The following is a 60,076-nucleotide window of genomic DNA, read 5'->3' on the forward strand; positions in this document are numbered from 1 at the left end:
AGATAACATATTAAAAACCATAGACATTACTTTGCGGACAAAGGTTCGTCTAGTCAGAGCTAAGGTCTCTCCAGTAGTCACATGTGGATGTGAGAGTTGTACCATAAAGAAGGCTGAGTGCAAAAGAATTGGTGCTTTTGAACTGTGGTGTTGGAGAAGACTCTTGAGAGTCCCTGGGACTGCAAGGAGATCCAACCAGTCCATCCTAAAAGAAATCAGTCCTGAATATTCATTGGAAGGACTGATGCTGAAGCTGAAACTCCAATATTTTGGCCACCTGATGCAAAGAACTATCATTGGAAAAGACCCTGGTGCTGAAAAGATGGAAGGCAAAAGGAAAAGGGGACGACAGAGGATGGGATGGTTGGATGGCATCATTTGACTCAATGGACATGAGCTTGAGCAAGCTCCAGGAGTTGGTGAAGGACAGGGAAGCCTGATGTGCTGCAGTCCATGGGGTTGCAAAGAGTCAGACATGAATGAGTGACTGAACCCTGTCTTCTACTTCAAGAATGGCTTTGGATAGACTGAAATTTTATGCCGAATGACAGAATTTTAGATACAAGAAGTGAATAATGATAGATATGGTAAGAGGAAGTCTGGAGGGTGAGCTGTGTGATTTGATGCATCCTCTGCCCCTTCTAAATCTATGAACACTTAGTCTTTACTGTCCTTGTAGCAGTATGACTGCTGAGTGACCAAGAATGGTGAAGGTTTCAAGTAAAACCCTTTTCATTTTTAGATTTTGTCTGATTTTCAGCAAAATGTAGTCTCATATTTTCCCTAATATTAGCTACTAGTTAAATGGCCATCGTAGTTTTAATAAAAATTAATTTCTGCAATATCCCATTTCCACCTAAAGAACAAAGAAAAGGTGAAAAGATGTGAGGGACAGAACATGTCTGCAGTTTGTTATTTATCCTGAGAGTATAACATGCAATGAGAAATGCTTATTAAACTTACTGCGATAATTATTTCAGTCTCTGTAAGAATATCATGCTGTGCAAATTAAACTCACAGTCATGTAAGTCAGGTATATCTCAAACTGGAGGTGGGAGCCGATGTGATTTTAAAAGGCAAGTAAAACACTTGAGCAAAAAGAAGAATGCAATTTATAAAAATTTTTTAAAAAATAATGCATTTTTAAAATGTATTGCAGTGATTAGTGACAGAAATTACTACATGCCATGGTGCTCCAGTCTCAGATGCTAGGTTATGTCCCTGAGGCTCTGGAACCAAGGCGTTGAGTTAGTCGTCCTGCCAGAATGAGGATTATAGAAAGGGAAAAGTATTCTGTAAGATGTCGGTGTGAAATGGCCCATTCTTCAGTGGGAGACTTTCATCACTCATTCTAATTTTGTAATACTGAAGAGCATGTCAAGTTCTGGTTTCCCTAAACTGTTCGGTTCAGTTCAGTCGTGCCCGACTCTTTGTGATGCCATGGACTGCAGCACACCAGGCCTCCCTGTCCATCACCAACTCCGGGAGTTTACTCAAGACACGTCCATTGAGTCGGTGATGCGGTCCAACCAACTCATCCTCTGTCGTCCCATTTGCTCAAGTGAATTATAATTGCCTCACAGAGTCGGACACAACTGAGCAACTTCACTGGCACAGCAACCACTCGGAGTCGCACTTTTCCAACCACCCAAGTGTTTGCTCCTCGAGACCACAGCGTGCGAGCAACCTGCTGGCAAAAGCAGGTTTTCCCGTAACGATTCTCCACTTGTTAGGAGGAAACAGATTAGCTTCCCACCAAGGTAGCCCACACGGCTGTACGCTTTTACTCCCAAAGGTTCGAGACAGCAAGGTAACAGCACATTCGGGGCTCCTGGGAGGCGCCGGGTCCCGCCTGCCCTCCGGGGGCTGGGTTCACACGCGGCCCGCACCCGCCCTGAGGCCGACGCCCCGCCCAGCGCCGCCGGAGGGCCTGTGTCCAAGTCCGCGCGTGCGCAGTTGGTTACGGAAATGGAAGCGCGGAGCGCCGAATGAACGTTGAACCGCCGCGGGTTAAGTGTCAGCTTTCTGAGTAAATTCCTGCTGCGCCTCCTCCGTCACTCAAACCTCGGGAGCTTTGGAGTGACTAGATACCTGACATCTCAGCACTTGGCCCTTCCACCCCCAGGTAAATCCAGAAGTCCTCGTGCAGGTCGGGTGTTTGGGGTTTAGATTCGTCCGGAGGTCGGTGCCTCGGCTCTTCTGCCTTCAGTCCAGGTAGACGCCGCCTTTAGCTACATTTTCTGGCTGAAAAACCCGTTAGTCCCTCCGCTCCCCAGTTAAGCCCTCTTTTGCCAGGCGGATTCGCGCCTCTCTCCTGCCAGCCCGCTTTCTGGAGCCCTGGAGGGCAGCGCTGGCCTTCCCGCCCAGGGAGAGGCCCCGTCCTCCTGGCGGGACCTGGTGAAGCTCTTTTGTGTCGTTGGTGGCGGTGGAAGGGGTCGCCGCCGAGCTTCCACACCACAGTCCTTTCAGTCCCAGTGCGAAAAAAAAAAAAAATCAGTGAGAGGCAGAGTGATAGATAAGTGATTTATTAGAATAGGAAGTTTGTGAGTCTTACAAGTGGGCAGCCGAGAGGATGCAAAGCCCAGAGAACTTGCTGGGCTACAGCTTTATCATCAGAGGGCAAGTGGCGTGGGGTGTGAGGTGGGGAGAAGACTTTCCTCGTCTTTCTTGAGTAGATGTCAGCCTTCCTGCATCAGTCCCACCAACAGGTTGGGCAGGGGAGTTTTTTGTTGTTGTTGTTCCTACCTGGTCAAGCTAGCTTCACAAATTAGTGCTTTTTATGTGTACACAGAGCGTGTGGTAATTTACTGAGCTCACTGAGCAGGGTGTGGGGCTCATGCCACCGTTGTTTTATTGTTTCAGGGTCCTCTTGAGCATCTGTTGAATAGCTTTGTTGCTAAACAAGCCTGCTTTCTTGAGTAATCATTAACTTGCAGGAGTCTCCGGTATTTATTCTACTGACAATCCCCTAGTTGGATTAACTAGTTAATCACCTACTTTGTCCCCTCACTCCCGTCCCTATCTCTGGGATTCAGGACAGCCCGCCCCTCTCCTAAGACTCCCTCCTCCCTGCCATCACCTTGGTCCTCCCATCTCCTGAGGCCAGTCCTTCTGCCTAGCAAGCCTCCCCTTGTAATGGGAGGTGACCTGAGCTAGCTTTGTGAAACACAGTGGTCTTCTGTTCCAAATTCCATATGATGGAAAAAGTTGTTTTTTTTTTTTTTTTTCCTGTTAGCAGATGTCTTACTCAGCACTGGGGATCAGAGGGCTCAGGAGAAGCAGATGATGAGCAACTGAGAGAAAAACTGAGAATGAGAAGAGGATGAGGGAGAATCCATAGGGATAGAGACTGTGGCTGAGGGACTTGTAAACAGAGTGAAATGAAAGATTAAGCATTGAAAATAGCAGGTGAATAAAGATGTAGAGTTTTTTTAAAGTTGAATTCTCCAGGGATGGGAGATGTCAAGTTTAAAAAAATGCAAAATGTGAGGTTTGCAGGTAAAGTTTTGTTTGGGGCAAAATGAGGACTGCAGTCCAGGAAACAGCACTTCACATAGCTCTGAGAAGCTGCTGCAAAGAGGCAGGGGGAAAGGTCAGTATACAGAGTTTGGTGAAGGGGGATTACATGCAATCAAGCACATATTTTTTTCCAGAAGTTTTCTACTACTTTTGTGACGCTTTGCTAATCACAAGGAACAGTCATCACCATGGAGGACTTTAGTGCTTTTCTAGATATGGGGAAATACAAGAATTGGGCTCATAACATTGGCTCCTGAAAATACCTATCTGAAGACCTCATCTGTCAGTTTCTCCCCCAGTCACAGATGCCTCATTTCTGCTCTCCACTGTGAACTCCTTTCAGGAGGTATTGAAGGTCAGCAGCTGCAGCAGCGCATGAATTAACCCTTGTAGAGGTAGACAGGTAGATTATTATTGTTTAGTTGCTAAGTCCTGTTTGATTCTATGTGGCCCCTAGCACTGCAGCACACCAGGCTCTTCTGTCCTCCACTATCTCCCGAAGTTTGCTCAAACTCACACTCATTGAGTCGGTGATGGTATGCAACCTTCTCATTTTCTGTTGCATCAGGGTCTTTGTTGATGAGTTGGCTCTTGCCATCAGGTGGCCAAAGTATTGGAACTTCAGCTTCAGCATCTGTCCTTCCAGTGAATATTCTTGGTTGACTTCCTTTAGGATTGACTGGTGTGATCTCCTTGCAGTCCAAGGGAGTCTCAAGAGCCTTCTCCAGGACCACAGTACAAAAGCATCAATTCTTCGGTGCTCAATCTACTTAATGGTCCAGCTCTCACATTCAAACATGACTACTGGCATGTGGGTAGATGGCAAGTGCCAGTTTGTAGCTCCCAGTAACATAGAGGAGCCTTGGATCAGCGGTGGGGCAGGGGCACCGAAGGAGGGGCGCTTCACACAGAGTGGGGTGAGAGGATGAAAGAGCTGGACACTTGGGCTGCAGAGCAGCATGGCGCTGGGAGAGAAGGAGGATCAAGTGTGACCACAAGAGGAAGCGAGAGCAGGAAGGATGCATCACCACCTGGGGAATCAGAGAGGGGGGAGAAGGGGAGTGGAAGAGGGAGAGAAGGGGTGTAACTGGAGGGCAGAGAGGGAGCAGCGAGGGGCAAGAAAGAGGCAGAAGCACAGATGGAGGACCGCCAGAGAGGGTGCAGAGACCAAGCATCTCGAGGGGAACAGTTTACAGAGTGGGCAGGACAGGTGTCAGGGAAGAAACAGGAACAGCAGGAGAGCAGAGGGGAAGAAAAGAGACAGATAAACCGACTAAAATGGAAACACCTAGTAGAGCAGGTGGGTAGTGGAAACTGGATGCAGATGGATGGTGAGTTGTTCGTTGTGGATAAGTTGTGATATATGATTTATTTTAGAATGTAGCAAAATGTCTCTAATTGTACAGATGAGGATGAGAATAGCAGAGCTTGTGTCTTGTGCATTCTGTAATTCTTCATATCAGAGGATAACTTGTATTTGCAAGCCCTGTTTAGCCAGGGGGCTGCTGCTAAGTCACTTCAGTTGTGTCCAACCCTTCGCGACTCCATGGACTGTAGCCCGCCACGCTCCTCTGTCCATGGGATTCTCAAGAATACCAGAGTGAGTTGCCATGCCCTCCTCCAGGGGGTCTTCCGACCCAGGGATGGAACCTGCATCTCTTAAGTCTTCAGCATTGGCAGGCAGGTTCTTTACCACTAGCGCACCCCGTGATTTGATTCACTCAGTTGTGAGGCGCCCCCTTCCCTTTGCTTGACGTGGGGCACAGGAGTAGGAGAGGACAAGTGGGGCAAGAAATGATTTAGTCTGTCACTGCATGGTGCCTTTTAAAAGGAACATTGAGGACTTTCCTTGTGGTCCAGTGGTAAAGGATCTGCCTGCCAAGGCAGGGGACACAGGTTCGATCCCTGGTCTGGGAAGATCCCACATGCCGTGGGGCAACTAAGCCCGTGTGCTGAAACAAGAGAAGCCACCACGATGAGAAGCCTGCACACCGCAACTAGAGAAAGCCCAATCACAGCAACGAAGACCCAGCATAGCCAAAAAATAAGTAAATAAAAAGTCAAGTTAAAAAAAAAGGAACATTGAGAATGCTCCTTTTTGTGATGAGCCTACTTTTCTTTCTTATATCTTTACATGTAATTCTTTTTGTAGCTTGGAAAAATTTTAGTTTATTCAGTTTCTGCTTCCCTGGAAATGATCATTAACTTTTGTTAATAAGCTTTGGTGCTTTTCTATAATCAAATCATTCTTTAAATAGTAATATAATTGTGAAATTTTTAGAACACTGATACCACAAATATTAGATGATAAAAATTCATTCTTTTGAAAATGTGTTTCAGGTTTCTTGGAGGCCTGCTTGCTTTCTCCTCTTTTCCCTTTGTACTGGAAAAGCTCTTTGGTATGTAATAATTTTAGACCTTTTTGGTTGGCACTCGGTAAAGTTGTTAATGATCTTTTATATTAACAGACAAATCCTAGTTTTACCAGTTAGTCTAATATTTTGTTTTCTCCCTTTTTGTGTGTCCTGCTAAGAGGAAGAGGAGGAAACAGAACAGGAGTCAGGAATGGCTCTTTCTCAGGTAAAGTCATATTTTCAGCCTGTCCTTCAAATGTCCTTTTTTGGATTCTCTATTCTTCCCTGGCTCCGAAGTATCCTGGCTGACACTTGTACATTCATCTTCTTTTTCAGGAATATTTTAGCTGTTTGCTGGTTCTTGAGATTCCCTATGAATTTACGAATAATTTTTTTTTTCTTTAACTGCAAAAAATGGCATAGGAATTCCTTAAATCTGTATACTATGCCTCCTGCAGTGGAAGCCTGGAGTCCTAACCACTGGACTACCAGGGAAGTCTCTCTTTGGGTCTTTTTTTTTTTTTTTAAGAAAATTTTACAATGAAATCTTATTGGCTTGATTTTTGTAGTTTGCTATTTCCACGGAAAGAAAATGTTATCTGTTTTTAATCAGCTCAACTGCCTCTTAATTTCCATTGAAAAATTATAGGGGTATACCAGGTCTTGCTAGGTTGCAAATGAAGGAATTTTTAAAATCATATATTTTTATTTGCATTTTTTAATGTTTATTTATTTGGCTGCACTGGGTCTTAGTTTCGGCATTGCAGGATCTTCAGTTTTTGTTGCAGCATTCAGGTTCTTTAGTTGCAACATGCAACTCTTCATTGCAGCGTGTGGGATCTAGTTCCCTGATCAGGGCTGGAACCTGGACCACCTGCACTGGGAACATGGGGTCTTAGCTACTGGACCATCAGGGAAGTCCTGTACATTTTTTTAAAATTTATTTTTAATTGGAGGATAGTTGCTTTGCAATGTTATGTTGGCTTCTGCCATACAAGAATGTGAATCAGCCATGGGTATACATATATCCCCTCCCTTGGGAGCCTCCCTCCCACCCTAATTTGGCCATTTTAAAAGCATAAAGTTCCCACTCCAGGGTGTGTTTCTATTTATATATATCTCCAGGGACTTTTGTTTTAAAGTTCAGTACTTTTCAGTGTAGAGGCCTTACACCTACTTGTTTGATCTTTTTCCTAAGTTTTCCATAGGATTGGTCTCTCATTTTCTGTCAAAATGGTTCATTGTGTGTAGATAGAAATGCAGTTGATTTTCATGTGCTGATATTTTATGCTGCAACTTTTCTAAATTTTTTCAAAGATTTTATTTTGTTATTTATTTATCTTTGACTGTGCTGGGTTTCCTTGGCCGCACTGTGTTTTTGTTGCTGCAGCCAGGCTTTCTCCAGCGCAGGCGGCACAGAGCCTGTTCTTTAGTTGCAGTGCTCAGGCTTCACAAGGCGGTGGCTTCTCTTATTATGGAGCACATTTGAACATTACCTTGTTAGCATGTGAAATGAGTGCAGTTGTACAGTAGTTTGTACATTCTTTGGCACTGTCCTTTGGGATTGGAATTAAAGCTGACCTTTTCCAGTCCTTTGGCCACTGCCAAGTGTTCCAAATTTGCTGGCATATTGAATGCAACACTTTCACAGCATCATCTTTTAGGGTTTGAAATAACTCAGCTGGAATTCCATCACCTCCGCTAGCTTTGTTTGTAGTAATGCTTTCTTAGGCCCACTTGACTTCATGTTCCAGAATGTCTGGCTCTAGGTGACTGACCACACCATCGTGGTTATCCAGGTTGTTAAGACCTTTTTTGTATAGTTCCTCTGTGTATGCTTGCCACCTTAATCTCTTCTGTTTCTCTTAGGTCATTGCCATTTCTGTCCTTTTATTGTGTTCATCCTTACATGAAATATTCTATCTCTAATTTTCTTGAATAAATCTCTAGTCTTTCCCAGTCTCTTCTTTTCCTCTATTTCTTTGCATTGTTCACTTAAGAAGGCTTTCTTATCTCTGCTTGCTGTTCTCTGGAACTCTGCATTCAGTTGGGTATGTCCTCCCCTTTCTCCTTTGCTTTTTGCTTCTCTTCTTTGTTGAGCTCTTTGCAAGGCCTGCTCAGACAACCACTTTGCCTTCTTGCATTTCTTTTTCTTTGGGATGTTTTTGGTCACTGCTTCCTATACAGTGTTACAAACTTCTGTCCATAGTTCTTCAGGCACTCTTGTTTACCAAATCTGATCCATTGAATCTATTCATCATCTCCATTATATAATCATTACGGGATTTGCTTTAGGTCATACCTGAATGGCAAGTGGTTTTCCCTACTTTCTTCAATTTAAGTCTGAATTTTGCAATAAGTAGCTCTTGATCTGAGTGATAGTCAGCTCCCTGTCTTGTTTTTGCTGACTGTATAGAGCTTCTCCATCTTTGGCTGCGAAGAATGTAATCAGTCTGATTTCAGAATTGTCCATCTGGTGGTGTCCATGTGTAGAGTTGTCTCTTGTCTTGTTGGAAGTGAGTGTTTGCTATGACCAGTGCATTCTCTTGACAAAATTCTTTGTTAGCTTTTGCCCTGCTTCATTTTGTACTCCAAGGCCAAACTTGCCTGGTACTCCAGGTATCTTTTGACTTCCTGCTTTTGCATTCCAGTCCTCTGTGAGGAAAGGACATCTTTTTTTGGTTCTAGGATGTCTTGTAGGTCTTCATGAGACCCATTTTACTTCAGCTTCTTCAGCATTAGTGGTTGGAGCATAGACTTGGATTACTGTAATATTGAATAGTTTGTGTTGGAAGTGAACAGAGATCATTCTGTCCTTTTTGAGACTGCACCCAAGCGCTGCGTTTCAGATTCTTCTGTTGGCTGTGTGGGCTGCTCCATTTCTTCTAAGGGATTCTTGCCCATGATAGTAGATATAAGGGTCATCTGATTTAAATTCACCTGTTCCTGTCCATTTTAGTTCACTCTTGCCATCTCCTGGTTGACCATGTCCAATGTACCTTGATTCATGGACCTAACATTCCAGGTTCCCATGCAGTATTGTTCCTTATAGCCTTGGACATACTTTCATCACTAGACACATCCACAACTGAGCATCATTTCTGTTTTGTCCCAGCTGTTTCGTTTTTTCTGGATTTATTAGTAGTTGTCATCCACTCTTCCCCAGTAGCATATTGAACACCTTCCAACCTGGGGGAGACAAGATTTAGGGAACACAAGCCTTCCTCACACCCTAGTTTTATCAGAGACTCTACCTTTGAATCACTGTTATAAAACCCTTCATCAGATCCTCCTGGGTTGATGTTAGATGTGTACATATTTATAATTATTATAGCTTCTTGGCAAATTTACCCTTTTCTCATTTCATGATGTATTTTGTGTCTCGTGTTAGTTTTTTTCCTTAGGTTATTCTGTCTGATATTGTGTAGTAATTCCTGCTCTCTTAAGGATTGGATGTCTTTTTTCATCCTTTTACTTTTTGACTTAGATTTGTGAGTGTTCACAGTTCCAGCTCTGACATGCCGTATGTCTTGCTCCCACTCTGTTTTCCTCTCGTCACTTCCTCTGTTGGTCCCTGCTCAGGCACACTGTACTGAGGTGAAAGGCAGGACCCATGGCCAGCCCCCTTAACTCCACTGTCACTTCGGTACGAATTCATCAAGTGTTTCCTTCTGATCATGATGTTTGGAGAAATATTCTTTCTTAATTACAATATATTTTTTCCGTAACTTTTCTAAGTTCAAGTCAGTGTTGTAGAAGTCAATGTTTTAGGAGTCAGTGTTTACAGAAATAAATACTGTGTTTTAAATTGTATTTATATGTAGGTATTCCATAGAAGCTGTAGTTAACGTTTCCTGCTTTTTTTCCTGTTGGTACCATTTAGCACAGGTGACTCTTTCGTTGTTCCAAAAAATGCTGAAATTCACATATATAAAACTGATGATAAAAAATCATGCAAAAATATGTCCAGAGGGGATGGCCAGTTAATTCCCTATATTTTATATATAGCATTAAGTGTGTATATTTATTCCCAACCTCCTGGAAGTCTCTTTAACTGTTGTCTCAAATTTTCTTTATGTTGATTGATTTATCCTCTCTATCCTTATTGTTTACTTATTGCATACTGAATCCTGTACAGACTGTTGGGAGTAGAATAGTGAATTCTGTGAACTCACTCCTTTCTCTTAAGGAATTTCAAGCTAGTTAGGGAATACATAGGGGTGTCCTGTCCCTCCTGGTTCATTTGGGTCTTACCATTCTAGTACATTCTTGATGGCATCTGACTGCAAACACGGAACTCTCCTGTGCGGGCCAGGAACAACCCCCAAAAATGAGGGATGGGGGCTTCCCTGATGGTCCAGTGGTTAAGACTCTGCACTTCTACTGCAGGGGGGCAAGAGTTTCATTCCTGGTTGGGGGAGCTAAGATCCTGCGTGCCATGCCGTGAGGCCAAAAAAAAGAAAAATGAGGGCTGGGTGGGAGTAAGTAGATAACACCCAAGCTCCCTCACCCCTCTGTGGAGGCAGTTCTGAGATTGTTTTACAGACTCTGAGATCATGTCCATCCGCATAGATCTCCAGTTGCCCATGGCTGCAACTTTCTCTTCCTCACTGGAACTTTCTGGAATGTTCCTTTTTGGAATGATGCTACTGGATATTTCTGGAATGATCTCTCAGATTATTTGCACTTGAAAAAAAAAAGTCCCTAGACAACATCTCTCATTTCAGTTATTTCTGCATTTGTAATACACATTTGTCCATAAGTTAGTTCATGGATCTGCAAATCCATGGTTTTGATAAGACATCATAATTTTAAAACTATGTCCTGCCTTTTTTTGTAGCTGAAATTATATCATAAATATATTCTGTGGCCTTGCATTTTTTCCTACACTCTCCTGTTCAAGGTTCAGATAGCAGTAAGATTGCTAACATGTTATGTGTATGTGTTTGTGCACCCACGTCTGTAATGATCTTTCATTGCCTTCCGTGTTATTTGCTTTGACCTTACTTCAAGTTTTCTCAGGGAACCCTCTATCAGTGTGCTTCTAGTGCTCTTCTTTATTTTTTTTTTCCTAATGCTCTGCTCTTACTTGAGTTTTTGCTTCCTTATCTTGAGTTCAAGACCTCATTCTCCTTAATTGAGGTTCCTGCTCTATGATTACTTAGCTTCTTGAACTAAGTAGAGTTTCTCCAGATGTCTCTGTAGGATGGCATATATCTTTTTCTACTGAGCTATGATGTTGATTAAAGAAAAGTTCATAGCCATAAAGCATTTAGAGTATTGCTTAGCATCTTTGAAGTATTCGAACACCTTTAGTCATTGTAATCATAGTTTAAGATTTTGACCTTTTTTTTAAAGCACGGTTGACTCTGTCATTTCTGATTCCATCACTCATAGTGTAGCTCATCTAGATACTGAATAGCAGTCAGTGTGTAACAAACACATACTCTAACACTTCTGGAGAAACTACTCATTATTAAATCTTATTTACATGTATTGCATGTAATGTCCACAAAAATGGACATTGATTTACCTCCACATGGGACATCAGTCATCCTCCACATTGGTTAGAGGTTATCATAATCTCTGGGTAAAAGCATAAGGAATTAAAATTAAAGGCCCATAATTTCCTCCAAATAGCTTTGCATGGATCTGTCAGAATATTACTTCAACTGAGTTCATCCTTACCCCTCTCTCCTCTTCTCCTTTTGTGTGAAAATAAGAGCTCTCCTCATGGCCCCTTGGTGAAATGTGTTTTCATTTCAGGCACAGCTGACCTTCAAGGATGTGGCCATAGAGTTCACTCAGGAGGAGTGGGAATGCCTGGACCCTGCTCAGAGGGCCTTGTACAGGGACGTGATGGTGGAGACCCTCAGGAACCTAGTCTCCTTGGGTGAGGATCACTTCCCTTTGAAGTTGGGATCTGCCCTGGGGTATCTCTGCATTTCCCACTGTGTGCCTCTTGGGAGCCCCGGTTTTACTTGACTGATCTGAAATCCCTGTTGATTCAGACATGAAGAGCTTCAGGACACAACCTCAGGAATTTAAATCTACCTTTTCCTCTGACGATCTGCCCACTTCATGATACATCAGGAGTTGTTCCAGAGCTTTTGTAGTTGTAAAGCTCAATGGAAAACTTTTAACATACCCATTTTCCTGTTTCCTACCCATGTGCTTTTGATTCAGGAGTTTTAGGAAAAGAGCTATGTTTCTTCACATTATTCTGTTACCTCTATATTCAGAAGGAGGTAAACAGCAGGTGAATTTTGAAAATAGTTTTCTATTCCTCTCTGTATTCCCATCAATCCTCAGTTGAGCAAGGGACTAGGATTCTGGCAAAGCCACAGCAAGTCATGTGTCTTTCCTCTTAGGTGGAGGTATTTCTGTTTCTTATTTGAATATTTTACCCACCTTGTAACGAGACAAAAAAGAGTCCTGGTCTGTGGAGGGTATGCCTTTGAGGGTATAACAGGTCATATCTTGGAAGGGCCGAGGGGAAGCTTCATTATTAATAGTGTGTGCAGACTTTCCCCTCGTCAGAGAATTCTATGGAAAGTACAAACATTTACTTCTTCTTCTTTTTTTTTTTTAAACATTTACTTCTTATCTGAACTCTCAGAGGGAATTTTTCTTCTGTGTAACTTATCTATGGGGTGGGTTTACTGGTTGACAGATTATTTTGAAAAAAAAAGTAGAGACATTACTTTGTCAACAAAGATCTGTTTAGTCAAGGCTATGGTTTTTCCAGTGGTAATGTATGGATGTGAGAGTTGGACATAAAGAAAGCTGAGCACGGAAGAATTGACGCTTTTGAACTGTGGTGTTTGGAAAGACTCTTGAGAGTCCCTTGGACTGCAAGGAGATCCAACCAGTCCATCCTAAAAGAGATCAGTCCTGGGTGTTCATTGGAAGGACTGATGTTGAAGCTGAAACTCCAATACTTTGGCAATCTGATGCAAAGAGCTGACTCATTGGAAAAGACCCTGATGCTGGGAAAGATTGAGGGCAAGAGGAGAAGGGGACGATGGAGGATGGGATGGTTGGATGGCATCACCAACTCAACGGACATGGATTTGTTTGGGTGGACTCCGGGAGTTGGTGATGGACTAGAAGGCCTGGTGTGCTGAGGTTCATGGGGTCGCAAAGAATCAGACATGACTGAGTGACTGAACTGAACTATTCATCATATATTGTAATCTTTTTCCGCTGCTGCTGCTGCTAAGTCACTTCAGTCGTGTCCAACTCTGTGTGACCCCACAGACGGCAGCCCACCAGGCTCCCCCATCCCAGGGATTCTCCAGGCAAGAACACTGGAGTGGGTTGCCATTTCCCTCTCCAATGCATGAAAGCAAAAAGTGAAAGTAAAGTCACTCATATAGAAAATAACCACTTCATGCTATATTGATATGTTCTGCATATTCTATGATACGAAATAAGAAATATCCCCAGAGACCGGCTGATAAATCTTTCTGGGTGTTTTTCTGGTTTTGAGCAATGTCACAAAAGCCTGTCTCAATGGCATTGTGACAGTGATGTTCACATGTGCAATAACCATCCCCTTACATTCTCAGCGAGCAGTATAGGGATTTCTCTTCAGGATAACACTGTCCAAGTTCCCATTCTCGTTTGTGAGGCTGTTTTGTAAACTGTTACTGATGCCATCTTTTGGTCACCTGTGTGTCATTGCTCTTTTACATCAACAGCTAAGTTTAAAACATCTAAATTATACTTTCAATAGGAACCATAATTCATTTTTTGTTTATTAGCCTGTCCTTCCCCCATTGGGTGGTCCACATCCTCTTGTTGAACATGGGGATCCCCTTGGACCACATACACAAGAATTTATTTCTTATGCCACTGTTGTATGCCACTGGTCTTTGTGCTAATACCACACTGCTTGGATTAGTTTAGGTTTCTGAGACTTTTAAAAGTAATTGTGAAACCTCCAACTTTGTTCTTTTAACCTTGGTTTTTCTGTTGAGTGTCTCTTAAAAAAAAAAGAATTATTTGGCTGCACCAAGTGTTAGTTGCAGCATGTGGGATTTAGTTCCCTGACCAGGGATGGAACCCAGGTCTCTTGCATTGGGAGTATGGAGTCTTAGCCACTGGACCACCAGGAAAGTCCTTCAGTGTCTTTTGAGGTTGCATTTGAATCTTAACAATGGATTTATCTATTTAAGACACATGTCAGGGTTTTATTAGGGATTGGGTTAAATCTGTTGATTACTTAGAGGAGATCGGGGTTGTTTAGGGTGGTATGGCCTTGGACTGTTGATCACTTAGAGTAGTATTTACACCCTGACCATGTTTATTTCTAGTCCATAAACTTGAGATGTCTGCATTAATTTGTGTCCTTTGGGATATTTTTCAGTGGTTTTTAGTTCATAGAGAATATATCTTTGCCTTCTTCTGTAAAATTTTGCCAAGTACTTTAGTTTTTTAATAATATTTTAAATGGAGTTTTCTGAATTTCCTTCATGATTTTTTTTATTGTTAATATATAGAAACAGTATTGACTTTTGTTTGTTGGTTTTGTATGTTGTTGTTTTTCTGAGTTTATTCTTTTTTTTTTTTTTGCCAACTACTCAAGGTGTGTGTGTGTGTGGTTTTTTTTTTTTTTTTTTTTTGCCTTACCGTGTGGCTTGTGGGATCCTCATTCTCCCAACAGGGATTGAACCTGGGCCCCTGACAGTGGAAGTGTGGAGTCCTAACCACTGAACTACAGGGAATTTCCTGGGGTGTTTTACGTATTCGAACATTTCATTTTTCAGAAGAGATGGATTTCCTTCATTTGCTGTTGGGATTGGTTATATGTGTTTTTCTTATATCTACATGTTCTTGGTAGGAATTTCCGTAGTTTTTCTTTTAGAAGTAGTGCAAACATCTTTGTTACATTCCTGGTCTTAGAGGCAAAGGTTTAAGTCTTTCCCCATTGATTATGATATTAGCTGTGGGCTTTTATTACATGTCCTTTATTGTGTTTAGGTCACTTTTTTCTCTTTCTAGTGTTTACTGAGTGTTTCTATCATGTTTTTAACATTTCTGCCTGAGGGAACCTCTGGGAATGGGGAGACTTGTGCCAGTTAACTCTCAATGCAATGTAAGAAGGAGGAGGGAAGTTGAAGGCCAGGAAATTGTCATGAACTTTCCTATGTTTTTCCATCTAGTGTTTTAGGACAAGCATTTCCTTGGGTGCTGCCTCTTCTTGATTGGTTTGGTGAATTTTCCCCAATTGCTTTTTGTTTATTGTTTTTAACTTGGTTCCCTCATGGGTAATGGGTGCCTATGGTTTACTGTCCTGCTGACATCACTCCCTCATGGTTTGGTTTTTCTTTGCAGAGTTTGTGTTAAGAAAATTTAATGATATGACTTTCAGTATTTAGACAGGCTATCTAAGAACTACTATCATGTTTAATAACAAGGGATGTTGATGTAAATATTTTATATAACCAAAGTATGTCATGTAATTAATATTTTAGTTAGTAACATTTTTTCTTTCTTTACTTACTTAACTATTATGATCATATCCTGAAATTGCTCAGGCTTCGGCAAACACTTTCTGCTGTCTTTATTTCCCCATACAGGGTGTTCTCGCCTAGCCAAGAGATCTTCATTCCAAAATCACGATCTCCCTCCTTTACTTTGCTCTCTTTGTGTGTGCGCAGAATGAACTGATTCATCTCCTTCTGATAGTCTTCTCCTGGTTTTCACTTCTGCTTTCTGCTAAGATCATTATTGCACAGTCTCCTGAAATATTTTGTATGTGTTTATTGAACATATGCATGGAAATACAGTCATTGGAATATTCAGTTTGCATAGCAAATAGTATAGTAGACTGAAAGTTAATTTCCTTCTGCAGTGTTTAAATCTCATGTGGTTCTTTCCCATACTCATACTATAATTCCCCTAGTTAAAAATGGGCCAGTAGTATACTATTGCTAAGCCAGTTCTTTTAAGATCAATATTTTAATTGTCCTCACACAGTTATAATCACAGATGTGCTCCTACATATGCGTATACCCTGAGCTCCACTCAGTCCCTTTCTCAGTTCTGACCTTTCTTTATATGGTCCCTTGGAGTGGATGAAAAGGTTGTTATTTCCTAGCATTTTAAAGTTATTCTCCTGAACTTCCCAATTTCCACTGTACTCTTTCACCCACCCCTCCACCTTCCACATTACTCACACTGTAAAAATAACACCTCTGTATACTGATCAGCTTTCTCATGACCCAACCTAAATCACTGTGTGCAGCTGTGACAACTCAGAAACCATTTCCAGGAGGGGTGGCTGAATCCCCTTAGTAGTTACACAGCCCACTTCTTGCAACTCCCTTGAAGCTTTCTTCTAAGCTTCTGGTATTTGTTGCAGTATTTTGTAATATACTGCTTGGGTAAGGGTCATGTTTAAGAATATATTGTCTCAGTCTCTAGGTCACAGTCCTCATCATGGTTCTCACTACTTTCTGTGTCAGTTGGGGTCATGTACGTAAATCTGTGATTCTACTTTCCTTACTTGAAAAATTGTGATAATTATACTCAAGCCTTTAAAAAGAAATAGTATTTCTTTTGTCTTTAGGTTTTTGTGTTTGTTTTTTGGCCCCACTGTGCTGCTTGTGGGATCTTCCTTCAAGGAATGTAACTTTGGTCCATGGCAATAAAAGTACTGAGTTCTAACCACTGGACTACTCTTAAATTCCCAGAAATAGTGCAGTTTTTATATTAAGTCAAAATGTCTTTTGTGTAAAAAGATACATGAATAGTCTAGCTTGTTTATTATGCTACCCCTTTTTTGCATTATACATTGTATGCTTTTCTTTTCAGTTTGTTCTCAGCAATATGGTGTATCAACCTAGTTAAAGTAAATTCACAAATTGCTCACTCTTTATTACATACATTTTGGAGCCAAAGAACTGGATATTTTAGGGCACTGCAGAATTAGGGAATTGCTCTATTTAATGGCTGTCAATATAAATGGAGAGTATTTCATTTACTAATCTTTAATTTTGACTTACAGAAGGTGGCCTTTCTGAATGTTTTATGCTGCTTCATGGGTACATAGTTTTACAGGAAGTACTTAGAAGAACATTTTGTTTTTAAAAAAACTTTTTTATCATATGCACCATTTTCTCTATTCTTTGTTTCCCAAGTTGAAACTACCACTCATTGAGATTATTCATTGAATAAGTTAGTTTTGGATTATTTACTGTTACAGTAGATTTTGTCTGGTTTTTAGCATTCATTTGTATTAAACAAGTATGCCCAATATATGTATAATATTCTTTTCCCCTCAGTTTTGAAGCACCAGTAGGTATGTTTACTGCTAATTGGTATGTGCTTTGGTGTCATGGTTGAAAATTACACTTTCTTGGATTGGTAACCAAAGTTTCTCCAATGTGAGTGTTCTTATTATAGGTTGTTTGAAAGTTTGTTGTTGTTGAGTTGATAAGTCAGTTCTGTCTCTGTGCGACCCTGGGAATGCAGCACACCAGGCTTCCTTGTCCTTCACTGTCTCCCAGAGTTTGCTCAAATTCGTGTCCATTGAGTCAGTGATACTAGCTAACCATCTCATCCTCTGCTGCCATTTTCTCCTTTTCCCTTCAGTCTTGCCCAGCATCAGGGTCTTTTCCAATGAGTTGGCTCTTCCCATCAAGTGGCCAAACTGTTTGAAATTTAGGTGCCCTAAAATTAAGTAATATTATCACAGATCAGTTTACCTTTAGTAAAGAATCATTCCATTTGTGTTTGAAAGGTTTTTATATCATGGTTGGCAATTTTCATAACTCCTTTTTGTGTAAGTACTAGTTTGGTGTAATATCATGTTTAACATGAAATATTTATTTATGAGTTATAGTAAGTGAGATACTTACAGTTTTTTGTATCTTGTAGATATCTCTCATATACTTGTGATCAAGAAATTACAACTAAATGAAAAAACTGATAGAGGAGAAGAATTCCAAACAGTGATACTGGGAAGACACGAAAGGAATAAAATAAAAAATTTTTACCTCAGGGAAATCCAGGAAAATATATATGACTTTGAGTCTCAGCCAAGAGATGAGGCAAGAAATTACAAAGTAAAGCCTATAACACATGACAAAAATCTCACTGATGAGAGAGAGGAGCACGGTAGAAGTATTGCAGGAATCAAGCCTATTGAAAACAGGCTTGCATTAAGCTTTTGGGATGACCTGCATGTTTACAAAAGTGAAGAGAAGATTGATGAATTTAATCAAGCTGGCAAGAGTATCAATATTAGTGCTTCATTTTCGCTACTTCAAGGAATTTCTCTCCTTGTCCAAACCAACCTTTCTAATTCATATGGGAATGATTTTATGCATCCTTCAATACTAACACAAGACCAGGGCACACACATGGAATGCCCTTACAAATGTAATCAGAGTGGCAAAACCTTCCATCAGGGCTTGAACCTTACCCAACATCAGTTGATCCATACAGAAGAGAACATGTTTAATTGTGATGTGTGTCGCAAAGTCTTTAGTCGACATTCAGACCTTGCCGTTCATCAAACAATTCATACTGCAGAGAAGTCTTACAAGTATAACAGGTGTGGCAAAACCCTTTACCATGGCTTGCACCTCACTGGGCATAAGATAATCCATACAAAAGAGAACTTATATAAATGTGATATATGTGAAAAAATGTTTACTCAAAGTTCATACCTTACAGTTCATCAGAGAATACATACTGGAGAGAAACCATACAAATGTAATGAATGTGGCAAGGTGTTTAGTCAGAATTCATACCTTGCAAAACATCGCAGAATTCATACTGGAGAGAAACCTTACAAATGTAATGAGTGTGGCAAGGTCTTTCATCACAAGGCCAACCTTGCAAGTCATCAGAGACTTCATACTGGAGAGAAACCTTACAAGTGTAATGAATGTGGCAGAGCTTTTAGTCAGAAAGGAAACCTTGCAAGTCATCAGAGAATTCACACTGGAGAGAAACCTTACCAATGTAACGAGTGTGGTAAGATGTTCAGTAGTAGATCAACCCTCGTCAGTCATCAAGTCATTCATACTGGAGAGAAACATTACAAATGTAATGAGTGCAGCAAAACCTTTTATTTTGGCTCACATCTCAAACAACATAAAATTATCCATTCAGGAGATAAACCATATAAATGTGACATCTGTGGGAAAGTGTTTGGTCAAAATTCATACCTTGCAGTTCATCGGAGAATTCATACTGGGGAAAAACCTTACAAGTGTAAAGACTGTGGCAAAATCTTTAATCACAGCTCGAACTTCAAGAGACATCAGATAATCCATACAGGACAGAAATTATGTAAATGTGATATATGTGGCAGAGTCTTCAGTTTTAATTCATATCTTGCAAGGCACCGAAGGACTCATACTGGAGAGAAACCTTACAAATGTAACGAGTGTGGCAAGGTCTTCAACCGGAATTCAAGTCTTGCAATTCATCAGAGAATTCATACTGGAGTTAAACCTTACAAATGTAATGAGTGTGGCAGCTGCTTTAGTCGAAAGGCATACCTGGCAAAGCATCAGAGTGTTCATACAAAAGGGAAACCTTTCAAAAACAAAGACTGTTGAAAACCTTTCATTAGATCTCAACTATCACTCCACACCAGGTAATACATACAGTGGGGAAATCATTTAACATGATATATGTGGGACTGTCTTCATTCATTCAAAATTGACACTGTATATTGGGAAATTCATAGGGGATTGAAATTTGCACATGTCATGAGGGTGGCAAAGCCTTGCCATTACATAATCTGTACTAGGCCGAAACTCTAGAAATATGTTGAATGTCTCAAAGTCTCCAGTCCACAAAGTCTCCAACCTTAACATGAACTGAAGTTTCATGTTGGAGAGAAACCTGACAAATATTATGATGAGTTTCAGAAATCCATCAGTGTACTTTGAAACCTACCTTTCCATCAGGTAATCCACATTGATGATGAACATTAAGGATGTGTTTTAATTTATCTGATGTTGTCATCTTAGACTTCATTGAAAATATCATCTTGGAGAGAGAAATCAGATAAGTATGTTTAGTTGACCTTAGATAAGGAATTCATTCACCAAAGATTTCTTTCTGGAGATTATTACCTCACAAATGCCAGGAATGGGCAAAACCTTTACTTGGGGCTCACATTCTATGCATCATCAAATAATCTATGCTGGATAGAACATTACAGATGTAATGAATGGGGCAAAGTTCCAAATTAGTGCTCACTCATGACTTAATATTAGAATATTTATCCTAGAGAGAAACCACACAGATATAATATGTGTGGCAAGGATTTTATCCAAAGATAAGATGTGGGAGATACTGGAGTCCCTTAAATGCAACAAGTGTGGCAAAATCTTTACCTGGAGTTCAAGTATGAGGCAACAATGGAGAGTCCATTGAAGAGAAACCCTACAGACATATGAGTAGAAGCTTTATCCTAACTGCACAATTCACCAGACTTCTCATATATGTCTTTTGAGAGAAACCACACAAACTAATATGTGTGCTAAGGCTTGTACCTGAAGATGAAACCTCAGAAACATAGAAGATTTAGTTTGGAAAGCAACGTTTCACATGTAATAAATGTAAAAAGTTTTTGTCAAGTAGCTCCACTTTTGATGTAATGATAGAATTCATACAGGTTAGAAACTATAGCAATTTACTGAATGTGAAAAGAATTTTATGAAATGATGCATCCTGAGGTTTCATCACAAAGCTCATGCTACTGGGGATAATCCTTACAAATGTAATGAATTTGGTGAATTTTTCACACAATTCTTAAATTAGCCTACATATCAGAGAATCCATAGTAGGAATAAGTTAAGGCTTTAGTTCTCCCAAGAGTAATATGAGATTGTTATGTACTTCAGAGTCATTAGAAGTCACAGAATGTTAAAACTTAGGAAATGACGTGTATATCACATACAGAAGAATATATATGTAAATAGCCAAGTATCTGTGAAAATGTTCCATTGAGCTTTCTTGAAGACCACATTACTATTTGTCTTTCAACCTTAATTTTGAAGTCTGTTGCTCTTACACCTTCATTATAGGCCTTTGATGATGGTCTCTGGGAAGGAGTCAGTAAGGTGAAGGAGGTGGCTTCATTAGGTGTGGTTCATACACATCCATGTTCCCTGGAAAAACAAGGACCCTGAATTACCAAATTCAGTAGTGTGTCAGTTAGCATCAGGAAGGGGCTCTAGAGAATAGTGTAAAATTGCTGTTGCTCATCCTGCTTGTTATGTTCATGGTCCATGGATTGATCACAGTGGACAGAACCCTCTACTGCGTGACTGTGAGCAAAGCAGTAAGGACATTAAGGGGCTTGACTATTCATAAGAGGAAAGGGACAGGTTACTAGGGATGGATTATGTGGTAGGAACAGTGCCCAGAACACGTTGGTTGTTTTCTCTATTGCATGGGAATAAGTATTATTTGCATCTGTGTGTTTTGTTTTGGCCACACCATGTGGCATGCATGATCTCAGTTCCCTGGCCAGGAATCAAGCCAGTGCCGCCTAGAGTGGGCACACAGAATCTTAGCTACTGGACTGGCAAAGAAGTCCCTGCATCTGTGTTTAATAAGACATTCTTCTTAGGAATTGAAGGGAGAGCAGTTTATCGGAGAGGAAAATTTTTATTACTTGGTGAAGCTTACAGTTTGAACTTCTAGTTTGTCTCAAAGGAAGGCGCCCTCAGGCTTTAAAGAAAAAAGTTTGTCCAGATAGGCTGAAAAAGAAGAGGTTTTTCCTGAGTATTAAAAGGTTTCAGTAGTCAAATAGCAGGAAAAAAAAAAAAAAAAAGGAGTTGGGAATTCCTTGGCGGTTCAGTTGTTAGGACTTAGTACTTTCACTGCCAAGCTCACAGGTTCAGTCCATGGTCAGGAATCTAAGATCTTGTAATCCCAGGAAAAAATTTTTAATGGAGTCAGACTTCATAAAACACTGAGGCAGAGCCCTCTTGCCTACCAACTTCTGTCCCTCACAAGTGTCCTATATTAATAAGTCTACTTCTTGCCTGTCACTTTGCTTCTTGCTGAATTCCTTCTGTGCTGAGACACAAAGAACCTGAGCCTCAGTAAGTCCAGGCTCCAGATACTGAAACCCCCACCAGGTGGGAGACACTAAGCCTGCTGCCCGTCAGCATGTAGAACCCAGAGCAGTTGGAGCCAGATATATGATGCTAACTGCCACTTACCTCACCACCAACCAATCAAAGAGTTCACGAGCTGACCACACCCACTTTGAGCCATTACTATAAAACTCCCTACCCCCTCTTGTTTGAGACACACAGTTTTGAAGGCATTGGCCCACTGGGGCCCGTTTGCTTGGCAAAGCAATAAAGCTGTTTCTTTCTACTTCATTCAAAAAGAAGGGGAAAAAAAAAAAAAAACAAACAATGCTTATTTCTTAAATTCCTGGCTTTCTGACTTGGAAAAGCACATTTATGTTCATGCTAATAATTTATTAACATTTCTTTTCCACAGCATACACATATTCTGTTGTTTAATATGATTCTTGAAGATGCTTGTAAAACTAAACTGTTGGAGATATTTTTACCCTAGTTTAGTAAAATCTTTGGAAATGTTTATTAGATAATATAATGAAATAGTTTACTCCAGCAATTTTCCAAGTGTTTTTAAAATTTCAGTTTCAAATTAGGCTAATATGCCATGTGTTACATCGTTTACTTTTCTAGTGTAATAAAAAGTGTTTTCAGTTTTCCTTAGCAGTATTTTTTCTGCTATGTGTATTTGTCCTGTTTTATCACAAGGGATTACTGGGTTGTTTGGGGACTCCTGTGATGTGACAATGCCTATAAGGCCATGACAGGTACAAAGTAGGTGCAGTGTAAACATGAGGAAAAACAGTTACTTTGGGGCTATAGTTCAATGAAAGAACTGGCATGGCAAAAGGGTGACATGAAATCTTTTTATGGGACACCCAGTATCCTCCACATAGAATTTGTTTGTAACCAAGAATAATGTATTTGATAAGTGATCTTGATTTTGATTTGTATTTTTAGTTGAGCTTCATTGCTTGCAGGATCTTAGTTCCCAAACGAGGGATTGAACCTGGTGTTAGGTAAAAGATGACCAGGTACACCAAAAAATGTTTAATGGGCTTTAATGGCGAAGCGCTCCCGGGCGGGGTTCCCGGACCGAACCGGGCAGGTTGAGGAAATCCGAGCACCCGGACCACGTTGGAAGTTTGTTTATATATGCACTTGCAGGGATGGCTGGGCTAGCGGATGGGGGTTTGGATAGGCTGCTGGTTCGTGGCGTCGCTAGCTGATAGGTTTCTCTATGGCTGGGGCGGGGCGGCTTTAGCTGGCAGAATGTGCTGTCATTGATCCCTGGCATCTGGAAGGCTACCTCTGTTAGGGACTTACCCCGCCTGCGGGGGAGAGGAGGGGGCGGCTCGTCATGGCAACCGGCGAAGTGTGCTGTCATTGGTCCCTGGGATCTGGGAGGATCCTCTGTTAGGGACTTTCTCACTGGCGGGAGGGAGAGGAGGGGCGGCCCATCATGGCCCCCGGGGTCCGACCTTATATTCTAACCCTTGTGATAGGATAAGGGGCGCTGTTATCGTTTCTGGCTACTTCCTGCTGAACTGGGGCATCGTTGGGGCTGAGGGTTGTGGCCGGATCCCGGTGACCTTTAGGGGGCCTCAGGGTCTCTGGACGGGAGTTTGGAGTATGCGGCCACCATCAGCATCCGTCCAGTAGCCGTCTGGTTCAGATCCCTGACCCTCTGGAGGATGATCTGAAAAACAGAAGGTCCTATCGATGGGATGAGGAACAAGGCAGTGAGGGGTCTGAGAAGTGGGGAAAGCCATTTTGCCCAAGATGACTTCCACCATCCGAAAAAGTCGGAACCGCCTGACTCGGCCTGTCTAAGTCTGATGCTTTCTCTCGACTCTTGGACCTTGTTCTGAACTATCCCCGAGGCATTAATGAAAAAACAACAGTCTTCCCCTAAGAACTGACAGGTTCCCCCTTTTTCGGCCGTTAGCAGGTCTAGGGCCCTTTGATTTTGGAGAGCTACTCCTGCCAGAGAAGTTATCTGGGTCTGTAATGCCATCAGGGACTCTGCCACCTTGTCCAGGTCTCGACTGAGGTCTGCGGAGAGCTTATAGTAAAAGTGTGTGGCTGATCCCAGTCCCCCTGCCCCCAGTCCTAAGGCTGTGAATAAACCTCCTCCCAGGAGCAGGGGAGCTGCAGCCAGTGCCCTTCGTTGGCAGTGGGTTGGTTGGATCTGGTCTTCCATAGCCTGTGGTGTCAGAATGGTCAGATAGGGCGTAAGGAAGACTGGGGTGCAAGGCTGAGTCCAGTTGGGTGGAAAACATTGTAGTAAGGCGGTCTGATTACAGAGAAAGAATATCCCGGATTTTCCGCATATTGGAGGGTTTGGGGATAGGGGGCCTCGTCTCGAGCCATCACAGGCCACTGTGGTCAATGAGGTGTCTTTGGCCAGAAAGCAAGAGGCATTGGCTGGTAAATACATTACCTCGGTGGTCATGGGCCCCATTGGCCAGGTAACTTTTGTGGCATTTCGAGTGAGATTTTGGGCCTCTATCCCTTTGCTGGGAATCGGTTGGGCAAGGAATGGCCGGGTTCTCAAGGGAAGACAGAGCCAACATGAGAGGTTTGGTGAGGTTTCAGTTAGGGTCTGATAGGTGTCATTGATGCTGGTGAAAATTTGGGATGAAAAATCTAAGGGTTTGAGCACCTGATGAACCTGGTCTAGGAGTTTGTTGGGTTCATGGTGTGGATTAGAGGCTTCAGTTGCTAGCTTTATGAGGTCTTGTTGGACCTTATGTTGGATTTGTTTTTGCCTCTGATCTTGGGCCCCTTTCCCGTCTGTCATTCCATAATGAGTTTGCATGGTAAAACAGAGATCTTTGCCTCTAGTTTTATGGCAGTTAGAGGCTGAACTTGATTTGGCTGTCCCTAGGCTCTTAGCCGTCCAATACCATTTACCTCCATGAGAGCATGACTGGGCAGGTGGAGCATAACAGTCTCAGTGGACATAAGTGTAGGCTGTGAACCCAGTTCCCCAGGGGCTTCGTTCTGTGCAGCCCTTGGGGCAGGGTGTAGGTTATCCATCTTGTATTATCATGGCCAGGAGCAATAGTGGCAAGAACACGTTTAGTTATAATATTAAAAGGAGAGTGATAAAAGAGAAGAAGTCAATTTGAAATTCCGTAAAAAAGAGGAAGGTCCCCTGTAAATGTAGATCAAAAATTGCCTGAAAGAAAGAGTCACAGTCGGTGATTGGGGTGGCTAGCCAAAGGTCCTGTAGTAGGGCCAAGATGAAGTCCTCAAGGCAGGCTAGGGTGAGGGACATATGGCCAGGTCAGGGTGCCCCAAGGGAATAGCACCCCATGAGTAGGGAACAGATGGCAAGGTAAGCAAGGGCCAGTGAAAGTCGGAGTGTTGGCAGCCAGTCCTGGGGGGGAGGGGGTGTGTGACAGCCAGTCCAGTGGTGAAGAGTATAGCCAAATTTGTGATTGGCAACAGCCACAGTGGATGAGGCCAGTCAAGCATTGGACAGAGCGTGTGACTCACTGGCAGGAGGCAGGGGTGTCTTAGTAATGGTGAATTGCTGGAGCCGAGAGTCGCTAAGGTCTGACAGGAATGTGGAAGCCAGGAGGTCAGCAGGTGGTGTGGTGAGAATATAGTTAGGGGTCGATCTAGAATTAGCTTTTTGCATCTGCGTATAGAGAAGCTGCTGCCACCAGGGCACGTAGGCAGGGGAACCATCCCTGGGCAGTGGGGGTCTAACTGTTTGGAGATAAATGCCACTGGTAGCATTTTAGGGCCCGCAGGCTGTATGAGGGCTCCAAAGGCTATGCCCCTTTTTTATCAGTATACAGGTGATAGGGGAGATTGGAATTGGGCAGGAAGAGTGGGGAAGATGACAGCAAAGCTGAGCGGAGGTTGTAGAAAGCCTTTTTGACCTCTGTTTCTGAAGAGAGTGGTCCAGTAGGGGTGTCTTTTGCGGCTGTGTAGAGGGGTTTAGCCAGTGAAGCATAGTTGGGGACCCAGTGCCGGAAGAATCCTGTCAACCCCCAAAAGGATAAGATTTGTTCCCCAGTAGAAGGGGGGCAGAGGTCTCGGAGAAGACTGAGTCTGTCAGTAGTTAGAGCTTTAGTTGTTGGGGTAATTTTTAGACCTAGGTAAGTTACAGAGGTCTGGGTGAGTTGGGCCTTTTGTTGAGATGCTCAGTGTCTCTTAGAGCTAAGGAAGTTAAGAAGAATAGTGGTATGTGTCTGAGAGAGAGCTTGTGAGGGGCTGCAGAGCAGAAGGTCATCCACATACTGTAAGAGGACACTAGGGGCCAGCGGGCATGTAGCCAGATCCTGGGCCAGAGCCTGGCCAAAAAAATGGGGGCTGTCTCTAAACCCTTGGGGGAGGACTGTCTATGTTAGCTGGGAGGACTGTAAGGTTTCTGGGTTGGTCCATGTGAAAGCAAAGAAGAATTGGCAGTCTGGGTGTAAGGGAATAGTGAAAAAGGCATCTTTGAGGTCTATGACAGTAAAGTGAGTTGTACTGCTAGCGATGTCAGAAAATAAGGTATAGGGATTGGGGACAATCGGATGGGCAGGGATCATGGCCTCGTTTATTAGTCGAAGGTCCTGGACCAGTCAGTAGCCAGCAGCAGGTTTCTGTATCGAGAAAATGGGGGTATTGCAGGGCGAGGCCGTGGGGACCAGGAGGCTGTGGCCTAAGAGGTGGTCTATGATTGGCTTAAGACTGCGTAGGTGAATGTGAGAGATGGGGAATTGAGGGTGGCTTGGGAAATGGGAAGGATCACATAGTTTGATCAGGATGGGGGTGTGATGGGTTGCTACCAGAGGGATCTCAGTGTCCTAAATGGTAGGGTCGACAATTGGAGCCTCAGGGGAGCAGAGGAGGAGTAGGGGCAAGGTGAGAGATTGGGAAAGTGGAAGAGATAAGTGAATGGTGGCCCTAAGTTTAGCTAAAATGTTTTGCCCTAGCAGGGGAGTATGGCATGAAGGGATTATCAGAAAAGAGTGTGTGAACAGAAGTGATCAAGCTGACAGGGCTGTGGCCCAGTCTGCAAGGGTCGTGAAGACCTGCCATCTACACCTAACACCGAGACCTGGGAAGGACGTAAGGTGCCCCCGAAGGAGGGAAGAACCGAATAAGTAGCCCCCGTATCTATCAAAAAATTGATAGACTTACCTGCCACTTGACGCATTACCCTGGTCTCGGCTTGGGTTATGGGGGTCCCCGAGTCTGGGCGCTGTCAATCTTGATCAAAGGAGAGAAGTTCCAAGGCGGGGTGTGGAGAGGAAATGTCCTTTTGGGGGCCCAGACCTCGGCCCGGTAAGGTCAGGGTCTGAGTCGCCTGGGGACAATCACTCGCCCAATGTCCCCGTTGTTTGCAACGAGGGCACAGCTTTGTTGAGGGCCTGGGGTTTGGGCATTGGCAGGCCCAGTGGTCATCTGAAGCAGGCTCCCGGTGGTGGCTTCTGGGGACCCACCTTTTGTCTCGTGGCTGGCCGCAGGGCTGCTACCAGTGCCTGGGTGTGTCTCTCAAGGAGGTTAGCCTGGAGTTTGGCTTTTTGTTTAAGCCTTGCCTTGCGGCTGGCTTTGGTGGCTTCTTCTCGGGCGTGGTAAACCTTAAAGTCCATTTTTACCAGGTCTTGGAGGGGGGTCTGAGGCCCATCCTCAGCCGTGGAAAGTTTTTTCTGATGTCTGGAGCTGATTGGGATATAAAACGGTTGGCTATGGTAGTAACCCCCGCCAGAGAATCTGGGGCAATCTGGGTATAGGTGGTGGGAGCCTCTGTCAGCCTGTTAAGAAAGGCTGCTGGGTTTTCATCGGGGCCCTGGGTCACTTCATCTAGTTTAAGTAGGTTTACTACCTTAAGGGAGGTGGTCTTCATTCCCTCTAATAGGCATTTTATCATGTATTGAATATTGGCCTTCCCTCTTTGTCCCTCTTGATAGTCCCAGTCTGGGTCTATGTCTGGAATAGCAGCCGCTCCAGGTGGCCGAGCAGGGTCAGCTGGGTTGGCTAGATGCCTCCGATCTGCTATCTCTCTTGCTGCGGCCCAAATGGCCTTTCTTTTTTCTGGTGTAGTAGTGGACCCCAGGGTGACAAATATGTCTTGCCAGGTGAGGGCGTAAGATCGAGATAGCTGGGTGAAGTTTTTAATGTAGTTAGAGGGGTTGGCCGAGTAGGAGCCTAGCCGTTGTTAAATATGGGCAAGACGTTGGAGTAAAAAAGGACACGTGGACATGGGTGAGACCCTCTGGGCTGGCCACCTGGTGGAGAAGAAGCAGGGGAACTGGCGGCAGATTGGCAGCAGTCTGCGACCTTGTGTGTGAGCTGACTGGTGAGTCTAAAAAGGGGGGCATGGAGGAAGGGGTGGATATTGAGGTGGAGCCATGGGAGCGGCGGGAGGCGTAGTCACAGAAGAGTTGGGCTGCCAGAACAGTGCGGGGGGGGAGACGATAAGGGCGGAAGGGGTGGATGGAGAGACGGAGCCAAGGACGGAGCCAAGGATGGAGCCGAGGGAGTGGCGGGAGGCATAGTCACAGAAGAGTTGGATGTGGAGGGAGTGGGTGAGGGCGATAGAGGGGAGGTTGGTGTGGGGGAGGTCGGTGAAGCCGGGCATGAAGGGAGGGGTGGATATAGAGGCAGCTTTGTCACAGGAGGGCTGGGCTGTGAGGGCGGTGGAGGAGGGGAAGACATGGGAGAAGTTGGCAAGGGTGATAGAAGAATTTCAGAAGGGGAACAGTGGGTATATAGGGTGGGACGGGAGCGCAACAGCCAGAAAGCCCGTTTGTAGGGTACCTCAGACCATTTTCCTGTCTTTTGGCAGTAATTATCTAAGTCATGGAGGATGTCAAAATCGAAAGTTCCAGTTGGCAGCCATTGTGAGCCATTATCTAAAGAATATTGGGGCCATGCCTCAGAACAAGGAAGGTTAAGCGTCTGGAACGAATTTCTCCAGAGATATGTAGAGTTCTGAGGTTGGCAAGTAAACATTTTAGCGGTGTAGACCAGGGCCAGTTGGGCTTGGAGGGAGCTGCCCCCATGGCGACTATGAAACGAAGGTCCTGGACCAGTCGTTAACGGGGCTGGGAGTGATCTGGTCAGACGTCCCCAAAAGGGCCGTCAACCCAGCGAGGAGAAGGCCACTCAGCCAAGATGGACATCTCCAAATTGACAGGCGGCGAGGAAGCAAGCCTGGCTTGCGGAGGAGGGGTCCGGACGCGGCCTCGATTTACTGGAACCTGGACACCCTAGGGAATAATCGCCATGGAAGCAAAAACCCCCAGAGCCCGACTGATGGAACTTACCCCATATCCTGCCAGACGGTTGAATGGTCCCAAAGGGGTGACAGGGTGGCCTGGTCCGGCGCAGGCCAGACCCAAGGGGAGGCCGCAAATCCCGCTCTCAGCGGGATGGGCCCTCGCCTCGAGCCCCATGTTGGGTGCCAAATGTTAGGTAAAAGACGACCAGGTACACCAAAAAATGTTTAACGGGCTTTAATGGCGAAGCGCTCCCAGGTGGGGTTCCCGGACCTGAATGGGGCAGGTCGAGGAAATTCGAGCGCCCAGACCGCGTTGGAAGTTTGCTTATATATGCAGGTTGCGAGGGATGGCTGGGCTAGCAGATGGGGGTTTGGATAGGCTGCTGGTTCGTGGCATCGCAAGCTGATAGGTTTCTCTATGCGGCTGGGGTGGGGTGGCTTTAGCTGGTGGAGTGTGCTGTCATTGGTCCCTGGCATCTGGGAGGATCCTCTGTTAGGGACTTTCTCGCTGGCGGGAGGGAGAGGAGGGGCGGCCCATCATGGCCCCCGGGTCCGACCTTACACCTGGGACCTGCCAATAAAAGAGATGAGTCATAACCACTGGGCAACCAGGGAATTCCCTGATTTATATTACCTTTGATAAGAATTCTTTGATTCATTTCTAATATTTTATGATGAATTTTTTAATCTTCCCACTGATTGATCACTTTACTTTTTTCTATTTCTCTAGTTTTGTTTCCCACTAATTCTGGCCTTATAAATCGAGTTGACAAGTGCTTTCTCCTTTTCTTAAAAATAAATCATAGAATTACTGGTAATTGTTTTTAAAAAATTTGATAGAATTGTCAAATGCCATTCTTGCAACTTTTTAAAATTATCTTTTGTAAAGGAAAGCCCCTGAGACTGCGAGGGGAAGGGAAGTGGAGACATTTATTACTCAGATTCTGGTGGAGATTCATGGTATAGCTGGAGGGAACATGTAAGAAGTCCTGCAGGGTCTTGGCAGAGCATGGGACATATACCTTTATTAGGATCCATAGATGGGTTGTTTGAATTGGCTTGATCAATTCAAACTCAAAAAGAGTAAGAATTGCTAAGCTACAGTCAGGGGAGGGGAGTCATATCTAAAGAACAAAAAGGGGAAGGCAGATGGTGATGGGGAGTCATATCCTGTGTCTGCTGTTACTTAGGATGTACTGTCAAGGGAAAGGGCAATGTCAGTTCAAGACCCCTGCAGGGAACTTGTGGGGGTTTTTGCTTCCATGGCGATTATTCCCTAGGGTGTCCAGGTTCCGGTAAATCGCGGCCGCGTCTGGACCCCTATTCCGCAAGCCAGGCTTGCTTCCTCGCAGCCTGTCAATTTGGAGACGTCCAAATATCTTTCACATAGGTAATTTGTTGTAGGTTATGGGTTTCGTGGAATTGGTGCATTTCATCTTAAATCATGTAAACTTTTTGTAAGAGTTCCTTTCTATCCTTTTCATGTCTGCGTGTTCTGTAGTAATATTCCCTATTTTATCTAACATCAGTAATTTTATTTAGTGTAAACAAAGGAGGAGCCTTGGGGGCAAACCTATTGCCAGTAGGTTTTATTGAAGCCATTTTCAACTTGTTAGGGAGATACATATTAGCTTCCGACCTAAGTAATCCACACAACGGTAAGCTCTTATTCCAACAGGTTCAAGACAGTAAGTTAACAGACCACTTTGAGGATATGAGAAGGAATCATCTCTCCACCTCCCCTTTGCTGGCTGCATAGAACCACCGCCATTTTCGCACGCCCCTCACCGGTAGTGCACTGCCAAAGTCCCGCCTCCGGAAGCCGGGCTTCTAAATTCGCGCTTGCGCAGTTTCTTACGGAAACGGAAGTGGGGAGCCCAGAGTGAATGTCGGACCGTCCAGGGTAAGCATTTCCTTTCTTGTGTAGATTTGCGCTGCGAGGCCCCCCTCAACTTTAGTGAAACCTCAGTGTCTTCGGAGTGACTGGGGATCTGAAATTTCAGCACTGGGTCCTCCGCCCCAAATAAAACGAATAGTCCCCTTACTGGTCGGGTATTTTAGGTTTAAATTCGTTTCGAGGTTTGTCCCTTACCTTGCCTTTCTGCCTTCGGTGCACGTAAATGCCTCCCTTCGCTACATTATCCCGCTTAAAACTCTTTACTACCTCAACCCTCATGTGAAGTCCTCTTTTGCGAGGTCCTTTTACGTCCCTCACCTCCTAGCTTAGCCCTCTCGCCCCTGGACGGCAGCGCTTCCCACCCCACCCGGGTAGAGGCCGGCTCCTCAACCTCAACCTGGACTTGGTGAAACCGTTTGTGTCTTTTCCCACGAAGGGGTGCTGAAGAGCTCCGTGCCAGAGCCCTTTATATCTCATCCTTTTTGACAGGCAAAGTGGTAGATAAGTGATACGAGAATAGGACCCCTTGTGAGGCTAACAAGTGGGCGGTCGAGAGGGTGCCATGGCCTGAGGACTTACTGGGCTACAGTTTGGAAAGGGAAAAGTGGGAAGGAGAAGACTTTTCTTGAGTAGACCTTTTGCTTCCGTCTTCAGCCCCTCCCCCAGGTTAGGCAATGGAGTTTTCTTGTTCCTGCAAGATCAAGTTAGATCCACAAATTACTGCTTTTTATGTGTGCAAAGAGAGTGTCCTAACTAATGAACTCACTGGGCACAATGTGGGTTTCATGCCACATTGTTTTATTGTTTTGTGGCTCATCTTGTGCTCTGTTGTGTGGGTTTATAGCTATGTAACCCTGCTAGGTTTTGTGGTTAAGCAAAACTGATGTCTTGTGTAATCATTGACTTACAGGCATCTCCCTTATTTTTTCTACTGACAATGCCCTTAGTAGGGATAAACTTTTCTTTTCTTTTCTGTGGTATTTAGCTCCCTGACCAGGATTCAAATCCAGGTTCCCTACATTGGGAGTGCAGAGTGCTAGTCACTGGACCACCAGGGAAGTCCCTGCTTTAATCTGCTTTATCCCTTTACCCTTATCACTGACCTTCTGGAGACTCCACCCCTCTCCTGAGAGCTCCCTCCCTCCCAGCCCCACTGTCCTCCCTTCTCAGCCTGGTCCGTCAGCCACTCAAGCCTCCCCTTCATTGGGAGCCTTTCCCCACCCAGGCGGAGGTGACCTGGGGCAGCCATGTGACACATAGTGTTCTTCTGTGTGTCACAAATTCCACCCGATGGACAGCCTTTTTCCTGTAGGCAGGCTTCCTATTCACTTGCCATCCCTGTAAATATGTAGGGGACCAGGAAAAGCAGAGAAATGAACAACTGAGGGAACTAGAAAAACTGGGAACAAGAAAAGAATGAGGAAAAATAGCTAGGAATAGAAAGGGTGGCCGAGGGACTTGTTAAAAGAGTAAAATGAAAGCGGTTAAGCATTGAAAATACCAGGTGAATAAAATAAGTAAAATTTTAAAAAGATGGTTCTCCACTGATAAGATCTGTCAACTTAAAAAAGCACAATGTGAGGTTTGCAAGTAAACTTTTATTTGGGGCAAAATGAGGACTGCAGTCCAGGAGACAACACTTCACATAGCTCTGAGAAACTGCTACAAAGAAGCAGAGGGAAAGGTCAGTATATATGTGAAGGGGGAATACATGTAATCAAGCACATATTTTTTCCAGAAGATTTCTACTTTTGTGAAGCTTTGCTTATCACAAGGAACAGTCATCACCATGAAGGATTTTAGTGCTTTTCTAGATATGGGGAGCTACAAGAATTGGGCTCATAAAATTGGCTCCTAAAAATATCTATCTGAAGACCTGGGCTTCCAGTTTTTCCTGAGCACAGAGTGCCTCATTTCTGTTCTCCACCCTAAGGTCCTTTCAGAGGGTATTGAAGATCAACATCTACAAAAGCACATGATTTAATCCTTGTAGAAGTAGATAGGTAGATTGTTGTTCTTCAGTCGCTAAGTCGTGTCTGACTCTCTTTGAGTCCATGGACTGCAACACATCAGGCTCCGTTGTCCACCGTCTTGCCAAACTCCTGTCCATTGAGTCAGTGATACTGTCTAATTGTCTGATCCTCTGCCACCTCCTTATCCTCTTGCCTTCAATCTTTCCCAGCATCACAGTCGTTTCCAGTGAGTTGGCTTTCGCATTAGCTGGCCAAAGGACTGGAGCTTCAGTATCTGTCCTACCAATGAATATTGAGGGTTGATTTCCCTTTGGATTGATTGGTTTGATCTCCCTTGCAATCCAGGGGACTCTCAAGAGTCTTCTCCAACATCACAGTTCAAAAGCATCAATTCTTTGGCACTCAGCCTTCATTATGATCCAGCTCACACTTCTGTACATGACTACTGGCATGTGGGTAGATGGCAAGTGCCAGTTTGTAGCTGACAGTAACATAGAGGGGCCTTGGATCAGCGGTGGGGCAGGGGCACCAAAGGAGAGGCGCTTCACACAGAGTGGGGTGAGAGGATGAAAGAGCTGGACACTTGGGCTGCAGAGCAGCATGGCGCTGGGAGAGAAGGAGGATCAAGTGTGACCACAAGAGGAAGTGAGAGCAGGAAGGATGCATCACCACCTGGGGAGTCAGAGAGGGGGGAGAAGGGGAGTGGAAGAGGGAGAGAAGGGGTGTAACTGGAGGGCAGAGAGGAAGCAGCGAGGGGCAAGAAAGAGGCAGAAACACAGATGGAGGACCATCAGGGTGCAGAGACCAAGCATCTCAAGGGGAACAGTTTACAGAGTGGGCAGGACAGGTGTCGGGAAGAAACAGGAACAGCAGGAGAGCAGAGGGGAAGAAAAGAGACAGATAAACCGACTAAAATGGAAACACCTAGTAGAGCAGGTGGGTAGTGGAAACTGGATGCAGATGGATGGTGAGTTGTTTGTTGTGGATAAGTTGTGATATATGATTTCTTATTTTAAGAATGTAATAAAATGTCTCTAATTGTACAGATGAAGATGAGAATAGCAGAGCTTGTGTCTTGTGCATTCTGTAATTCTTTGTATCAGAGGATAACTTCCATTTGCAAATGCTGTTTCTCCAGGGGACAGTGATTTGATTCACTCAGTTGTGAGTCATCCCCTTCCCTTTTCCTTACGTGGGACAGAGGAGCAGGGAGAGGATAAAGGGGGCAAGAAGTGATTGAATCTGTCACTGCATGGTGTCTTAAAAGGAACATTGAGAGGTTTTTTTTTTTGGTGATGGGCTTACTTTTCTTTTTTATATCTTTACATATTATTTATTTGGTAGCATGGAAAAATGATTTAGTTCGTTCAGTTTCTACTTCCCTAGAAGAGGGACATTAACTTCTGTAACAAGCTTTGGTGGTCTTATATAATCAAGTAATTCTTTTCTAAATGTTAATATACTGTGAAATTTGTAAAATGTTGACCCACAATTATTAGGTGATAAAAATTCACAAACTGTTTCTTTTTGAAATGTGTTTCAGATATCTTGGAGGCCTGCCTGCTTTCTCCTCTTTCTCTTTTGTATTGGAAAAGCTCTTTGGTATGTAATAAATAATTTTAGACAGTTTTGCTGGGTATTTGGTCAAGTTATCAATGGTCTTTTATATTAACAGACAAATCCTAGTTTTACCAGTTAGTGTAATATTTTGTTTTCTCCCTTTTTGTGTGTCCTGCTAAGAGGAAGAGGAGGAAACAAAAGGAAGAGAAGTCAGAAATGGCTCTTTCTCAGGTAAAGTCATATTCTTAGTTGTTTTTCAGTCTGTCCTTCTTGAAATGACCTTCTTTGGACATGCTAATCTTTGAAGAATCTGAAGTATCCTGCCTGATAACCTGTATATTCATCTTATTTTTCAAGAGATTTTTGGCTGTTTGCTGGCTCTTGAGATTCCCTATGAATTTACGAATGATTGTTTTTCTATAGGTGCAAAAATTGCCTTTGAAATTTTGATAGAGATTCTTTATATCTGTAGACCACACCCCCTGCAGGAAAAGCGTGGAGTCTTAACCACTGGACCCTAATTTGGGAAGTCCCTAGTTTGGTCATTTTTTGTAAAGAAAATTTTGCAATGAAACTTTATTGACTTGGTTTTTACAGTTTGCTGCTTTTAAGCAAAGGAAGTGTTACCTGTTTTTAATCAGTTTGACTGGCCTCTTAAAAATTTGGGGGGTATGTTAGGTCTTATCTGCTGGGTTGCAAGTGAAGGAATTTCTTTCTTTTTTTTTTTCCTTATTGTGTAAATTTTATTTTTAATTGGAGGATAGTTGCTTTACAATGTTGTGTTGGTTTCTGCCATACAACAACATGAATCAGCCATGGATATACATATATCCACTACTTCTTGGGCTTCCCTTCCACCCAAATTTGGTCATTTTAAAAACATAAAGTTCCCACTGCATGATTACAGGGTGTGTTTCTTTCATATATATCTCCAAGGACTTCTTTAAGAGTTTCCCACTCTTCAGTTTAGAGGTCTTGGACCTAGTTGGCTGATATTTTCCCTAAGGATTTTATCGGATTGTCCTCTGATTTTCTGTTGACATGATTCGTTGTGTATTGAAGTGCAACTGATTTTGGTGTGCAGATATTTTATGCTGCAACTCTTCTAAGGTTTTTCTAAATTTTTATTTATTTTTGGCTGTGTTAGTTCTTTATTGCTGCGAGTGGGCTTTGTCTAGTTCTGACAGTTGGAGGCTACTTGCTGGTTGTGGTACAAGCGCTTTTCATTACAGTTGCCTCTCTTGTTGCCAGAGCACAGGCTCTAGGTGGGCAGGTTTCACTAGTTAGTTGCCCCACTGCATATGACATCTTGCTGGACCAGGGACTAGCAGGCGGATTCTTTACCACTGGACCACTTGGAAAGTCCTTAATGTGTTTAGAGTAGTCAGTTCTTACAGTCTCTTTTGGGTTCTATATATAAAATCCTGTCACCTACAAAATAAAAGGTAATTTTACTTTCTTTTTAGTTTAGATAACTTGGATTTTTTTTTTTTCCCTTTTCTTATTGCTCTGGCTAGGTTATTCAGTGGTTTCTTAAAGAGTAATGCAGAGTGTGCATCTTCCTCTTTTGTGGCTGGAAGGATTTAGCAGTGTGGGCTTCCCTACTACTGCATCTTTGACTACCTGTTAATAAATTTGATATGCTGTGGTTTTATTTTCATTCACATACTTTAAAATTTTCCCTGTGATTTCTTCTTTGACTCGTTCCTTCTTAAACAATAAACTGCTTACTTTCCACTTTTGGAAGCCTTTCCTGTTTTCCTTCTGCTGTTTATTTCTAGTATCATTTTACTGTGGTTAAAGGAGATACTCTTCTTTTTTTTAGAAGATACTTTTTATGTTCTCAGCCTTCATATATTGAGCTTTGTTTTACGGTCTAGCATGTGGTCTGTGAAATGGAGAAAGTTTCAAGACATATGCTGGAGAAGGATGTGATTTTTGCTGTTGTTGAGTGGAATGTTCTATACATGTTTGTTGCTGCTACTGCTGCTACGTCACTTCATTCGTGTCCAACTCTGTGCGACCCCATAGACGGCAGCCCACCAGGCTCCTCTGTCCATGGGATTTGCCAGAAGAGTACTGGAGTGGGTTGCCATTGCCTTCTCCAACATGTTTGTTAGGTCCAGTAATTCTACAGTGTTGTACAAGTGCTCAATTTCCTTGTTGATCTTTTGGTTTCCATGTGCTGGTAAAACTCAAGTAGTGAAGTCTAATGGTGTGCTATTATCTATTTCCATTTTTACTTCTGTTAAGATCTTCATTTTCAGGGGAACTCTGATGTTAGATATATACATATTTGTAATTGTTATATTTTCTTGGTAAATTTACCTTTTCCTGTTTCATAATATATTTTGTGTCTTTTGTTAGGTTTTTCCTTAGATTGTTTTGTCTTTTGTCTGATATTGTGCAGTAACCCCTGCTCTCTTAAGAACTGAATATCTTTTTCCATCCTTTCACTTTTCACCTTAGACTTGTGAACGTTCACAGTTCCAGCTCTTACATGCTCTCTGTGTGTCTTGCTCCCACTCTGTTTTCCTCCTGTCACATTCTCCAGTGGTCCCTGCTTGGGTACCCTGTACCATGGTGAAAGGCAGGCAGGACCTCTGGCCAGCCCCCTTCACTCCACTGTCACTTCAGCGAGAATTCATCAAGTATTTCCTTCTGATCATGATGTTTGGTGACATGTTCTTGGTTGATAACAATATATTTTTTCCCATGTTGTTTTTGTTTTCTTTTTGTCATGATTTTAAATTGTCCAAGTTTTTTATTTTACTACGGTGCTAATTTTGTTATTAATCTACAAATAATGTGTAATAATAATAACTTATCCAAATTTGAATCAAAATTAATTACTGCCAAAAACAAACTCGTTGGCCTTTATTAATGTCTTTTGGTTAAGATGACTGTGGGATAACATGCCCACAGCCATGGGCTTCACAAAGATCACCCCAGAAACAGAGGCTGGAGCAGGGTAGTGACCAGCGCCCCCATTTCCAAGCATGGAACCTGCAGTGGCAGCAGATTGGCCCTAGGTCCACCAGCAGCAGCAGAAAAGCCTGGGTATGGTCGACTCGCGTGCAGCTGATCAGCTCCACTGGCAGACAGTGGAGGGCAGCAGATCGTCTCTACAGTGGACAGTGACTCCCAGTCTGAGGAAGGACCCCAGGGATGCCAGCCACTCCTGGGCAGTGGATGGCTCCAGGGTAGCCAATGGCAGCAGTGAGGCCAGGGTTCCCTGCACTTCTAGGCGTCATCCAATGTCAGCTCCAGCCCTTCCTAGACCCCCTTCCCAGCCACTCCAGCAGGGCCTTTGCTTCAAGCTCTGGTTGCACGTTGAGAGACTCCACAGCCAATGAATGTTTAAATGCTCAATGGGGACCAGCATTGGGACTGCCAGGGTACCAGGCATGTCATCCAGCTACACTGAGCAGCTGAAGGGCATGTCCTTGCTAGTTAGGGCCTGACAAAACATCCACTGGAGAAAGGAATGGCAAACCACTTCAGTATTCTTGCCTTGAGAACTTTATGAATAGTATGAAAAGGCAATAAGATATGACACTGAAAGATGAACCCTCCAGGTCGGTAGGTGCCCATATTCTACTGGGGTAAAGTAGAGAAATAGCAAAAGAAAGAAGAGGCTGAGCTGAAGCTGAAACAGTGCCCAGTTGTGGTTCTATCTGGTGATGAAAGTAAAGTCCAATGCTGTGAAGAACAATATTGCATAGGAACCTGGAATATTAGGTCTAGTGAATCAAGATAAATTGGAAGTGGTCAAACAGGAGATGGGAAGAGTGAACATTGACATTCTAGGAATCAGTGAACTGAAATGGACTGGAATGCTTGAATTTCAGATGACCATTATATCTACTATTGTGGGCAAGAATACTTAGAAGAAATGGAGTAACCCTCATAGTCAACAATAGCCCTGAAATGCAGCACTTGGTTGCATTCTCAAAAATAACAGAATGATATCGGTTTGTTTCCAAGGCAAACCATTCAACATCACAGTAATCCAAGTCTGTGCCCCAACCTTAATGCTAGAGAAGCTGAAGTCGAATGGTTCTATGAAGATCTACAGGATATTCTAGAACTAACGCCAAAAAAAGATGTCCTTTTCATCTTAGGGGACTGGGATGCAAAAGTAGGCAGTCAAGAGATACCTGGATTATTAGGCAAGTTTGGCCTTGGAGAACAAAATGAAGCAGGGCAAAGGCTAACAGAGTTTTTGTCAAGAGAACACAATGGTCATAGCAAACACCCTCTTCCAACAACACAAGAGACAATTCTACACATGAACATAACCAAATGGCTAATACTGAAATCAGACTGATTATATTCTTTGCAGCCAAAGATGGAGAAGCTATATACAGTCAGCAGTAAAAAGACCTGAAGCTGACTGTGGCTCAGATCATGAGCTCCTTATTGCAAAATTCAGACTTAAACTGAAGAAAGTAGGGAAAACCTGTAGGCCATTCAAGTATGACCTAAGTCAAATCCCATATGATTATACAGTGGAAGTGATGAATAGATTCAAGTGATTAGATTTGGTAGACAGATTGCCTGAAGAACTGTGGGTGGAGGTACATAATATTGTATAGGAGGTGATGACCAAAACCATCCCCAAGAAAAAGAAATGCAAGAAGGCAAAATGGTTGCCTGAGGAGGCCTTACAAAAGAGCTGAGAAAAGAAGAGAAGCGAGAAAGGGAAAGATATACTCACTTGAATGCAGAGTTCCAGAGAATAGCAAGGAGAATAAAGAAAGCCTTCTTCAGTGACAAATGCAAAGAAATAAAGGAAAACAATAGAATGGAAAGACTAGTGATCTTTTTAAGAAAATTGGGGTTACCAAGGAAACATTTCGTATAAGCTGGATTGAGAAAAGGCAGTGGACCCAGAGATCAAATTGCCAACGTATGCTGGGTCATAGAAAAAGCATGGAAGTTCCAAGAAAACATCTACTTCTGCTTCATTGACTATACTAAAGCCTTTGTGTGGATCACAACAAACTGGAATATTCCTAAAGAGATAGGAGTACCAGACCACCTTACCCACCTCCTGAGAAACCTGTAGGCAGGACAAGAAGGAACACTTAGAATGAGACATGGAACAATGGACTGGTTCAAATTGGGAAAGGAGTATGTCAAGACTGTCTATTGTCACCCTGCTTATTTAACTTATATGCAGTGTACATCATGAGAAATGCCAGTCTAGATGAATCACAAACTAGAATCAAGATTTCCAGGAGAAATATCAACAACTTCAGATATGCAGATGGTACCACTTTAATGGCAGAGAGTGAAGAGGAACCAAAGAGCCTCTTGTTGAAGGTGAAAGTGAAGAGTGAAAAAGCTGGCTTAAAAGTCAACATTCAAAAACGAAAATCATGGTATCCGATCCTATCCCTTCATGACAAATAGATGGGGGAAATGTCAGATTTCATTTTCTTGGGCTCCAAAATCACTGCAGACAGTGACTGTGCCCACAAAATTAAAAGATGCTTGCTCCTTGGAAGAGAATAGCTATGTCAAACCTAGACAGTGTTTTAAAAATCAGAGACAACACTTTGCCAGCAAAGGTCCATATAGTCAAATTTATGTTTTTTTCTAGTAGTCAGTATGGATGTGACAGTTGGACCATGAAGAAGGCTGAGCATCCGAAAAATTGATGCTTTTGAACTGTGGTGCTGGAGAAGACTCTAGAGAGTCCCTTGGACAGCAAGGCAATCAAACCAGTCAATCCTAAAGGAAATCAACCCTGAATATTCATTGGAAGGACTGATGCTGAAGCTGAAACTCCAGTACTTTGGCCACCTGATGCAAAGAACTGACTCATGGAAAAGACCCTGAGCTGGGAAAAACTGAGGGCAGGAGGAGAAAGGGGGACAGAGGACGAGATGGTTGGTGGTAGCATTGACTCAATGGACATGAGTGAGCAAACTCAGGGTGATTGTGATGGACAGAGAAGCCTGGAGTGCTGCAGTTCATGTGGTTACAAAGAGTGGGAGAGGACTTAGTGACTGAAAGACAACAACAGTGCATTCCTGTGTAAGTTTAAATGGACAAAATTATATTTTTAATACAGTTATTTTGTTGAGGTTGGAATTAAAATACTCTACTTTTTAAAATGTCTGCACTGTTTTTCAGTAGCCTGTTATAAAATTATGTTGACAAATGCAGTTCAGTACCGTTGATTGTTCAGTCATTTTCATTGTCTGAAAGATCCACATGAATAAAAGTGATGAGGAAAACATCTGAAAAATCTGCCTAGAATGTATTCCTCTCATTTTTATTAATTTAGTGTTGATGTGTATACATACATTCAGTTCAGTCGCTCAGTCTCTCAGACTCTTTGTGGTCCCAAGGACTACAGCACGCCAGGCCTCCCTGTCCATCACCAACTCCCCGAGCTTGCTCACACTCATGTCCATTGAGTCGGTGATGCCATCCAATCATCTTCTCTGTCATCCCCTTCTGCCTTCACTCTTTCCCAGCATCACAGTCTTTTCCAATGAGTCAGTTCTTTGCATCAGGTGTCCCAAGTATTGGAGTTTCAGCATCAGTTCTTCCAATGAATATTCAGCACTGATTTCTTTTAGGATGGACTGGTTGGATCTCCTTGCAGTCCAAGGGACTCTCAAGAGTCTTCTCCAACACCACAGTTCAAAAGCATCAATTCTGTGGTGTTCAGCTTTCTTTATAATCCAACTCACATCCATACATGACTACTGGAAAAACCATAGCTTTGACTAGACAGACTTTTGTTGGCAAAGTAAAGTCTCTGCTTTTTAATATGCTATCTAGAGTTGTCATAGCTTTCCTTCCAAGGAGCAAGCGTTTTTTTAATTTCATGGCTGCAGTCACCATCTGCAGTGATTTTGAAGCACAAGAAAATAAAGTCTCTCACTGTTTCCATTGTTTCCCCATCGATTTGCCATGAGGTAATGGGTCTGGATACCATGATCCTAGTTTTTTGAATGTTGAGTTCTAAGCATTTTAAGTACATGCATTTTAGTACATGCATTCATGGATATGCAGTTCCATGCTTTATGTAAAAGTCATGATTTTAAAACTATAATATCTTTTTGTTAAATTACTAACATTTCTTGTGCATGTGTATGCACACACATGTATAAAGACCTTTTAGGCCAATCTATGTTGTGCACCTTGAACTTCTTTCATGTTTTCTCCATGAAACATTCTGGCAATATACTTTTAATGTTCTCTGTGTTACTTAACTCTTTCATTTTAAACTTCAGTTCTAAAGTCCAGCCTTAGGAGTTCAGTTGCTTGCTCTGTGATTCCTTAACTTCTAGACCTGATTGGAGTTTCTCCTTGTGTCTTTGACACAGGTCTCATTTGCAAGATCAGAATAGGTCTTTCTCTAATGAGCTGTGATGCTGACAACAAGTTAATACATGTAAAACATTTAGAGTAATGTATTTCAGACAGGAAGTTCAAATGGTGTTCATCTTTGCTGCTCCTGTCATCATCGTGATTAAAAATTTTGAGTTTTCCTTAAACACACTATAGACTTTGTCATCACTAAAGGTCACTCACGCTCCTCCACATCCAGCTTTGATCATCCCTCAGTGATGGAATATACTAAGACTTTCATATAGACAGCCCAGCTTTGAATTTTTATTTGTATCTGATTCATGTATTTTGTAAGAAAATGAAAAACCTGTATCTATTTGGAGGATATTGTAATCTTTATGATAAAGCATAAGAAATTAAATTAGACAGAGGTAGTGTCAAATACCTTTACATGGCTCTGTCACAATACCTACTTCAACTTGATCTTTTCACCTCTACTCATTTTATATGCAAATAAGAACTCTGCTCATGTTCCGCTGGTTAAGTGTTTTTGTTTTAAACTTAAGGCACAATTGACCTTCAAGGATGTGGCCATTCAATTCTCTCCAGAAGAGTGGGAATGTCTGGACCCTGCTCAGAAGACCTTGTACAGGGACGTGATGTTGGAGACCCTCAGGAACCTGCTCTCTGTGGGTGAGGATAATTTCCTTCCAAAAGTTGGGAGGGTATTTTTGCATTTACTGCTCTTGGCCTTTTGGAACTCCCTATCCTGCTTAATGGAGCTCAAAGCCATGTTGACTCAGGCATGAAAACCTTCATGATGTAGGCTCAGGAGTTTAAACATGCCCTTCCTTCAGATGATCTGGCCACTTCACGTTAGGAGTTTTTCCAGCCCTCAATGTCTAACCCTCATCTGGAAACTTTTAAAATATTTTAATTCTCTGTATTCTGCTTCTGTGCTTTTGACTCAGTACTTATTAGAAGAGTGTTGGATGATACCTGCATATTACGTTGTTCCCCTCTGAATCAAAAACATGGCAGGCAGTTGATGATTTTGTGAAACCGTTTTCCAGAGCCACCTGTAATGTCCTCACTCTCATGTGAACACAGAGTTGAGATTCTGGAAAAACCACAGTAGTTGACTTTCTCTCCCTCATTTTTTTTCTTTTAAGAAATAATTAATTAATTTATTTTTTATTTTGTTGGATCTTCATTGCTGTGCGGGCTTTTCTCTGGATGCAGCAAGTGGGGGCTACTCTAGTTGTGATGTGCAGTCTTCTCTTGTTACGGAGCACGGGCTCTAAACTGTCAGGGCTTAATGGTTTTGGCTCCTGAACTTGAGTGCACAGGCTCCATAGTTGTGGCTCAGGGCCTTATTTTCTCCCTGTCATGAGAGATCTTCTTGGATCAGAGTTTGAATCTGTATCTCCTGCTTTGGCAGGTGGATTCTTTGCCACTGAGCCACCAGGGAAGCCCCTAGTGACCACCTACTTTGATCCTCAAGAAATGGTTTAAGAATTTTTTCTAGAGATAACATCGTCCAAGTCCACATCCTCATGCAAGGGTATTGAATAAACTGTTGATGCCATATTTTTGATGCCTGGGTGCACCATTCTACGTCCACACTTAAGCTTGAAGCATCTTAATGAGAGAGCTTGAGAATTCCCTCTCGGTCCAGTGGTTAGGTGCAGGTTCCATCCCTGGTCAGTGAACTAAGATCCCACAGACCATGGTGTGGAACCCTCCTCTTCTCCAAACAAATAATGAGACAGCTTACGAGGTGGAGTGATACCTTCAGTGATGAACCATCATTTGTTTTTGGCACTGCTGCTTTCATTTTGTACATTTCTGTGCATAATAAATGGTCTTGATTTGTTTCTCTACATCAGTTTATGTATTTCATGTTACTTAGAGTGCTTGTTTTCTGTTTTCAGTGTGTGGGTTGGTTGATGGAAGATGAGCCAGCCCCATCCAGGTAGAATTGGAGATTAGTTCTTTTTTAATTTTTATTTGTTTAAAAAGTTTTTATCTTATTGGTTTATTTTTTGGCCTTACCATGTGGCATGTGGGATGTTAGTTCCCTGACCAGGGATCGAACCCATGCCCACTGCACTGGAAGTGTGGAATCTTAACCATTGGATCACCAGGAAATTCCAGTGATTAGTTGTTTTTAGAGTTGTTTACATATTCTTGACATTTTATTATGACATAAATCATTTGCAAATATTTCCTGCCATAGCATAGATTATTTTTCACTCTACTAGGTGTGATCTAATGCACAGTAGTTTATAGTTTTGAAGTAGCTCATATTTCTGTTTTAGGTTTGTCACTGGTGCTTTTCGTGTAATGCATGATAAATCATTGGTGACTGCTCTGTCATAAAGCTTTTCCTGCATGTTTATTTCTAGCAGTTTTATGCATTTTGGGCTTGGTTAGGTCTTTTATTGGTTTTGTATGTCAGTTAATGGTCCAGCTAAATTGTTGTGTATTTGGAGAACTGTTTTTCTTCACGTTTTCTTTTTTTTAATAGACTGCCCTTCCTCCATTGAGTTGTCTTGACCCCCTTCTAGAACAATTGACCATATATGAGAGATTCTTTCTAATGTCCCTGTACTATTCCACCAGTTGCTCTATCTTTATCTTTGTACCACATCATTTTATTAATATAGGTTTGGAGTAAGTTTTGAAATAAAAGACCTGCGAGACCTCTGGCTGCGGGGGGCGCTCCGCAGAAAAAGAGAGGCAGTGGAACTTCTCTCAGCAAAGCCGAGGGGTCCAGAGGAGAGGTGAGCCTGCTGTCCACCAACCCAGCCCCTCGGCGAGCGAGAGACAATCAGAGGCGACAGGGGTTCCATCTAAGCACGTCTGCTTTATTGCCACAAACTCTTGGTTTATATAGGCAAGCAAGGGGGTTTTGCGAGGGTTGTACCAATCACGTTAAAGGTCAAATCTTAATATACCATAGTTGCACCAATCACGTTAAAGGTCAAATCTTCATGCGCTTCATTGCAACAGGAGTCTATGGTGACCACCCGCTGTCCACGTGCAGGGAAATCAAGAGAGCCAATCAAAAGTTTTAACAAACAATTTAGGCCGCGCCCTCATCTCTTCCACCAGGTGCCATCTTAGTTTCCGACCACAAAGGTAGCCCTTCTTTTCTAAGGTTTCCCATTTAGGGCCCCACATCTGGCTTTGTTCTTTTTAAGCGTACTTTGCTCTTCAGCATCTTTTGAGATTCCAAATGAATTTGTAAGATGTGTTTATCATTTCTCCAAGAAGTACTATTGATTTTACTAAGCAGTGAGTTGAATCTGTTGATTGCTTGGTTAATACTGACATCTTGACAATATTGACTTCAAATCCTTGAGTTTAGGATGTCTTTGTGTCAATTGTGTCTTTTCTAATGTTTTTTAGCCATGTTTTTAGTTTACAGTGTACACATCTTTCTGTCATTGTATAAGATTTGTCCTTTAGCATGTTGCCATAGCTTTTTAAATTCCTTGTTTACCAAGTGTTTTATTATGAAAAGCTGTTGACTTGTGTCAAATGCTTTCTACTGCATTAGTTCAGATGATCATTTTATTTTTTGTTTCATTCCATCAATATACTTTTTTGAACCATTCTTACATTTCAAGAATATATTGTTATGCCCAATGTCTGAGTCCCCAAAACTGAGAGAATAAGACGTCCACAGCAATGCAAAAGCATAAAGGGGTTTTATTGCCAGCTCGAGCCAGGGCTCCCATCTCATCCAGCACAGTGGAGTCTTGACGAGAGCCCTGAGCCCAGATTTACAGCAGTATTTATAAGTTTAGAACAAAGACAGGGAGTTGGCAAGGGTTGATTGGCTGCAGGGGTTTCCTGGTATTTACTGATTGGCCAGTCATCATCCCTCTGATTGGCCAGAGTTATCATCCTCGGAAGCCCTGGAAGCATGACTCAGGGATTATTTTTGGCCTAGTGTACCTCTCTGAGCCTGTCATGGCTCTGGTGAGGTTGTAACATTCCCCCCTGTCTTTAGATCATATAGTGGAATCTTCCTCTTTTTTGGGGGGTACAGTTTGATATTGCTGTCTAAGCACAAATAGTTGAACTGTATTAATATGCTCTTTTATAAACGTAATGAGCCGGGTGTTTGTTTTGGGGCCCAGTAGTCATACATTATCTTTTTAGGGTGGTACAGGATTTTGGGCATTACAGTCACTATTATACAGAACTCTCTGTTTTGATTAAAAACTGATGCATGTAAACATGGAGTTAGCCCGATGTGTGAACAAACCCACCATCTTTTGTCTCAGACACAATCTAATTTGTCTTATTTAGTCTTGTAATACTGGCCACCTGGGCACATAGTGGGGCTTTTTACTTTTAAAGATAGGGCATATGGGAGGGGGCCTCTCATATATAACTTTGAAAGGGGTTAAGTCCAGCTTGTAGGGGGAATTACGCGCATGGAAGAGGGTGAAGGGAAGGAGAGTCACCCAGTCCCCGCCAGTCTCTATTGCCAATTTTGCCAAAGTTTCTTTTAGAGTCCGATTTATCTTTTTAACCTGTCCTGAGCTCTGGGGATTGTATTTACAATGCAGCTTCCATTTGGTCCCCAGAGCTAAGGCCAGTCCCTGTACAGTCTGACTCACAAAGGCAGGCCCGTTATCAGAGCCAATAGTCACCGGCAGCCCAAACCTAGGTACTATTTTTTTTTAAGATCTTTGTAGCTACTATCATGGCTGTTTTTCCCTTAGTAGGGAATGCTTCCACCCACCCAGAAAAAGTATCCACCAAAATTAACAAATAACGGTACCCATATTTGCCTGGTCTTACCTCTGTAAAATCTACCTCCCAGTGTTGCCCTGGCCTCTCTCCCCGGTACCTCATTCCCGTATGCTGTCCTTTTCCCGGCTTTATCATCTGGCACGCTTTGCAGGCCTGGGCTATGTCTCGTACAGTCGCCTGTTGTCGGGGAAACCCCAAACGTGCTGTCTGTAAGAAGGTTAGTCTTTTTTTCTCCTAGATGGGTGGTCAGATGTAGGTGCGTACAGAGGTGTTGACCCAAGTTGGTGGGAAGTATCAAGTTGTCATCTTGGTTCCGATACCATCCGTCTTCACCCTCCTGAGGGCTGGCATTTTTTTGAATCCAATTGAGATCAGAAGAGGAATACTTGGGGGTTGGGGGCAAGGTTTCCATACCTGGGGGTGGCAGCCCCACAGTTAGTATAGGGGCTGTGCAGTCCCTGTTAGCTGCCTCATGAGCCGCCATATCAGCAGCTCGGTTGCCTCGAGCCTTGATGTCTCTTTTTTTTTGATGTCCAGGGACATGTACTATTGACACTGCTCGAGGCTGTTGGACGGCTGTTAAGAGTCTGCGGATTTCAGGCAGGTTTTTAACTTTTTTTTCCTCGGCTGTCAAAAATCCCCGCTCTTTATATATTGGGCCCTGGATGTGTACGGTGCCAAATGCATACCGACTGTCGGTATAAATAGTGACTCTTTTTCCTTTTGTCCTCTCCAGAGCCTGTATTAAGGCTATTAGTTCCGCTTTTTGGGCAGAGGTACCCAGGGGAAGGGCTTCAGCCCATATTATCTTTCCAGAGTCATCAACTATTGCGGCTCCAGCCTTTTTCTGTCCATCCTTTATAAAACTGCTTCCATCTGTAAACCATATCAGCTCACTATTATTTAAAGGCACATCTGCTAGGTCTTTTCGTATTGCCGTCGTCTCAGCCAATATCTCACCACAATCCTGGAGGGGGCTGTCTTCCTCCGGGTTGGGTAAGAGAGTGGCCGGGTTTAGGAAGCAGGGCATCTGGAAGTGTATCCATGGGGTGTCCAGCAGCAAAGCCTGATAATGGGTCAAACGGGCGTTAGAGATCCATTTATTTGGTGGCTGCTTCAGAATCTCTTTGATGGCATGGGGAGTGTAGACCAGGAGTCGCTATCCATAAGTCAGCTTGTCAGCATCATGGACCAGGAGGGCAGTAGTGGCAATGATTCGGAGGCAAGGTGGCCACCCCGCAGCCACTGGGTCCAGTCGTTTGGATAGGTAGGCCACTGGTCGCCTCCAAGGCCCCCACTGCTGCATCAAGACTCCTTTTCCCATTTCCCGTTTTTCATCTGTGAACAATTGGAAGGGCTTGGACGGGTCAGGGAGAGCAAGGGCTGGGGGCTTCCAGCAGAGCCTGTCTGAGTTCTTGAAAAGCCCGTTTTATTGGCTCAGTCCAAGTCCAGTTTTTTTTTTTTTTTTCACTTCTTTTATATAGTGGCCGGGCCTTTTCAGCAAATCCCAAGATCCATAGCTGGCAGTACCCAATAGTCCCAAGAAATTCTCTCACTTGTTGAGGAGTTGCTGGCTCAGGAATCTGCAATATGGTCTCTTTCTTGGCCTGCGTCAGCCATCTCTGTCCTTGTTTTATTTTATACCCTAGGTATATGACTTCTTGCCTATCTGCTTGCAAAATGCACACTGGTCCTTTTTAAGTCCTTGCCTTGCTGGCTTTCTTTCACCCTTTGAATGGACTTCCCTTGTTCTCTGAGAACTAGTTCCCTATTCCACCCCTGCAAAGAATATCTGGGCTAATTTTTTCTGATTCCTACGGTTTTCTTCGGCCCTGAATTCTCTTTCCTCTCGCCTAACACGTTCTTCCCTTTCTTCTGGAGTCTCTCTATGATTAAAAACTCTCTCTGCTGCCCTCACCAGGTCTTGCAGGGATTGCTCTCCCAACCTCTCTATTTTCTGTAGTTTTTTCCTGATATCTGGGGCTGCCTGATTCACGAATGCTAGCATGACGGCTGCGTGCGACTCATCGGCTTGTGGGTCCATGGCGGTGTACTGCCTAAAAGCTTCCATTAATCTCTCAAGGAAAGCTGCTGGGCTCTCATTTGGCTCTTGTCTAACCAGATTTACTTTAGCCAAATTTGTTGGCCTCCTGGCGGCTGCTCGGAGGCCGGCCATGAGAGTCTGGCGGTACACTTGGAGACGCTCCCTACCTTCAGCGTGCTTGAAGTCCCAGCAGGGCTGCGTCAGGGGAAATCCCTCATCAATCAGGTTAGGCTGCGTAGTGGGTCTCCCATCTACCCCTGGTACATTTTTTCGTGCTTCTGACAAGATCCGTTTGCGTTCCTCTGTAGTAAAGAGCACTTGTAACAACTGTTAACAATCATCCCAGGTGGGGTTATGGGTGAAAAGGATAGATTCTAAAAGGTCAGTGAGGCCCTGAGGTTTTTCAGAGAATGAAGGAGTCTGAGTTTTCCAGTTGTAAAGATCACTGGTGGAAAAGGGCCAGTACTGGTATGTCCGTTCTCCGTCTGCTTGGGCAGGCCCCGCCCGAACTGGAAATGCCTGGACTGTGGAGGAGGGGGCTTCTGGTTTGTTTTCTTCCACCATATTGGTGATGCCCCTGGTTTTTCCCCGAGTCCCTTGGGCGGGGCCTCCTTCCCGGGCTGGGGCCGAAGGCTCGGTGTCCCTTTGTATCCCTTCAGAAGAGACCTGAGGAACCTGCGGGGGCAGAAGTGGATCTGCATAGGGGAGCAGGGAGAGTTCAGTCTCCAGGTCAAGTAAATTGGGGTATAGTGAGGATTCCTGGAATATTGGTTTCACCCGGTTGCTGCGCTTTTTGTCTTCTTTTTCTTTGGATGCTTCCACGACTAGTACCTGTGGATGTAATGAAGCTGAGGACGGGGAAGAGGGAAGGGAAGTGAGGGGCTGAAAAACAAAAGGTTTTAGCCAGGCTGGGGGGTTTTTCACCAGGTCCTGCCAGACCAAAATGTATGGAGTTTGGTCTGGGTGCCACGAAGGGTAGGGGGTGAGCACCTTCTCTCTGACCACTCGAAGAGTAGGCAGGCTGAAGGTGCCTTCTTGTGGCCAGCCAACATCAAAAGCAGGCCACTCAGCAGAACAAAAAGTTACTAAATTGCTTTTCTTCATCAGCAATGATAGATTCTGTGCTCTAGACTTGAAATCAGAGAAGTGGTTAGTCATAAGAGATAAAGGAGTAGAAGTTGTTTGTCCCATGATCACAGAAAAGTACGCTGGGAGCCAACAGAACACACAAAGAGCAGCGCAGACACCACGAATAGACAAACAGATAACAAACGCAAGGTGGCCACCGACAATGCACTCAGTCTTACCTGAAGGATGTTCACAGAGCCAGCCGCCCCACCAGCTCGATGCTGGGCCTTGGCCTTATGCTGGGCTTAATCCAGTAACCAGAGCCAGCCGCCTTTTCCTTTTAACCTCAGTATTTTTAGTTGCCTGAACTTACAGTTTTATTCACATATACATACAGTCATAAGCCGTGATATCCTCTGTTTATTATTCCCTGAAATCTACTCAGACCCTTTATCTGTCTTACTCTTTTTTTCATGTTCCTTTGATGCAGATAGAAACACTAACCTTTACTCACTTATTTTAATGGTTCTCCTGATCTCCCCAGTTTCCAAGTATTCCTTGGAAATACTGGGTGGAGTGAACCCATCACTCCACCTTTCTTATTATTCACACTGTAAAATGATTTTGTTTCATCCCTTGGACAACTTTCTCAGGATACAACTTACTATGTGCAGCTGTGATGACTCCGAAACCATTTTGAAGAGGGATTCCTGAATAACAGTGTTAGTTACCCAGCTCACTTCTTCTTGCATCACCTATGATTTCCTTTCTAAACTCCCTAGTGTTTGTATGTTTAGTCTTTAATTTCTTTGGGTTTTGTGGTTATGGTGGAAAAGTACCTTTATTTTTGAGAGCTAATACAAGTTTTTCCAGTTTTAATGTTATATCATTGTGTGTTTGAAAATAGACTACCCTAAGCTTGATTTGAGTTATGGGTAACCACTGTTTCTATAGTGAAGAGTCTTATCCTTCAGTTTTCCTAAAAATTTTTAACATTGTGATTGAAAAAATATTTATTCATACAGTATAGTAATATATCTGTGATTCTTTATATTTTGTAGCTATCTCTCATATACACATGATCAAGAAATCACAACTAAAATCAAACATTGATATAGGAGAAAGATTCCAAACAGTGATGTTGGAAAACCATGAAAGCCACGAAATCAAGCATTTTTACCATCAAGAATTACAGGAAAATAAGTGTGACCTTGGGTATCAGTGGAGAGATGATGAAAGAAATTATAAAAATATCCCTACATCCCATAAGGAAGTTGTCACTTATGGAAGAGTTCAGCCCAGTGGAAAGGATACAGAAAAGAAGCTGATTGCAAATATACTTCCATTAAGCTCTTGGGATGCACTGTGCATGTTTCAGAGTAGACAGACAATTGATGAATTTCATCAAGCTGATGACAACATTAACAGTAGTACGTCATTTTCACCATCTCAGGAAATTTCTCCTTCTGGCCAATCCAAAATTTCTAATATATATGGGAGTGATTTTATGCATCCTTCAATATTGACACAAGACCAGAAAGCACACAGGGAAAGACCTTACAAATGTAATGAGGGTGGCAAAATCTTTCTTAAGGGCTCAGACTTCAGTAGACATCAGATAATCCATACAGGAAAGAAATTGCGTAAATGTAACTTTTGTGGAAAGATCTTTAGTCGAAATTCACACCTTGAAGTTCATCAGAGAACTCATACTGGAGAGAAACCTTATAAATGTAATGTGTGTGGCAAGAGTTTTAATCATAATTCATATCTCACATGTCATAAGAGAATTCATACTGGAGAGACACCTTACAAATGCAATGTCTGTGGGAAAACCTTTCGGTATCCCTCAGGCCTCTGGAGACATATGATAAAACATACTGGAAGAAAACCATTTAAATGTGATGTATGTGGCAGAGTCTTTAATCAAAATAAAGACCTTGCAGTTCATCACAGAAATTATACTGGAGAGAAACCTTACGAATGTAATGAATGTGTCAAGGTTTTTTGTGATAAGGAAACTGTTACAAGGCATCAACAAATTCAAACTGCAGTAACAGCATACAAATGTAATACATGTGGCAAGTACTTTCATCACAGGACTGCCCTTATACGGCATCAACATGTCCATACTGGAGACAAACCTCACAAATGTAATGAGTGTGGCAAGTACTTTAATCAGAAATCCAATCTGGTGCGTCATCAAACGATTCATAATGGTGACAGACCTTACAAATGTAATCAGTGTGGCCATCTGTTTAGTCTGAAAGGAAGCCTTGCAGCTCATCAGAGGATTCATACTGGAGAGAAACCTTACAAATGTAGTGAGTGTGGCAAAGTCTTTAATAGAAATTCAAACCTCGTAGTTCATCAGAGAATTCATACTGGAGAGAAACCTTACAAATGTAATGAGTGTGGTGAGATGTTCAGCAGTAGAGCAACCCTCATCAGTCATCAGTTCATCCATACTGGAGAGAAACCTTACAAATGTGATCAGTGTGGCAAAGGCTTTGGTTACAAACAATGTCTTCGAATTCATCACAGATTGCATAATGAATAAGTGGAAGTGAAAGTGATAGTCACTCCCGTCATGTAGCCTGTCAGGCTCCTTTGTCCATTGGATCTCCAGGCAAGAATACTGGAATGGGTAGACATTTCCGTCTCCAGGGGATCTTACTTTACCTAATGAGCCACCAGGGAAGTCCACATAATGAATAGAAACATTACAAATTTGTTGTGTGAAAAAGCCTTTACTCAGATCTCAACCCTACCACACATCGAAAATCCAACTTAAGAAACACCATGTAATTGTGTTTCTAAGCAATTGTGTAATTGCTATATGTGGGAAGGTCTTCAAAATTCAAACTTCAAAAAAAATTCAGATCTGAAAATTCACAGCTTAGAATTTGTTGGAGAACTCATAGCGGGAAGAAACTGTACAAATATCATGAGTGTTATGAAGTTTTTTTGCACTCACCACCAGGTAATCTGTAATGGGAAGAAACCTCACAAGTTTAATGACTGTCTCTATGTTTAGTTAAAATTCATACCTTGTATATAATATGCCAGATAATTCATACTGGAGAGAAACCTTTCAAATGTAATGAGTGGCGATTTCTTCAGTATGCCTTTAAGCCTAAAACGTCCCTGCAGGTGTTCCATGATCTTGAACATTGAACAGTGTATGAGGTGTCAAGGCTTTTACAGGTGTCCACATCTTCGGCTTTATTAGAGTTTGTAGAACTGCAACATCACATCAACTGTAGTGCAAGAACCATAGACACTTGATGAGATGAGAATGTTTCTGGAAAACTGTGTTTTGCTTTTCTACATACCCCATACTAAATTTTCCATTTCTACTGTACCAATTACTACAAACTGAGTGCCTTAAATAAATAGATTTATTCTCTTATGTTTCCATTCAAGACTTGTAAATGGATCCAAAGCTCTGTGCTCTTTGGGGTACTCCAGGTCACAATTTGTTTTCTTGCTTTTATGAATTTCCAACATCATTTTCATCCTTTTTCTCATGATCTCTATGTGATTTTCCATCACAGGCTCTTTAATCAATGATTTTGTTCAGATGTCCTCTTATCATATGAGCACTTCCTCAACACATTGTTTAAATTAGGTCAGCCTCTCTTTCTGTCATTGTATTAATTCATTACTAGGGTCATATCTTACTTAATGATTGCTGACATTCCCTTATAGAATATAACCTCCTGAAGGCAGAGTATTTTATTTCTTATTAGACCATCAGTGATTAGGACCCAGTGCAGGAAATGAATTGGTTGATAAAGTTGAAAAATTGTTTTAGACATTTCTATTGCATACTTTATAGTCCAAAAAAGAACTTTTATATGTAGTCTGAATATAAAAAATTTGAGTGACCTACTTTATTGTGTGATTCACTTTATCGTCATTCTCTGGAACTGCATTTGCAGTATTTCCAAAGTATGTTTCTACCTTTATCTCATAGGTCAGTATTACCAAAGAATGAATATTTAAATAAGGTGCAGGTTCACTGATAACCACAGAATTCGACAAGAAATATCCAAGATGAAGTTGTGTTTACTCAAAAAAAATAGGTCGCGATTATGATAGATAAAAACCATTTCCCTTTAGGCAGGAACAAATGTAGAGCAGTACCAGTTTCTGAAAGTATTGTACCATACTGTGACTAGGGACTTCCCTGGCAGTCTAGTGGTTAAGACTCCGCATGTCCAGTGCAGGCAGTGCAGGTTCAGTCCCTGGTCTGGGAAGGGGAACTAAGATCCCACAAGCCATGCTGCCTGGTGGGTAGTCAAAAAAAAGAAATATTCTTCAAACAGAATGGTGGCAACCAAAGTTGTAAAACCTCAAAAGTCAAATTGAAAACTTAGCTTTTATACCCAGGGATATAAACAAGTTAGGTATAACAAGTTAGGCAAAGTCCCATATGAATTACAAAGCTCCAAAGTGGTCCAAGAATTAACATACTTGGGAGAGGAGAAAAGCTTAAGTAAATTTTGATGAAATCATGTTAAGCTTTTCATCCACAGATCTAAAAGGAACAGTAATCATTCATAAGATAATCGATGGGGAGTTGGAAGATTTTTCTTGCTCTTTCTGAAGTAAACAAATAGGCTATCCTGAATCTTACTGAAATTAAAGAGGAAGCATAGTTCTTAGCAAGTAAGCGGTCTCCTTCCACAGAAAAGAAGAAAAGGAGTTCTTTTATGTTGGCTATTTTCCAGAGTTATGGGGTTGGAGTAAAGTCTCACATTGTCAGGATGTAATGTGATATCAAGTGAAATTCAAAGACTAAAATGTACACATATATATGAATAATGGAGTAATAAAAAATGTAATAATGATAAACATGCCCAAGAACCTCAGCATTTAAGCTGTTTAATGGTATCAAAGGACCCTGCAGGGGAACCCTGCTTGTTGACATGATTTAAAGTGAGGGTGGGATGATTTGAGAGAATAGCATTGAAACATATATATTACCATATGTGAACTAGATCACCAGTCCAGGTTTGATGCATGAAACAGGGTGCTCAGGGCTAGTGCACTGGGATGACCCTGAGGGATGGGATGGGGAGGGTTGTGGGAGGAGGGTTCAGGATAGGGAACACATGTACACCCAAGGCTGATTCACGTCAATGTATGGTAAAAACCACTACAGTATTGTAATTAGCCTCCAATTAAAATTAAAAAAAGATTTTCTCCTCTCCCAAGTATTAATTCTTGGACCACTTTGGAGCTTTGTAATTCATATGAGATTCCTCAGATTGCTTTTGAAGTACACTCCCTGGACTACAGTTGATCTCTGTCTCCCAGATTTTAGTGTACTCTAAATGGAAATGATGTTCTTAATACCATTGGAATGAAAATGCGCAATCAGCATGAACAGAATTTTGCATTTTACTTGTTAATTTCCATTGCCTACGAAGACAATCCTGTCTTTGCTTAACTAAATGACCAGTTCTAGGGGTAGTCAACACCTCCATTGACCCTTCACAGAGCACCCTAGACTCCTACCATCCAACGGCTAAGTTGCCGATCTCTCACTGCCAGTGTACCTGTCTCCACACACTCATGCCCAGATGTCTTACTTAATTTATCATGTCATTGTAGGAAATCTTTCCTTCTTTTCACTGCCACAGGGCTTATGGATCTTAATTCCCCAACCAGGAATCGAACTTGGGCCCCTAGAATGGAACTATGGAATCCTAACCACTGGACCACTGGAAAATTCCCTAAGTAGCACAATTTTGAAGTCATTAAGATTAGGTGAATGTGCATATTCGTCTTACTGTGAGAACCTCATTTTGAATTTTAAGTGCCTTCATATTTTCATTTTTTTCATGGCATATATATTTTATATCCATTCCTGTAGCCGGCCAGAATCAAGCTTGAATCAGGCTTCCCAGGTAGTTAAGTGGTTAAAAAAAAAATCTTCCAAATGTGGGTTGGGTCCCTGATTCAGGAAGACCCCCTGGAGAAGGGAATGGCAACCCACTCCAATATTCTTGCCTGGAAAATCCCATGAACAGTGGAACCTGGATGGCTACAGTCCATGGGGTTGCAAAGAGTCAGTCAGGACTTGAGTGACTGAGCATACAGGAGCACATTATCTACTGCTATGTAGCCAATCAGTACGAAGCTTACAGGCTTCACAGTGAGCATTTGATGATAGTCCACAGTTTCTGCATGTGGGAGCATCTAAGTGGTGTGGGTGTGGCTCAGGGCCTCTTGAGTTTGAAGCCACAGGAAGGCTCCTTCAGGGCTGGATTGGCAGGCTTTCAAACTCCCTCTCCTAGCTGGTGGCGAGGGCCTAGGTCCTTGCCCTCTGGCCCTCTTCATGGGTTCGCTTTCCTCAGAACTCCCTCTGAGACAGAAAGAGTGGAGTGGAGCCCGGGGCCTTTCATACCTTTATTGTAATTATCCTTGTATAATTTTTTAATGATGAACCATAACAGAGAAAAGGATTTTACTGTGTGTCTAAAATCATGACAGGATGCATTACAGATTGCAACCTAGCTCTCCAGATACCATTTTGAAAGAAGGATACCTAAGTTCAAGCAGTTATTGTATTTTAATGACTGACCTTAACTATATACTTTTACTAGCAAGAAATGCTTTATTCTGCAGCATGGAGAGATTAGAAATACCAAGTGTTAAATGTCAGCTTCTAATCAAATTTGGACTGAAAGGATTATTAAAAGTCCATGAAAATCTCTTGGACCTGGTCAATTCTTGCATAGCCTAGTCTCCGTCGACACAGATAAATTTTCGGTGAGAGACAAGCCAGGAGCTGGGGAAGAGAAACTCAGTTGGATGGGACCTGTACACCCACAGCCCGCCTCCCCATCTTTCCCACCTTCTTCCTGAAGCAAAGTTAAGGGCACCAACTCCTATAGGAACAATCACTGAACATGGCACCCCCTGCAGAGACACTCACACATGTGGAAGATGAAGACAGGAGGTCCTGACAATAACGTGCAACTCTAATAAGGACCTCCTTTTTCTCTTCCTCGTTTTACATTTGCTTGCAAACATGTTTGAAGAATGGACTTTATATATTTTTTTAGATTTTCACCATACAGCCATTTTAGATAACTTTTACTTTCTAGATGACATATGTAGAAGCTAGCAAGAGATGTGTTCAGATCTTGTTGCATTATGTATTATGCAGATGATACATAGGTAGACAAAATCGGCCTATCTTTACACTAGGGTTCACAGTTAATTTAATCTTTTGTGAACTTCCAGATTGTCCTGGTCTGTGAGCAGGTTGGAAAAGCATTTCCAGCCATGAGGTGGAATGAGAGGAGAGTAGAGTTGGGAGACTGTTAGAATAGCAGGATGGCTCAAGGGCGAGCTGACCTCTTTGTTGGGCTAGTGGCCAATTTTTATAGCCTCCAGACAGAAAATTCTTACTGGAAGGGGTGGTATTTGGTGATTGATTAGGATTCTATAGAGTGAGTAATAGGGTAGGTGTTTTACTTAATGTGGGGGTCGCAGAACTAGCTGGATAGACCTGGAGATTCATGACAACACTTGCTATGGGACTTAGCAAGTCCCATAAGTCTGGGACTTAGTTCCAGAGATTTTTGTCCTGTGACCTTGGTATAGGGCTCCATGCTGATTATGTAACAAAGTATGTACAGTCTACTCAGGAACTATTTTTATCATAGTATTATTTATTGCTTTGTTTCAATGAAGTACTGAAGCAAAGTTTTCCACTGCCTATAAAGGGTACCAAGGGTAAGCTGGACTCACTGAGAATTGACCACATGTGTTAATTAGAGCCAGTATTGTCATATGGAAATTCTGTTATAGAAATCAAGAGAGAATAAAAAGACTAGAAGATGGACATAAAGGAGTTCCTCCAAAAGATAAACAGGTGTTCGTGCCCTCGGTTTTGGAGACCAGACTCCATCTCTTCAGCACCTATGGGGAGTAGGACCCTGGAAGCCTTTGCTGCGGGAGGCACCGGCCACGGGCCGATTATGGGAAGCAAAATCGAGATGTAAAGGCTCACCTGCGGGAGGGGCGGCCCAGAGCAATCCTGACTCGGACCTGAATGATGAGACCAAGGAGTGTACGTGTGCACGCTTGTGTGTGGGTGCTTTAAAAATGTTTGTTTTTGTCAACAATTTTTATTATTCATATGATCCATAGAAACAAGAACGTGTGGGGGTGGGGGGCGGGCGTCACGGAAGTAGGAAAAAAGATTTTTAATGCAGATTCGCAGTAGCTCAGTATACAACTTGAGGCAGCCAATCCCTCCCTTCTCCCAGTCCCTCCAGTTTACAGGGCGCAGGGCTAGGCCTTTTTCTCGCTCCGCCCCTTGGCGGTAGGCTCCGCCCCGGAAACCCGGCCTCTAACCCGAGGAGCCCAGCCTAATGACCCGGAAGGTGGGGAGCTCGCAGCCAAGGTCACGGCCCTGAGGTAAGTTTCTTCTTTCTACCGTGAACTTGTGCTGTGCGGTACCCCTAGTCCTCAAGGTGTGGGAGTCGCTAGGGATCTAACATGCCAGGACCCGGCCCTCCGCCCCAGAAAATCTGGATTTCGCCGTTTCGGGTCCGGTATCTTTTCTTTTTGGTGTGAAGTCGCTCTGGGCCGGTCCTTGCCCTTGGCTTTTCTGCTTCCGTCCCACGTAGACACCGCCTTTCAAGACTCTTTCCTTCATAAAATCCTCTACTGACCCCCGCGCCCCACCCTCACCCCATGTAAAATACTCGTCCGCGGGGTGGATTTGCGCCCCCCAACCTTGAACTCTCGGTCCCTGGAGGCAGCGCCGGCCGCTCTGCTGCCGCAGAGGCCGCGTCTTCTGCCTTCGCCTGGGGGAAGGTGAGCTGGGCGGGTCGTGTGATACCCCATGCTCTCCGGTCCCCAGGACCTCTCCGCCCTCCCGTTAGAAAGTGGTCCTTTCCGGAAGACAGGCATTTTGTACTTGGATAAGGGGGTATCTGGAAAAGCAGAGACCGAGGGAGAAGTGGAAAACTTGGAGGGAAAAGTGAGGGAAAACGAGTGGGAACGTAGAGGGTCGCTGAGGGACACGCGAAGAAGCAGTAACCTGAAAGTGATGGAAGTCGTATCTGCAAGATTGCAGGGCAGCATAAGGAAGGGAACCCGGATCAGCGTGAAAAGGCGGGATCCCAGAGGACGGTCATTTCATGAAGAGAATAATAGAAAATGTTACAAGAGTTGGAACCTTGGCCTTCAGAGCCATGTGGTTCTGGGAGAAAAAGTGGACAGAGGGTGAGAAGAAGAGCAGAGGGACAGAAGGAGCTGGAAGGAAGCATCGCCACCTGGGGTCTCTGAGGAGAAAGGGAGTGTATCCGGAGGGCTGGGAAGAAGCGGAGATGGGGAAGAAAGAGGCAGAAACACACAGAAATTTTATTTATGACAGTCAGAAAGGGTGGGAGAAAGACCTCAAGAGGCAGAACAGCTTGCACAGAGGGGCAGGACAGGTGTGAGGGAGGAAACAAAGAGGAGGCCAGAAACAACAGGAGAGCAGAGGGGAGCAAAAAAATACACGCGACCAATGAAACAGGGAGACAGGTAAACAAAATAAAATGGAAACACCTAGTAGTGCAGGTGGGGGGAAAACTGGATCCAAATGGGTGTTGGGTTGTTTTGATATGGATCATTGAGTTGTAACATTGATGTGTGTCCAATTACGGCTTTTTAAAATTTGTTTCAGATTTTTTTCCTGGCATGAATGGCTTCTTCTCTTCTTATAAATGTGAAGTTTCTTTGGTAAGTAGTACATAATTTTAGGAGGAAGGCCTGGCAACCCACTCCAGTATTCTTGCCTGGAGAAATCCCATGCACAAAAGAGCCTGGGAGGCTACGGTCTATAGGGTCTCAAAGAGTTGGATACAACCGAAGCTATTTAGGATGCAAGCAGGCACCTCATTTTAGAATATGTTGATGAGTAGTTGGCAGAAATGTCAGTGATCTTCTGTACTAACAGTCAAAATCTACTTTTACCGGCTAGCCTTGTATTGTTTTCTTCCTCTTCCTGTGAGCTAGTAAAATTGTGAACTCTGAGGTGATATGAAGATGTTTCCCTCAGGTCCCTCTTAGCTATTTTCTGCAAGTTCTCTGAAACATGGGCTGGATTAACTTGGAACGTTTTTGCAACAGAGCCCATCCATGATGAAGAAATTGGCTCACAAGTGATTTCTTTCTTTTTTTTCCTATTTGAGTATAGTTGATTTACAAGGTTTTGTTACTTTTAGGTGTACAGCAAAGTGATTTAGTTGTGCATATA

General features: G+C 43.0%; 3 protein-coding genes and 1 long non-coding RNA gene across 4 annotated transcripts; 3 read left to right on the top strand and 1 right to left on the bottom strand.

Moving 5' to 3' along the window:
- On the top strand, nt 1,971-22,612 carry LOC102186151 (zinc finger protein 347-like). Its single transcript, XM_013971617.2, has 5 exons — nt 1,971-2,125; nt 5,860-5,918; nt 6,053-6,099; nt 11,640-11,766; nt 17,760-22,612. The coding sequence occupies exons 3-5, from the start codon at nt 6,085-6,087 to the stop codon at nt 19,451-19,453; spliced, it is 1,836 nt and encodes a 611-aa protein (XP_013827071.2). The 5' UTR covers nt 1,971-2,125; nt 5,860-5,918; nt 6,053-6,084; the 3' UTR covers nt 19,454-22,612.
- Nucleotides 23,541-24,767, bottom strand: LOC102187798 (syncytin-1-like). Its single transcript, XM_005692914.1, has one exon. The coding sequence runs from the start codon at nt 24,765-24,767 to the stop codon at nt 23,541-23,543; it is 1,227 nt and encodes a 408-aa protein (XP_005692971.1).
- On the top strand, nt 29,413-53,186 carry LOC102188077 (zinc finger protein 813-like). Its single transcript, XM_018063216.1, has 8 exons — nt 29,413-29,511; nt 30,455-30,564; nt 30,853-30,862; nt 30,969-31,077; nt 34,588-34,646; nt 34,785-34,835; nt 42,485-42,611; nt 50,865-53,186. The coding sequence occupies exons 1-8, from the start codon at nt 29,413-29,415 to the stop codon at nt 52,361-52,363; spliced, it is 2,064 nt and encodes a 687-aa protein (XP_017918705.1). The 3' UTR covers nt 52,364-53,186.
- LOC108638039 lies at nt 57,458-59,559 on the top strand. Its single transcript, XR_001919562.1, has 3 exons — nt 57,458-57,895; nt 58,155-58,245; nt 59,504-59,559. It is a non-coding gene; the product is annotated as an uncharacterized LOC108638039 (long non-coding RNA).

The sequence above is a fragment of the Capra hircus genome, chromosome 18 (assembly GCF_001704415.2).
Source record: "Capra hircus breed San Clemente chromosome 18, ASM170441v1, whole genome shotgun sequence".
NCBI classification, from domain to species: domain Eukaryota; kingdom Metazoa; phylum Chordata; class Mammalia; order Artiodactyla; family Bovidae; genus Capra; species Capra hircus.

Coding starts and splice junctions, on each gene's coding strand:
- LOC102186151 (XM_013971617.2), top strand. Junction 11,767..17,759: donor CAGGAACCTAGTCTCCTTGG/GTGAGGATCACT, acceptor TGTATCTTGTAG/ATATCTCTCATATACTTGTG.
- LOC102187798 (XM_005692914.1), bottom strand. CDS start 24,767: ATGCAAACTCATTATGGAATGACAGACGGGAAAGGGGCCCAAGATCAG.
- LOC102188077 (XM_018063216.1), top strand. CDS start 29,413: ATGGCGAAGCGCTCCCAGGTGGGGTTCCCGGACCTGAATGGGGCAGGT. Junction 34,836..42,484: donor CAGAAATGGCTCTTTCTCAG/GTAAAGTCATAT, acceptor TTTAAACTTAAG/GCACAATTGACCTTCAAGGA. Junction 42,612..50,864: donor CAGGAACCTGCTCTCTGTGG/GTGAGGATAATT, acceptor TATATTTTGTAG/CTATCTCTCATATACACATG.